A 72,089-nucleotide genomic window follows, 5' to 3' on the forward strand; every position below is an offset into this window, starting at 1 on the left:
GAATCAGTTCAAGGATCTCTGAGAGAAACATCCTGGCCCTCCTTTCCCACTTAGAATCCTTCTCTCCTTTTTTGGGGTCCCCAGGGCACTTTTTCATAACTCTACCCCAAAATAAATCCCACAGGATGGTTGTTTGCTGTAGACAAGCCTGTCTCTTCAACCCCTTTAAGGAGAGATGTCAAGACTTCCTCATTTTCGTGTGTCTGGGCCCTGCACAGAGAAGCAACCAGTTAAGCCATGTTTAATGAATCATAGATTTGAAAGGCCTTTACCAAGTATCATGCAACCTATTTCTATGTATCCAAATGAAATGCCAAGATAAAGATATAAAAATCTCATCTCCAACCACTTTTCCCTCTGAGAATCCTTCGATTTGCTGGAAAAACCAGCTTGCTCTGGACCGTGAGTGAAGCTTGGGCTGGTTTTATAAAACAGAGAGACATAGTAAGGGAACAAATGCTCCTAAAAGTCCCCCATTTCCACTCCCCCACCATCCAACCCTGGGACCAAGAAAAAACTACTGTAACAATTACCAAGAAAGGAAAATTTGATGATTACCAGAGCAGGTTTCACTTTTTTCCAGTTTTCCTCGGTGGACAGCCAAGTCCTCACGCGTATTTGAATGTGTGGGATTTGAAATGATTTACCGCCTGGACTTCTTGCTGTTGGTGAGCATAATAAGCCAACTTGGGTCTGAGAAAAACTGAAGGCTGATATTTGAGGAGCAAATAGGAAAATCTGCCCTCAGGGAGCTCTATTGAGAGAGAGAGAGGCTGCTAGTCCTGGGACAAAGGTTAACTATGTGGAATAAGAGAACTGGCCTCTGATCAGCAATCTCCCCAACTGTAAGCCCTCTCTGAACTTGGTGGCCTTTTCTGAGCCTCAATTTAGCATCAGTTTCCCACTGACAACACCACTCCCAGGAGTCCATAGACTCAAATTTAAAGCCTCTGAAACATGAGTATGAGTCTCAGCTCTCCCTCTGCTTTGCTGTGTGATCTTGGGAAAGTCACTCCACATCTCTGAGCTCCATTTAGGCAGCCACAGAGTGGAGGTGAGGATTTGCCAGCCTAGGTAGGGTTTCTTCAGATGATGTCTGCAGACCAAACACCTTCAAAGCAGAGGAAGACACTGGAGCAGGCGATCTATACTTGGAGATATCTTATAAAATAAATAATACACATCAGGAAGCCCTTGCATGACACATTTGACCACAGCTCTTTTTCAAGCAAAACTTGATTTCTGAGCCTAAATTATAGAATGGTAATCTGCCTGTGTGCTAACTTGCTTCAGTCCTGTCCAAATCTGAGACCCTATGGACTTCTCTGTCCATGGGATTCTCCATGCAAGAATACTGGAGTGGGGTTGGCATTTCCTACTCCAGGGGATATTCCTGACCCAGGGATTGAACCCGCGTCTCTTAATGTCTCCTGCAGGCAGGTTCTTACCACTAGAACTACCTGGGAAGCCCAAATTATAGAGTATAGGCCCTCTACATTGAGTGATGTGAATATTACAAAAAAATCTGAGGGCTATCAGAGGATTAAAGATGTCCGCTCAGAGAAACAAAACCTGTAAATGAGAGTTCTGTAGAGCCATGCAAAAAGGAGTCAGTTAAAACCTTTCAGAACCTCAAGTTTATTCTAATAGTGAGTCAAGAATGACTACCATGATGTTTTTTAAAAAGGTTTTTTCACTTCCCTAAGTGAAAGTAAGTTTGCCACTCATCACTGATTTTTCCCCTGATGTGATCAGCAGTAAAAACAAACAAACAAACAAACAAACAAACAAAAAGCCATAAAACCAAAAAAATGTCTCTGTACTTGGAAGGAAGCTCTAGTCAAAGCTATGGTTTTTCCAGTAGTCATGTATGGATATGAGAGTTGGACTATAAAGAAAGCTGAGCACCGAAGAATTGATGCTTTTGAACTATGGTCTTGGAAGACACTCTTGAGAGTCCCTTGAACATCAAGGAGATCCAACAAGTCCATCCTAAAGGAAATCAGTGCTGAATATTCATTGGAAGGACTGAGGCTGAAGCTGAAACTCCAATAGTTTGGTACATGATGTGAAGAGCTGACTCATTGGAAAAGACCCTGATGCTGGGAAAGATTGAAAGCGGGAGGAGAAGGGAATGACAGAGGATGAGATGGTTGGATGGCATCACCAACTCAATGGGCATGAGTTTGAGTAAGCTCCCAGGGAGTTGGTGATGAATAGGTAGGCCTGGTGTGCTGCAGTCCATGGGGTTGCAAAGAGTCGGACACGACTGAGCGGCTGAACTGAACCTGGAAGGAACCAACTCAGCTGGGAGCTGGTAGATGTGGCCTCTTGCTCCCCAGCCAGCATGGCCTGAGAATTAAGGTATGTGAGTAGGAAGATCAACAGAGATGCAGTGAGGAGAGGGGATGGGAGTCCCGCCTGAGGGCTCTGATTCACCACCAGGAAGTACAGACCAGGCATTGTCCTCATGCATTTCCTAAGTCACAGCCCTGTGAGAAATGTACTGTCATCTCCATTGTTGATTTTGAGGAAATAGACTTAGAAAAGGCTAGAACAAGAACCTGAGATTCTAAAATTAAAAAAAAAAAATAAAGCATACAATGGTGGAGCTGGTACATAACCATGAGTCTTACACTTGCCAGCTGAGGTCTTTTAACCTCCACCTACTGCTACCCAGAAGACTGGGAGGGCAAAGGACTAGACAAAAAGGATTTGGGATGTTATTGAGGCAGTAAAAATGAGGATAAGGCATAATCATAAGGGAGTTAATCTCATGTCACTGGATTTTATTTAGGAAATGACTTAGTGAGATGGGTTTCCTCGTGCTATCTTCAGGGTTTGGACCCAAGAGAGAAGCTAGGACTATAAGGAGCAATTTGGGGCCATTCCACACATTCCTGTAGCCTAGTGAGAAATGAAATTAATCCACAGGCTCGACAGAATGATCTGAATTCCCAGCTACTTAGAGGGACAAGAGTTCGTTTTCCCCTAACAGACTGCCTTTACCTGGGGGTAGGAAACCTATGAGAATTGTAATTGTGGTTGTTCCTGTTGTTTGTGTTTGAATTATGGTTCCTTATTTGGGGCTTTGCAGAAATCTTAGAGAATCTAACAGAAGTTCTAGACTTTTTCCACAGAAAAATGTGTGGATACATACACACTATATACATATATAGTATATGTATATGTATGTGTATATATATATATATATATGTGTATGTGTGTGTGTGTGTGTGTGTGTAATACACACACATATATAATTTCAGGTGGTTCTTGCATTCCCCCCTGAGTTTATCCACTGAAAACTCCATCTTGGCCCCATGAAGAGTAGCCAGCCAAGCTTCACTGTCCATGGGATTTTCCAAACAAGAATACTATAGTGGGTTGCCATTGCCTAGTCCAGTGAATCTTTTTGACCTGGGAATTGAATCCCAGGGTCTTTTGATTCTGGCATTAACAGGCTGATTTGTTACTACTACACCACTAGAAGATATTAAGAAGAGATGGCAAGAATACACAGAAGAACTGTACAAAAAAGATCTTCACGACCCAGATAATCACGATGGTGTGATCACTGACCTAGAGCCAGACATCCTGGAATGTGAAGTCAAGTGGGCCTGAGAAAGCATCACTACGAACAAAGCTCGAGGAGGTGATGGAATTCCAATTGAGCTCTTTCAAATCCTGAATGATGATGCTGTGAAAGTGCTGCACTCAATATGCCAGCAAATTTGGAAAACTCATCAGTGGCCACAGGACTGGAAAAGGTCAGTTTTCATTTCAATCCCAAAGAAAGGCAATGCCAAAGAATGCTCAAACTACGGCACAATTGCAGTCATCTCACACGCTAGTAAAGTAATGCTCAAAATTCTCCAAGCCAGGCTTCAGCAATATGTGAACCATGAACTTCCTGATGTTCAAGCTGGTTTTAGAAAAGGCAGAGGAACCAGAGATCAAATTGCCAACATCTGCAGGATCATTGAAAAAGCAAGAGAGTTCCAGAAAAACATCTATTTCTGCTTTATTGACTATACCAAAGCCTTTGAATGTGTGGATCACAATAAACTGTGGAAAATTTTGAAAGAGATGGGATACCAGACCACCTGATCTGCCTTTTGAGAAATCTATATGCAGGTCAGGAAGCAACAGTTAGAACTGGACATGGAACAACAGACTGGTTCCAAATAGGAAAAGGACTATGTCAAGGCTATATATTGTAACCCTGCTTATTTAACTTCTATGCAGAGTACATCATGAGAAACGCTGGGCTGGAAGAAGCACAAGCTGGAATCAAGATTGCTGAGAGAAATATCAATAACCTCAGATATGCAGATGATACCACCCTTATGGCAGAAAGTGAAGAGGAACTAAAAAGCCTCTTGATGAAAGTGGAAGTGGAGAGTGAAAAAGTTGGCTTAAAGCTCAACATTCAGAAAACAAAGATCATGGCATCTGGTCCCATCACTTCATGGGAAATAGATGGGGAAACAGTGGAAACAGTGTCAGACTTTATTTTTTTGGGCTCCAAAATCACTGCAGATGGTGACTGCAACCACGACATTAAAAGATGCTTACTCCTTGGAAGGAAAGTTATGATCAATCTAGACAGCATATTCAAAAGCAGAGACATTACTTTGCCAACAAAGGTCCGTCTAGTCAAGGCTATGTTTTTTCCTGTGGTCCTGTATGGATGTGAGAGTTGGCCTGTGAAGAAGGCTGAGCACCAAAGAATTGATGCTTTTGAACTGTGGTGTTGGAGAAGACTCTTGAGAGTCCCTTGGACTGCAAGGAGATCCAACCAGTCCATTCTGAAGGAGATCAGCCCTGGGATTTCTTTGGAAGGAATGATGCTAAAACTGAAACTCCAGTACTTTGGCCACCTCATGCGAAGAGTTGACTCATTGGAAAAGACTGTGATGCTGGGAGGGGTTGGGGGCAGGAGGAGAAGGGGACGACAGAGGATGAGATGGCTGGATGGCATCAGTGACTCAACGGACATGAATCTGGGTGAACTCCAGGAGTTGGTGATGGACAGGGAGGCCTGGTGTGCTGCGATTCATGAGGTCGCAGAGAGTCAGACACGACTGAGGGACTGAACTGAACTGACACCACTGGGGAAGCCCAGGATGGACACAGTTTAATAATATTCCTGAAACCTGTGGGTGAGTCCCAGCTCTCTCTGCACTGATATGTGATCTTAAGCAAATCACTCCACATCTCTGAACATGTGAAATGGTGCTTTAAAAACGAGGGCAAAAATTGTTCTGTAGTCACTAACAGAAGCTGGTAGTAAGTGAGCAGTTCTGACTACTAGTAACCATCTCAGTCTGTTTGAACAACAGTAGTGAAACTTGTCTCCACACTTGTCCCTAGTGAATATTGTAGAGGGAAATTTGGAGCATAGTGGAAATTTGCCATTAACCCTCAATACAAACACATGTTACAGTTTGGGAAATTCTGGGTACATGTGCAAAGGAAGTGTTCTAAAACCCATGTGAGTACTTGAATTCAAATAAATCAAGAATATTCCCTGATAGTACAGTGATTAAGACTTGCACTCCCATTGCAGGTGACATGGATTCAATCCCTGTCAGGGAACTAAGATTCTGACTGCTACCCCAAAGCAGCTTAACACCAGTGTCTATAATATTGAGACAACTTTGTAATTGATGGGCAGTACTGTGGTGTTGGAGAAGACTTTTAGAGTCCCTTGGACTGCAAGGTGATCCAACCAGTCCATTCTGAAGGAGATCAGCCCAGGGATTTCTTTGGAAGGAATGATGCTAAAGATGAAACTCCAGTACTTTGGCCACCTCATGTGAAGAGTTGACTCATTGGAAAAGACTCTGATGCTGGGAGGGGTTGGGGGCAGGAGGAGAAGGGGACGACAGAGGATGAGATGGCTGGATGGCATCACTGACTCGATGGACGTGAGCCTCAGTGAACTCTGGGAGTTGGTGAGGGACAGGGAGGCCTGGTGTGCTGTAATTCATGGGGTCGCAAAGAGTCGGACATGACTGAGCCACTGAACTGAACTGAACTGAACTAAGGGGCCAAAAGAAGCAATCATCTGATCTTGGAAAGGAGTGGCTTTCTCTGCCAAATCCAGTTCTTAAGTTCCCATCTTTGGACCACTTCTGCTCTTCATAAGGTTGCTCTGTGCTTCCCCAGCATTTCGTTCACACAAGCACAGCTACTCTGCTTTCAACATGGCCTTGTCTTTTCAGGGAAATTCATGAAAACCAATTGTTTCCATAAACACCCAGGTAATTCATCTTGCATGACTGATTGCTGTGATGACTGTACAAGCTGGTACAAATGATTAAGCACTACTCAGTGGTTTAATGCCTTGGGCTTGCATTCTGATTAAATACAGAGTTGGAGAGGTGGTCTTAGAGGTTAAAAAAAAAGATGTGGGGATTCAGCTCACATTAACCTGTCTTGGTTAACACTGTGGTATTTGCCCAAAATGCAAATATAGTGGCAGGTTCTATTGACAGAAGTATGACACACAAAAGAAGGAAGGTGATGTGTCATTCTACCCATTATTTGCTCAACTCTGGGTGACTCACTTCAAAAGGTCATTGTTAAACTGGAGTTCATTGAAGGAGCATTAACGGTATCGAACATGAAAAAACATGTACAGTATCATTCCTGGGTTTTAATTCCTCTACCAAATTAGGCAATGGGAGCAGATTTTTTGTTTTGTCTTTTTTTAAAAAATAATTTGAACACTCTCTGGAAAGGGATTTTGCATACCTGTTCTGCTACATAGCCTTTTATAAAAGAAATTAAAGGATTTGGTATAAACTGTGATAAAGACCTTGCTTTCTTAATAATTAACCAATATCACAGTATCTATTAGCAAGTAAATATTAATAAGTAAGGAAATTGAGGGTTAGCAAGGTAACTTTTCAAAGTCATACTTGGAGATTCTCCTGGTAAAGAAACACATTAAGATCATGGTTTTATGTTTTGCTAATACAGAAACTTTAAATCCCCTTATTATACTAGATTGGCAAATGCCCTTTATCTCCTGTGGCCTCAGTTTTGCCATCTGTGAAATAAGAAGCTTGGACTGGATGGACTCTGGGCCATTTTAACTCAAACAGCCCTTGGTTAGTCATTTTGTAATTTAGCAGCATCCATTGGTTACTGGTCTTGGTGTTCTCATCAGCAGGCTCTCTTCTCTCTTTACAGGCTAGACAATGTTGGAGAAAGTAAAAAATGTCCTCAGTGGAACAGAAGATGAAGATCGTCTTTTCACACTGTAATGTACCTCTTTTTCTTAGGATTGATGATGAGGGTATGACATGTGAATCATCAAAATATATCTTGGAAGATTTTGTTTAAAAAACAAACACCCACCTATCACATTGGTGTGATGTGAGTCTGAGTGAGCTCCGGGAGTTGGTGATGGACAGGGAGGCCTGGCGTGCTGCGATTCACGGGGTCGCAAAGAGTCGGACACGACTGAGCGACTGAACTGAACTGAATCCAGTCATGCTTTAATTTCCCAAGTGAAAGTTACTTTAGAGACTACACTTTGTCTGTCTCATGGTTTAATATATGTAGCATCACTGCTGAGTTATCTTCCACAGTATACTTGAATGCCTTTAGTGACAGTGGACCCACTACCACACCTAAGGAAGTCTATTCAATCTCGGGGCGCTTTTGAGACTTAGAAATATTTAAAACAAGGTCTGTGTCCAGATAGCATCTGCCTGTTGGCCCTGTTTGAACTCTGTGATTACAAAGAACAGGTCTAAACTCTCTACTGCCTGGTAGCAGTGCTTCCGGTACCTAGAGGAAAACCTCATGTTTCTCCAAACTGCCTTGTTTATGGGACATGATTTATGGTCCCTTCCCTACCCTTGTTAACTTTGCTTTATATTGCTTTTATATCTCTGTTTATGTCCAGCATTAAGAATTCAGTGCCTCACTCTGGGTATGGTGTGAGCATCCCTGGGTTATTGACTGTCCTCAGCAATGAATGAAACAAAAAGGAATCACACCATCATTTTGACTGACCTCTAAAAGGTCCCGATTTTCTATTATTTTTCCATTCATATTTTGTCACAACTTAATTCTTGCTTGAGAAATTTAATTTTGGAAATAGCTAAGAGTTCATCAGAGTACACTAAGGTGAATGATGTGGATGTTCATAGAGAGCCGGCCGTGGTTATGACTGTGAGGCAGTCCAGATCAGTTTCGCTAAGTACAGTCCATGGGAACTGAACACTTTCAGAGCCGGTAGCATGAGGAACCATGGAGAGAGGTTAAAACAAGCAGTCATTGACTGAAGGAAAGAATGTGCACCTCAGTGAGAGGCCTCTGGCTAGGAAGAAATGTGGAAAGTCAGCTGGGGCTGAAAGAAATTTGCCAGAAATACTTCCTGGTATGTTTGGGCAGTAGACACACTCATGAAATAGGCGCACAGTCTTTCCAGGTAGCCATGCTTTATATTTTGACTCTCTTGACATTACTTCAAGAGAGGGGAAAAAATACCAGTTTTATGACCCATCCACAACAGCCTCTAAGTTTTTCCATTGTTAGTTCACACAAATAGAGCAGTTAATAAAAGCACCCCCGCTCACCCAAGCACTTGGAGAACCACCTGCCCAGGGCAGCCAGCCTTCTGCCTCACTCACCTGGTGCCAACAGGAGAGGCAGGGTTGGACTAAGTGAAGGAAATAACTAGCAGCACATGGGTTGCTTCTTTATTAGGCTTGGCTTTCTGCTCTGTGTTAACTCAAAATACTGGAAATGACCAGCAGGCTCAGTTGAGATTTAGAACCTGGGGATGGGTGGTTGGGGGGCTATGGATCTAGAATCAGGTACAGGGCTTCAGTGTCCCCATCTGGAAAATGGGGTGGGACTAGATGACCTTGTACAGACAGTCAGGTTTTAATATTTTGTGGGTTAATGAGACAACCCCATTCCTAACTTAGCTCATGCTCCCGACCCACCTTCCCAAACCGCCACCAATACCACCACCGACTTGGGTCTGACTAGAAGAGATGACAGCAAATATCATACCCCCTAAACTGAACATCTCAGCTCAATGAGTATCTTTGCAAGAGGCCATCTTCAGTCTTTACTAAGTATGTTTCTAAAATGCCTTGGTCAGATTTATAAACATTTAAATGCATAATCATAGTGTTTTACAACTAGTAATAACCTCCTAGTAGCCTCCAGCCTAGTAGCTCTCAACCTTAGCTGAACACTGTAATTACCCAGAGAATTTTTTTTAAATGTCAATTCCTGAGTCCCACCCTTTAGGAGATTCTTTTGTGATTGGTCTGAATGTAGCCGGGACATCTGATTTTATTTTATTTGTTTATTTTTAATGCTCCAGGTGGTTCTAACATGCAACCAGGGCTGAGAACCACTGCTGTCACTCTGTGGTTCTCAAACAGGGCACTTCAGACCAGCAGCCTGAGCATCACATGGAACTTGTTAGGCACACATTCTTGTCCCCACCTCACACCTTGTTTGCTGCCAAGTCACTTCAGTCATGTCCAACTCTTTGTGACCCTATGATTGTAGCCAGCTAGGCTCCTCTGTCCATGGGATTCTCCAGACAAGAATACTGGAGTGGGTTGCCATACCCTCCTTTAGGGGATCTTCCCGACCCAGGGATTGAACCCATGTCTCTTATGTCTTCTGCATTGGCAGGCAGGTTCTTTACCATTGAGTCACCTGAGAAGCCCATCCATACCTACTGACTCAGAAACCCCAGGTTGGAGCCCAGTGATCTGTATTTTAACAAGTGATTAAGATGAGTCTTAGAGTTTGAGAACTCTGGCTGCATATAATCCCTAAGAGGAGGGTAGAAATGTTAAGAAAAGACTCTTCTGTAACCAGGGCCCCAGGATGATTGGCGTGACCACAGAGGTGGAGTGGGGAGTAGGGGCAGAGTTTCCAGCAACTGGTGCCCAAGGTTCCAGTGGAGTCATCAGCTCTCAGTCAAGCTAACATTACTTTCTGCTGGATTCTTAGGGTAGCTTCTAACTACACTCACCAACTAAGCTCCTTTCCCTCTCCAATTTGTCCTCCATGCTGTGGCAGAGGAATCTTCCAAATGCAGATATGAGATTCCTGTCTCCTATTTTCCACACAAGGGGACTTAGAGGAAACACCCTTAGGCTCTGCCCCAGGCTGCAGTGGGGAACTCAGAGGCCAGGCAGCTGATATGGAGGAATGAAGACGTGGGAATGAAGTGGCCTAAACTGACATGGAATGTTGTGTGTCTACTTACAGGCACTCACACCACACTTAGTAAATAACATCCTCGAACTGGATGGCCACAAACTGAAACAAGGCAGCCAGTGTGAGATTCAAAGGTCTAGGGGGGTGGAGGGTGGGAGTCACAGGATAAAGAATGAATACATCCAGAATTCTTACCCTGAGACTCCTTGATCAGAGCAGGCAGTTGGGGTACTGGTTCTTCTTTCCCTCTCTGTGCCATCAGGATGAATTGGTAGCATCTATAAACAACTCCCTGGGAGGAGCCTGGTAGGCTGTAGTCCATGGGGTCGCTAAGAGTCGGACACGACTGAGAGACTTCACTTCCACTTTTCACTTTCATGCATTGGAGAAGAAAATGGCAACCCACTCCAGTATTCTTGCCTGGAGAATCCCGGGACAGAGGAGCCTAGTGGGCTGCTGTCTATGGGGTCACACAGAGTTGGACACGACTGAAGCGACTTAGCAGCAGCAGCATAAACAACTCCCTAGTATCCACTGTGTTGGGGGACCAGAAGAGAGAATCACTTCCCTGTGGTGGTGGTTTAGTTGCTAAAGCCTGTCTGACTCTTGTGGCCCCATGGACTGTAGCCTGCCAGGCACCATTGTCCATGGGTTTTCCCAGGCAAGAATACTCGACTGGGATGACATTATTCTTCTCCAGGAGATCTTCCAGACCCAGGGATAGAGCCCAGGTCCTGCATTGGCAGGCAGATTCTTTACCACTGAGCCACAGGGGAGGCCCTGGTTCTCCAATGCCAATCCCTTTATAATTTAGTCTTCCCCTGCTCCCATATTATTTACTCAGAGTCTATTTGCATTTGTGGAGGAAGCTGCTAGTGGAGAAGCTGGCAGTAACCTTAATGAAGCCAGGTGAGACCCATTGAAATGGGAATGTACTGAACTAAGTTATAAAGAGCTGAAGCCAGCTGTTAGCAAGCTTAATGAAAGGTTAACAGGAATCCTGCAATGGGTAGCTGGGGAGACTCTTTGTCCATTTAAAGAAAAAATGTTGAGAAGTGGGTCCCTGTTGTGGAAGCAAGAACAGAAAGAAGAAGCCACTTGTAACCAAAAAGTTGTATCTGAGATAGAGTTTCATTTAGATTTGTATACATGTTACAGTCTTAAGGGAAAAAAGCACTATGAGTTCTTGGCTCTCTGAACATCAGAGGCCAGAAAAGGGAAGTGTTCCTGAATATGATAAATGTTAATGCTGTTGTGGAGGTGCCTGGGGAGCCCTGGAGATGGTTGCTCCCAAATCAGAAGGTTCATTTTCTAATTGCACTAAAGATGTACTTCTGCAGTGGTAGTATTATCCATGTTGCATAAGGAGCTAGGGGGTATGGGAGCAGGAAAGACCCTTCACATCCTTCGACTCAACACCCATTTCTTAGCTCCTGAAGTTGAGGCCCAGAGACAGGGAATAAGTTACCCCAGAAAACACAGGAAAGGAATGCTAGAGCAGAAACCTAAACCTTGTACCCTAGACTTATCTCTACAGCCATGTGATAATATTGTCCTTGAAATTTTCTAATTCCATCTGGGTCTGCGTGATTCTTTACTCTTTTGAAGTCACATTCTTTAAGTTCTTGTTGGGCCTGCAACTCTCATTTCTTTTCCTTAAGCGGTCTTTCCTAACAACACTTGACCCTATTGCACTCCCTCCTCCTCCCAGAAAGAGGAACCAGACGCTGAAGTGCAAAACTTGGCTGTTGCTCTTTGGAATGCTGCTTCTAACTATGGTGACCAACATGTTCCAGTTTTAAGACTCAAAATCCTGGCATTTGAAAACCTCCCTCAGTCCCCCATAAAGTGGGCTAATTTGTCAACCCAAGTCCATAACTAAATTGGAGATCAACAACACTCTTCTGACTTTTTCAATTCAGTGCCCCTGCTCTTGGCTTTATTGCAGGCAATATATTTTCTTTTTTCCTGTGACTTTGCAGTTGGACCTAAGGGGAATTTAATTTCAGATCCAGCATTAGTATAGACTACTAAATCTAGGTTCAAGACCCTTTCTCTGCAAAATGTGGGCCTCAGACAACTATTGTCATCACCTTGGAGCTCACCAGGAATGCAGAATATCAGTGGAATCCCAGACCCTCAGAATCTGCATTTAAACAAGTGCAGATTTGAGTACTTGTTTCACATGCACATTAAAGATCAAGAAGTACTTGTCTAAAGCACTGATATTCAAATGTGACTGTATACTGGAATCTTGTGGGGAACTTAAAGAAATCCTGAAGCTGGATTTCCCTCTGCTCTCTTGGTTTAATTGACATGGAGGAGACCTGGGCCTCAGGAGTTTTGAAAACACCTCAGGTAATTCTGCTATATAGCCATGTTTGCAAAGCACTAGTCTATAGGGCCCTGGAGAAGGGCATGGCAACCCACTCCAGTATTCTTGCCTGGAGAATCCTCATGGACAGATGAGCCTGGCAGACTATAGTCCATGGGATTGCAAAGAGTTGGACACAACTGAGCGACTAAACGCAGCACAGCACAGTCTACAGGCAGGGCAGCTTTGCACCAGAAAGCAATGTTGCTAATTAATCAGGATAACTCTTGGCTAAGTTACAAGTTTACATGGGTCTAGTACCCCCAGGTGATTTTGCTCCAAGAAATGATCAATAAGATTGCTCAGGAAGATCTGAGGAGACAAGGTAATGACTTCAATGTCCCAACTGCTGTGGATGAGACCCATTAAAGTAATTAAAAACCAAGATATAATATTTGATCTGTGGAAAGTGATAATGAGAAAACTTCAAAGATCAACAGAGAAGGAATGTCTGCGGGGACAAGGTGGTGCCATTAATCTGTTCAGAGATATGAGAGGGACAATGAGGAGATAGCACTAAGATAAGACAAACATGGAGGAAGGGTTCAGTGGAAACCTTTGTGCAGAACAAGGAGCTTGGTCAAAGGGCAACCCTGTGCCCTCTGGTACCTAAACATAATGGGAGTCCCATGTATGTGTGAATTTGGTGAAAGAATTTGTCAACCAAGCACACATCTCTGTAGAAGGTCACTGCTAGTCACAGGGAACAGACACCTTAGTTAATGGTTTTAGTGCTTTTCTAAGTATGTGAAAATGCAAGAATCTTGGTTCAAAAATTTTCTCCTGAACATATCCCTCTGAAGGCCTGTTCTGCCCTTTTCCCCAGACACAGAGCACCTCATTCCTGATCTCCACCCTGAACTTCCTTTGGCTATGCTGAAGGACAGAAGCTGGAGGAGCAGTTACTCAATCCTCATTGAGCCAGATGGGGAGTGACATTCTTTAGTTGACAATGAGGTGTTAGAGTCTCTCTGACTTTCCTTGGTCCCAAGATGGCTGCCACAGCTCTAGTATACGCATCCACAAAAGCATCCCAAGCAGGAAGGAAAAAGAAGATGGGAAATGGGACTTTTCCCCTAATATGACACTTACCTTTTATCCAAAAGAGAAATACTTCCTAGAATCAACCATAAGACTTCCCCATATATTTCACTGCCCATTCATTTCATTGGGTCACAGACCCATTCTTTAGCATGGGGGACTGAGCTGCCTGGAACTATTTTACAAGAATCATTACAGGCTGTGCACATTGCCATTCAGCCAAAACTTAGGATCAGTCTGTATGGAAGAAACTGGGAATGGCTGTTGGGTAAACAATCTTGATTTCAACCACATTCATTCATCTGACAAAAGTATGCTGGATGTCTCCTACGTGCCAAGGGCCCTACTGTGTACTGGGGTCTAAGAATGAACTAGTCCTCATTTCCAGACAGCTTATAGTCTATAAAGCCATTTCTGTCTTTATTAGGCTAAATGCATAATATAGAGACTTGAATCATTTCTAATGTACCTGAGAAGCAAAAAGAATGATGAGAGAAAAAAGAATGAAAGTTTGGAATTCTGCCTGCACACATCCTTGCAGCTCTGCCTTTGATGTCAGTATCCAGGTCAATGCAGGAAGGAGCAAACATTCCACCTTAGAAGGTGAAGGCAAATTATAGCAACTAATAACTCTTTTTACTAGTTTTTCCAGTAGTCATGTATGGACGTGAGAGTTGGACTGTGAAGAAAGCTGAGCACCAAAGAATTGATGCTTTTGAACTGTGGTGTTGGAGAAGACTCTTGAGAGTCCCTTGGACTGCAAGGAGATCCAACCAGTCCATCCTAAAGGAGATCAGCCCTGGGATTTCTTTGGAAGAAATGATGCTAAAGCTGAAACTCCAGTACTTTGGCCACCTCATGCGAAGAGTTGACTCATTGGAAAAGACTCTGATGCTGGGAAGGATTGGGGGCAGGAAGAGAAGGGGACGACAGAGGATGAGATGGCTGGATGGCATCACCGACTCGATGGACTTGAGTTTGAGTGAACTCCAGGAGTTGGTGATGGACAGGAAGGCCTGGCGTGCTTCCTGGGGTCGCAAAGAGCCAGACACAACTGAGCTACTGAACTGAACTGAACTGAATAATTCTTAGCTACAGGAAGTTTGATAAGCTCAGTAGTCAGTGGTCAGCTTGGTAAAAGTGCAGTGACAGAGTAATGGAAATGACCACTTCTGTATTTCTATGCTGTCTCACACTGTCCCGAGCATTTTTAAACACACAGCAGTCTGTCAGAGGAAGGGCATAGCTCCATTTTATAAAGGAGAGAAAGGAAAGCACAGAGGGGTCCAGTGACACCCCTGGTTCCCTCTACGTTGAATGAAATATAACTAGAATCAAGCATCCTCAACCCAGGGGGTCAATATCATCTTCATGGGGTTCCTGCCATGAGCACCCAGCTTTGCGCTTGGACCTACTAACAGGACCAGCAGTCAGACGAACACGATTTGAGCACTTCTGTGTGCCAGGCACTGCCCTAAGCACTGTACGTGCATTATTTTGTTTCACTATATCAATCTCTCTGTGAGGGAGCTTCCAGTCTTATCCCTGTTTGAGAGATGAGGAAATGGGAGCTCAGATACACAGGGTAACTCATCTGCAGTCGAGCTGAGACTCAAGCTGTGGAGCAGCTCCAAAGCCGAAGGTTCTGTGCTGTGCTCTGGCCCCTTCAGGCACACAAAGTGCTGGGGTGACCTCCAAGGGATTATGCTAGTGTGTGAGGTGGGAAGGATAGTCAGCTGGGAGTCGTAGGTCTCCCCCTAATAACCTCAGTAAAATCAGGTGTTCTTTCTGCTTACATCTGTCTGAAACCAACCTGGAAATGGGTTGTTGTTGTAGTTGTTGCTGTTCAGTTGTTCAGTAGTGTCCAACTCTTTGAGGCACCATTGGACTGCAGCACACCAGGCTTCCTTGTCCATCACCATCTCCCAGAGCTTGCTCAAACTCATGTCCATTCAGTCAGGGATGTCATCCAACAATCTGGTACTCACAATTTCAAGTAATGTCTCTGCTTTTTAATATGCTCTCTAGGTTGGTCATAGCTTTTCTTCCAAGGAGCAAGTGTCTTTTAATTTCATGGCTGCAGTCACCATCTGCAGTAATTTTGGAGCCCAAGAAAGTAAAGTCTGCCACTGTTTCCATTGTTTCCCCATCTATTTGCCATGAAGTGATGGGACGGGATGCCATGATTTTCATTTTTTGAATGTTGAGATTTAAACTAGCTTTTTCACTCTCCACTTTCATCTTCATCAAGAGGCTCTTTAGTTCTTCTTCACTTTCTGCCATAAGGGTGGTGTCATCTGCATATCTGAGGTTGTTGATATTTCTCCCAGCAATCTTGATTCTACCTTATGTTTCATCTAGCCTGGCATTTCAAAGGATGTACTCTGCATATAAGTTAAATAAGCAGGGTATCAATATACAGCCTTGACATACTCCTTTCCCAGTTTTGAACCAGTCTGTTGTCCCATGTCTGGTTCTAACTGTTGCTTCTTGACCTGCATACAGGTTTCTCAGGAGGCAGGTAAGGTGGTCTGGTATTCCCATCACTTTAAGAATTTTCCAGTTTGTTGTGATCTACACAGTCAAAAGCTTTGGTGTAACCAATGAAGAAGTAGATGTTTTTCTGGAATTCTCTTGCTTTTCTGAGATCCAATGGATGTTGGCAATTTGATCTCTGCTTTCTCTGCCTTTTCTAAATCCAGCTTGAACATCTGGAAGTCCTCCGTTCATGTACTATTGAAGCCAAGCTTGGAGGATTTTGAATATTACCTTGCTAGCATGTGAAATTAGTGCAAATGTGTGGTAGTTTGAACATCCTTTGGCATTGCCCTTCTTTAGGAGTGGTATGAAAACTGATCTTTTCCAGTTCTGTGACTAATGCTAAGTTTTCCAAATTTGCTGGAAATGGGAGTAGGGGGGCATGTAAAGGACATGATGCCAGAGGGTCTCGGGTCCTGGGTCTCACGGTCTTGAAGAGATGAGAGGTTAGATTTACCAGCAAATGTGACTATGTTTTCAGGCACAGAGACCGAGTATCAGAATTGAACATTTAAGATATAGTACAAATATACTACAAAGATGGCCTCCTTCCTCCCTTTTAAGATATATTCTGAGACACAAACAAGAAAGAGAAAGGCAGAGTCCTGGACAGACTCCAGACTAGAAAATCCAGTCTGGTCTTCCTCCCTGGCCTTGCCTCACCCTGCCTCTTATCTCTGCTCTCCACCCGGTTATCTCTTCCTTCTGCTCGGTTCTCTTTCCCAACCCAGGCCCCTTTTCCTTCTGAGATGCCTTCAGTGTCTTATCTTCCTTCAGCAGCTCCATCAACAAAGTCCTGTCATTTTTTCCCCTCGTGATTCAGGATGCCTTTGCATCATTTTAATCTATTCCTCTGAACTTTGATTTTCAATCTCTTCCCAAACTTAATCTCAGACGCTTCTTCACTGAGATTAAAAAAAAAAGAGAGATTATGTAACTTGATAATACCTCTGGCTGGAGGATCAAGAAAAGACAGCAGAGTCTTGCTTCCCCATTAATGCCTTAGGCTTGCTGTGAAAAACATTTTTTTACATTAACCAAAGACTCACCATCAACTAATACTGCAACCTCCTCTTTGATCTTCCACATTTTTCTTCCCCCAACTTTTTAAAACGATGTCTGAAACATTTTGTAACACCTCGGTGTATGCAAAGAGTCTTGGAGTCAAACCGGCCCAGAACCTGAAGCTGCTCCAGGAGGCCCAGGATACACTGCTTTGCTTCTGTTAGTCTCAGCTTCATCATCTATAAAGTGGGACTGATCATGGGACTCTCCTCATAAGTAAGCATTAAATGTAGCAATGCCAGGAAAGCATGGCATGGGGTGGGTGCTCCATGACTAGTAGGCGCTAGGAGGCACTGCTGTCATAGCTCCCTCTCCAGCCCTACAAGCTCAGAGTCTGTGTTTATCAAAGCTTGCTGGCAGGACCTGCATGCCCCCGATGAAGATTGATCCTGTGAGCTAATGTTGAACCTAGGGACTGGTGGTCTATCTAAGAGGCTGTGGGAATGTCCCCTTATCTACATTTCTCATACTCTAAGGAGCTTCAGAACCATCTGAGAACATATTAAAAATGCATATACCTGGTTCCAACCTCCAGGAGATGCTGAGTGTATGAATATGGAATTGGGTCCTGTTACCTGTGTTTTTTATAACCTCCCCAGGTGGAGTTCTGAAGCAGGGGGCAACAGACACTCTAGGGTGGCTGCGATGCCCATGTTCCACAGTTCTCCTATTACCCATCCCAGCTCCTGACCCCTCTGCATCACCAGCCTCTTCTGAACTCTGACCCTGCTTTACCTTTGTTTATCTTTGGGCCCGGTGCTTGGCCCTGATTTTGCTCTTCTGTGGTTTACCATGGTCAACTCCAGGGCGTTGCCCACTTTGTCTGTGGTTCTTACTCTCAGCTCTCACTCCTGGTTCACAGGCAATTTTCTTGGAACACCTCTGAGATTTGGCTTTTGGCTTCATTCTGTTTTTCATCATAAATTACTCTGAGGTGATGCTGGCACTCTGTGGCTTCTGTGCATCTGCTGATGGTTATCATCTTCTGTCCTTTCCTGCCTTTCATTTATGTCTTTGGTACCAGTCACCTCTTTGGATTTCCAGTATGATGGAGAATCTTGGACCATGGTAAGGGCACCATTTTGAACCTGAATCATGATTTTAGAACATCAGGAATGTGCAATGTAGACAATGCATTGAATGTTTATGTTAATATTAACTGGGCTATTTTCTATTTGAATTTTAAATCCATCTTGTATATCTTAGTTTATAGTGGGGGCTTTCCACCTCCACCAAATGATGAAGCCTCTATGAAAAATGCTCTGGTTTCTACCTGGATTCTAACTTTTAAAAAAATGCCATAATATATATATAACATAAAATTTTCTATTTTATCCATGTTACTGTATAATTCAATGGTATAATTACATTCACAGTATTGTACAACAATATGTACATTATCTATTTCCAAACTCTTTTCATCATCCCAAACAGAAACTTGGTAACTGTTAGGCAATAACTCCCCATTCCCTCTTCCCTCAGCCCCTGGCAACCACCATTCTACCTTCTGTCTCTTTAAATTTGCCTATTCTAGATATTTTATATAAGTGAAATCATATAATATTTGTCCTTTTACATATGACTTATTTCACATACTGTAATGTTTTAAGTTTCATGCATGTTGTAGCATGTATCAGAACTCCATTCCTTTCTTTGGATGAATAACATTCCTTTATATGTACACAGCATGTTTTATTTATCCATTCATCTGTTGAATAACACTTGGTTTTTTTCCCACTGTTTGGGTATTGTGGATAATGCTTCAATGAACACTGGTGTACAGTATCTGTTAAAGTCCCTGCTTAAGAATTTTGGAGTTTTATACCAGAGATGAAATTGTCGGGTCATGGGGTATCCTATGTTTAGCTTTTTGAGGAACTACCATGTAATTTTCCTCCGTGGATGCACCATTTTATATTCCCACCACCAATGTACAAGGGTTCCAGTTGTTCTACATCCCCACCAACACTTGTTACTCTCCTTAAAAAAAAAAAAAATAGCCATTCTAGTCGGTGTGAAGTGATATCTCTTGGTTTTGATTTGTATTTCACTAATGGCTAATGATGTTGATCCTATTCTCATCTGTTTATTGGTCATTTGTGTATCTTCTTTGGAGGAGTATCTATTTAAGTCCCCCATTCATAGATAAGGAAAAATGAGCAGCCAGTAAATTTAACCTACTAGACTGGAAAAAATTTAGAACACTGATATAGCAAGTATTGGCCTGGCAGAGGCCTAGAAAATGACTGGGCCTCCTGGAGTGAAATGGGGTATGAATTAGTACAGCCACACTCTGGGGCAATTTGGCAGTTTTGGTTAATTGACATGCACATGACCTAGCTAAGCCAGAGCAATTTTATGCTTTGTTATCTGTTCTAGAAAAGCACACGTGCACAAGGAAACATATTTGCAAATGTTACCAGCAGTGTCATATGTGTGGGGATGGAATGAATATGTGTATATGGGGAGTGGCTTACCTATGGCACAGTTCTTCCAAGGAACCGCATGGACAAGGATAAGAGAATTAGACAGATTTGTATCCATTTGTGTGAAAACTCCAAGCCTTACTGAAAACAGGAGACTTCAAAACATCACATAGAGAGGGAGACTTCAAAACTTCACCTAAAATACAAAACCATTAAGAGAAAAATAAACTAGTTTTCAGGATTTGCGGGCACAGACATATAAAAGTAAATGTATAGAAAAGTGCCTGACAGGACATACACTCAACTCACTGTGTCAGCATCTCCTTGATCAGAGGAAACAGACTGGGCTTGAGGGTAGTAGTCAAAGAGGATTTTAGCTTTATAACATTTTAATTGTTATACCAAGGGTGTTTCTGTATTACTCATTTGATTAAAAATCAACATTAAAAAAGGAAGCAAGTGTGGCAGGAAAAAAACCATTATGCTTACAATGAAAACCTCATTCTGTCAGTCACTGCTTTTGTGTTCTCTGGAGGAAAGCCACAATAATCCTGACCTCATTATGCAGGAAAGGGGAGAGATCATGTTCACCTCAGAAATAGTTCTCAGGTTCACATGAGGTAGAGCATTAAAGGCCACATGAAACAAATAAGCTATTAGTACAAATCACCAAGCATATCAGAATTTAGAAATAGAAAAGAAACTCTTCTTTTCAGCTGCAAAATTATTCTGGAGTGCAGGAATCAATGGTGCTAAATCAATTTCTCTTTTCAGGAATTACCCAGAATGGTGGGTACAACCTGGGTTCTGGGGCCAGCTGGGTTCCTTCTTTAGCTGGTGAACTTAACCAAGGCCTTTCCCCAATCTGGGTCTCAATTTCGTCATCTACATAGTGAAGAGTTTGATTTTGCAACTTTTAAGAGCACATTTAGCTCTGATCTTTGATAAGCCCGAGCAGTCACTACCTTCAGAAAAGGCACAAAAGCAAAGCAAACAGATTAGCCACCAGGCACAGCCTTCTTCAAGGAGGGTTAGAGAAGCCCACTCAGTGTCCAGCCATCACCAAAACTTTCCCCACACCTCCAGCCCATAGGAGAATATATAGACCAGGGAAAAAGATGAGAAAGTGACAGGAACTGCTTTCATTCCATTAGCTACCACAGGGTATCTGGGGAGAGAAGCAGTTCAATGAATAATTACCTCAGGGTGACAAGTTCTCTGATGGGGGATCTCCAGGGAAGACAGTAGACACATGCAGACCAGTTTGGCAGCTGTAGGTGGACCGGAAAAGCCTGGCTTACATGGAGACCTGAGGATGCATGGAGTCACAGAGGACAGAAAGGAACAGAGAGCAGCAGGACAAGGGCTTGTTTTTTGGAATACAGGTGTTTTCTCATGCAGCACATCTGAAAGATTCATGTGCAGGAATTATGAACTGTTAAAACTGCAAAGGGCATTAGATACTGTCTCATCCTAAAGTCATAGATTATTAAAACTGGCCCTATCCATGTTCCTCTTTTCTTATCTGGAAGGGCCATAGATGTCAGTGTCAAAAGATAATAACCAAGATGTGACTGCAGCTCAGTTCAGAGCATCTCACCCTATAGCATCAGCATGTGACGGTCTATTCTGGCCCACACTGAGTGTGTACATTTGCATCTTCCAAAGCCTGGAAATGATGTGCGGAAAAGGTAAACTTCACCTTGATGCCTGACCCCCAGCAAAATAAAATGAACCAAGAAGCAAGCAAAAACTCCTAAAAAAAGAGAAAAATAAGAATTATAATAAGAGCTCTCAGCAGAACAAATTCCCCTTGTTCTGGCAGTGCTAGCAACACCTGCAAAGGCAATTTCTTTTTCCCATGTTATTCGAGTCCATATCTCTGTGTCTTCGATTATCATTTCTGGTATGAACATAAATACCCCCACCCTAAAACATCCAAACCAGTCTCGGGATAAACAGTGTATCACAAATAAAGGGAGAGACCCTCCAAGAAGAGAAGCTGAGTGGATGCAGGAATGCATGGACTTTGGCTTTACAGATCAGCCATGAAAATTCATCACAGGGTGCCAAGCCTCCTGGGACTCCTGGATGGAAAGACTGAGAACTCTTACTCAGGTAAACCCACCCAAGTTCAATCACCAGCTAGAGAATTAGAAGCCCTTTGAACATTTTAGCTGTTGGCAGATGTCAGGAGTTTGTCTGTCTGTCCAAATTCTATTTCTTACATTCCAGTTAATGCTGACAGGGCAGAACCTCTAGGTTTCATTTCTCTTTCTGCCTCATAATCTTCCCTTTCTTTCTCCTGAATGGCCTCCCTCAATCTGAGATGTATGATCAAATGTGCTGAGCACTTTCCTCCTGGCCATTAGTGTGTATGCAGACACGTGGAGTGATGGTGTGGGCATGCATGGACACTGCTGTCCACGCATGTTGGGGGTTTCCCACACATACATGAGCACCTATGCTGTGTGTATGCTTGCTCATAAACTGTGCATCAGCCATGGTCCTCCTGGCTACTGTGCAATTCACACTCAAATGCAATTAACTCTCCCTGCTGGCAGTAGTTAAACACAGACTCCTCATGGAGCCAAAGGGAAATTAGGCAGGAATTTGGTTCTGCTCCCATACTGGATTCTCCCTTACCCAGCCCCTTGGCCTCCTTGCCCTGATAATGGAGAAATAAAAGCAGGGCTGCTACCAACCATATCATAAACCAAAAATACCATTAGAGTTTATTGGGCAAGGAAAGAAGAGGTTCAATAGAGGAAGCATATGGTGATAGTTACCAGACAGGCTCAGGTAGTAAACAAGCCAAGGTCTGGGCCCAATTCCACCACTTTAGTGAAACCACTTGATGGGGAAGAGCACACATTTCATGGACCAGATTTCAGGGCTTGAACTAGGTGATATTTATGGCTCTTCTGGACTCTATGGATTCAACAACATATCCAGGACCACAGACTCAGAGGAATCAAATCAGTGTTCATCAACCAGATGTATTTTCTTAAACAGATTTATCTCATCATCATTAATCACTGAAGGCTTAACTTTATGTCAGGCACTCTGCTATGTGATATAGATGTATTATTTAATTCTCACAACCCTAAGAAATAAATATAATTATTTTTCCCATTTAACAGATGAGGGAACTGAAGCTTGAGGAAACTGAAGCTTAAGGGAACCAAGTAAAGATATTCACAGCAAAAATGTAGAAACAGAGCTAAACCAAGATTTTCTGATGCCAAAGCCCTTGATCTTAATCACTGCACACTCCTTTGATCTGTGACCTTTAGGGCAATGCACCCCCAGTGGCTAACGCCTATCTATACCAGAGTGGGAATTTAAGGATGCACAATGTTTAAGATTTAAAAAAAAATTTTTCATTTGATAGTAACCAGCCAATTGAGCCTTAAATTTTCAAATTTCTCACACTGAAGTATGCATGAAAATACAAATCTTGGGTGAGGCTCTGGACTCAGAGAAGCCAGAAACAGTGGGGAAGGGAGGGAAACAAAGGGATTCAGAGAAAATCTTTCCACTGAATTGCTCAATAAACTGTGGAATCCTTTTCCCACCCCACTCCCCACTCCAAACCTGGGGAATGTAATCTCTGAGAAAACTGAATGGTCCAAATAAAACACTCAAAGATACTGAGATTTGCGACTCCCCACAACAATATACCCAATCCCCTTTCAATAAAGTCATCAGATTAAGAGTCTCAGTCATCTATGCACCCCTCCTAATTAGTGTTTAGGCCATCACTTTGAGATATGAATGGAGGACTGAGGATCTCTGAGATCAGGAGAGTATACAGTGTGAAAAAGATATAAAGACAACAGAGAGCACAGAAGAAAACAGAATACAAACAAACAAACAAAAAAACTAGTATCTTCTAAGAAAAAAGAGAAGGAAGGAAGAAACCACACTAATAGGAAAAATCAGAGAAAAGGAAAGAGCTTTTAGAGTTTAAAAAGATTATAATTATCCCAAATTATTTTCTTTTAAAAGTTTAGTACTTTAAGGTTTTAATTTTTAGCCTCTGATCTATTTTAAATTAATTTCCTGTGTGGTATGAGGTGGAGACAATTTCTTTAAAAAAAATAATAATAAGGTTTTCCCAGCACCATTTGTAGAAAAAAAAGATTTCTTTTCCCCATTCAAACTGCCTTGACACCCTCATCAAAAGTCAGCTGAGTCTATATGTGTGCTGGCTATATATGCTTGAGTCCTTTTTTGGATTTACTACTTTGTGCTACCATTCAACATGTCAGTTCTTTTGCTAATAGGATACTAAATGAATAGTATACTGTCTTGATTCTGTAGCTTATACTAAATTAGGTAGTATGAGCTCTTCAGCATTCTTTTTCTAGATTGTTTTGGCTTTTCTTACTTGTGTTTTATATAAATTTCAGATGTGTGTCAATTTCCATAAATAAACAACAACAACAAAAAACAGCAAAAAGTCCTCTGTCATTTTGATTGTGATTGCATTAAAACCACAGATCAACTTGTGGAGAAATGTAGAACTAGCATTGCAATAATATTAAATTTTCCAGTGCACAAGTATGGTATATCTCTGTATTTAATTATGTCTTTTAAAATCTCTCTCTTCTAAAGAACAGTCTCACTTCATCCCATGCAGGTCCTATGTTTGGCTATCATACTGACACTCTTACCTTAGCAAGGGTTAAAACGTCATTCATCTAATATCACCCAATTAATTCCCTCTTTGACGAATTTAAATTTGAAGAGCTGAATTTTCCAGATTCAGTATCCAGAAAACAAGGTTTAAGGTTTTAGACTGAGCTCCCCAGAGATAATCCAGCTCCTACATTTCTGCAGACTTTTTGAGCTTTTCTTTTAACTTCGAAGTTACCAAATATGCTTCAAAACATTTCTTCAAGTAAGGTAAACTATTGCTTCCTACTTTAGGTTAGAAAATATAATGTAGCATTTAATATTACTACAGATGAGCATAATTTGAAACAAATTAATCCTTGTTATATAAAACAAATTATGATTATTTTCAGATACTCTATGTTGGTTCATGTTCAAATGTTTTAACACGATCCAAATTTGTAACTTGACAAAGATATGGTTTTGAGAAAATTCAGAGCAAAAGAAATAATAGAAAGATCTGAAAATATCAATCACTTTATCAATTGTATAGTATTCCTTCAAAGTTCATTAAAAACGTAATCTGTGACATAATTCTTCAATTTTAATATTCTCAAATAATATCCCAGAAATAAGCTGAGAAGTTCGTGGTGAACATGCCACTATTTTCATATTTTCTCTTAGAAAGTGCTTGAAAAATAAGTGAATCTGAGTTTAGAGAAAGCTTGTTCACATCCAGAAAGACACCATTTCTCCATATAAGCCAATTTCTTTTCCCTAGCCTCTCTGCTCTCTAGGCTGGCTTGGCAGTATTGTATGTAATTTATAGGTAACTCCTGGAAGAAGCTGATTACTTCAGAAAATGTACCTCTCTTTATGACCAGCATGCTTTCTGAATTTATTAAACCAATATGAACATGGGAGACTCCAAAACTAAGAGCATTAGAGAACTCCACTTGACCTGCCATGTCTTTACTTCTCTGGATGTGTTTTTTTTTTTTTTTTTGCATGCCTACCCTAGTCTTTTTTTTTTTTTTTTCTTCCAATTTTATTTTATTTTTAAACTTTACATAATTGTATTAGTTTTGCCAAATATCAAAATGAATCCGCCACAGGTATACTTGTACAGCACTGATGCTCATAGCATCTCTCCTTACAGCAAGTGATTCGAATACTCATTACTAGCAATAGCTAAGGGGCTTCCCAGGTGGCGCTAGTGGTAAAGAATCCGCTGCAACAGATTGCAACGGATTGCAAGGTAAAGAATCTGCTGCAACGCAGGAGACAAAAGAGAAGCAGGTTCCATCTCTGGGTCTGGAATATTCCCGAGAGGAGGAAATGGCAACACATTCCAGTATTCTTGCTGAAAAATTCCATGAAGAGAGGAGCCTGGCAGGCTACAGTCCATGGGGTCTCAAAGAGTTGGACATGACTGAGCACCCACGCACTTAGGCAGCAATAGCTAATGGAATCAATTCTGTCTTTGCAGCTGCTTTGAACTGTGAGGACAGGAGCCTGAAGCCAATGTTAGTCACCAAGCTACAAATGGGTGAAGCCTGACTGATAAGAGAACCAGTCAGGCAGAAGGCAAGTGGACATAAAGAGAAACCCTGGATCTCTGACGTGGTTTGAGCCCCTGAAACAAGGCACATCAATGTGCCAGTAAATTCCCTTTGGGGCTTTAGGCAATTTCTGTTGACTCTTCCATCATTTGGAATCAAAAGACCCCCATCTAAACCAAAAGGCCGTCTACATAGTGGCAATTTGGCTGGATGACAAGTTTTTCCAGTTTTAAGGGTTTTTACCATTATATGGTCCAACTACCTGCTTCACCAAACATCTGTTTCACTCCAACTAGTGTTTGTCATCTCTTATACTCTAGGCATGTAGGAATTCTACATTCTGGGCTCAGGGAGTGAAGACAAATAAGACATAGATTTAACCATAAAGACCTGATAGTTTCAAATCTTTAAGCAGAAGCAGTATTATGAGGTGCTATTTTAAAGACAAGGCCCTGGAGGCCACAGAGTACACAAGTCTTTTAAGTAATAGAAAGAAAATAGAATCCAAGTTTTCTGATAAAGGGCTCTTTGTGGTAGCCAGTAATTCCTCTCTGGTTAAATGTAATTCCACTCATTCATTTTCATTTGTTCTTTTCCTTATCAATTACAATGGAGGGGCGATCAGCCCATGGACCACATCCAGCCCATCCTCCATTTTTGTAAATAAAGTTTTATTGCAATACGACCATGCCTGTGTGTCTACTTACTGTCTATGGCTGCTTTCACATGGCAATCACAGAGTTGAGTAAATGGAACAAATACTGTATGGTCCACATATCCAAAAATGTTTATAATCTTAGCAGTAAAAACTGTCAATCTCTGAACCATATATTGAATTCTTGCTTTGTGCCAAGCTTCAATGTTAGGAGTCATTATTGTCCTCAATAAACTCATAGGCTAGTGCCTCCTAGAGGGAGATAATCAAGTTAACAAACACTAGAGCACAGTGTGAAAAGATGTGATAGGAAAAGGACAAAACTCTATGGGAGTGTTAGGAAAAGAAACCTACCCAGTGTGAAAGGTAGAAGAGAGTCAAAGACACTCTCTTAAGTCTAGATCTAAAGGACATTGGAGAGGATTGGGGTGGGGTAGAAAGAATTTCAGGCAGAGGGAGCAGCTTATCAGCGGTGATAGTTGCAAGGCACTTCAGACTAACAGAAGAATTTCAGGTTTTCAGACATTTATTACATTACTTAAACCATTTAAAGGTGTATATTGTAATTTTAAAAGTAGAACTTAAATGCTCTCTCAAAAAAATTTTAAAAATTCCCTGGTGGCTCAACAGTAAAGATTCTGCCTGCAGTGCAGGAGCCAGAGGAGATGCAGGTTTGATCCCTGGGTTGGGAAGATCCCCTGGAGAAGGAAATGGTAACCCACTCCAGTGTTTCTGCCTGGGAAATCCCATGGACAGAGGAGCCTGGAGAGGTATAGTCCATAGAGTCACAAAGAGTTGGTCACGACTGAAGTGGCTTAGCACATGTTTAGACTAATGATGAGACCATGTAGTGATCCTAGGATTATGATTGATATATATGTGCCTATATTTCACTGTAACTGAACTTGAAATCAGGAGGGAAGAAGTGGAAGTGCCAAGTGAGAAAGTTGGAATACAGGTTGAGTCAGATTACCAAGAGCTTGAAAAGCCACAATAAAGGAGTATAGGCATTGTCATGAAAGTGAAGAGGTACTCACCTTTTTTTTTAAATTGAAGTGTAGTTTATTTCTGTCATTTGTGTATGATCCTTGAACCTCAAAGTAAAACTTGTTTAAAAAAAAAGAATTTCACAATTGGAAGCATTTTCAAGAACTAACTACAAGATCATTAAATCTCCTCCACCTTGTACAGCATGACTCTTGAGATCAGGAAATGGGAAGAGGGCTATTTTTGGGGGCTCACTTAGTGAGAGGATAAGGGTAGCCTCTCCTGCTTATTGTCAACCATGAGGACCCCTCAGCAAGCTCCCTCTCATCTATGACCCATGCATCAGCTTCTGTAATTTCTCTGATTTCCTGTGGGAAATCCAGCCAGCCTGGATTCCATCTTGACTACATACCAGCTGTGTGGTTATGAGCAATTTACTTAACTTCTCCGTGCGCAATTACCTGTTTATATAATATTATCTATTATATGATATTACCTATATCTCTAATTGCTGTTAGTGCTAAATAAGATGGTCCATGTAAAGCATTTAGCAGAGTACCAGGCAAATAGTAAGCACCCAAGAAATGTTACTTATTATCCAAGTAGCTATGATTCAGGTAGTGTTGGAGGAGCACAGAAGACAGTATGACCTGTTGCAGTATGCATCTTGTCATTGCTTGCTCAACAGCCCTTCCTTTATGGAACTATCCCTTCCTCAATCTGTGTGGATCCAGTCCAGCATCTGAGGGTGGGTAGAGTCAATCATCGGAGAAGGCAATGGCACCCCACTCCAGTACTCTTGCCTGGAAAATCCCATGGACGGAGGAGCCTGGTAGGCTGCAGTCCATGGGGTTGCTGAGGGTCAGACACGACTGAGCGACTTCACTTTCACTTTTCACTTTCATGCATTGGAGAAGGAAATGGCAACCCACTCCAGTGTTCTTGCCTGGAGAATCCCAGGGACGCGGGAGCCTGGTGGGCTGCCGTCTCTGGGGTCGCACAGAGTCGGACACGACTGAAGCGACTTAGCAGCTGCAGTAACAGAGTCAATCATTTAACCTATTCCTTTGTAGGGATCAGTACAAGGCAAACAAAATAGACTGATTTACTTGGAGAAGCTAGTTCAGAGATGTGGAGAATCATGACTCTTGGAAACAAAGTCAAAGGAAAGATCACTAATTTACCAACCTTCCAAGCTTGATACACATGGTCAAGGCTTTGTTTGCATCTTTTTTCCAGTAGTCCTTTCTAGCTCCATAGAATCCTAGTTGTTAGGGAAATGAAAGGAATTCACATTCATGCGGCTGCTACTATGTGCCAAGTACTGTATTTTTCACATATAATTCCAACTACAAACATGTAAAGAAGTATTACCTTTTATACTATATAAGCAAGAAAGAAGGGTTTGAATTGTTAAAACTTTAACTCAAAGTATAGCTTTTGTTTTCTAGTAGATTCGCTAGAGCTTCTATGAGGAGAAGGTCAGAGAGTCACTTATATGGACAACGAGTCACCCAGAAAAGAGGTGATTCCTGACAAGGGCTCTCATGGTCAGGAATCACTACCCCATCATATACTCCCAAGGCATAACTTGTTCTGCATGTCTCTCAAATGTCTCTCTCTTCTTGTCTTTGAACCTCTCCCCACGACCAGGCTCATCATGACTTCAGCTTGCTCCTGGTCCACAGCATACACCCCAGCCCCAAGTCCTCTCTGCCACCCATAACTCAGCTTTCTGAGTTCAATGACTCGTTCTTTCATTTATAAGTTCACAGCCCTGAAGGAGGACTCTAGTTCCTCCAGTCCTCATTTTCCATGGCAGACCTGAGGTTACAGTTCACCGGCAGGTCTGTGGTTGGCACCCTAGGATCAGCCATCACCATGAGAAGAAGACCCAACTGAGTAGAATACAATCATTCCATTTGTAGTTTGAGCAATGAGTGCTATGAATGGGGTACAGTCCCTTGGGGTAAATCAGCTATGACTGAGAACTCTACCACAAATAAGATTTGTTTATGTATGTCACCAAAATGGTCAGTTGAAACCATTCAACTGCAATAGAGAATCCAATTCATAGAAGCCTAAACATACAAAGTATTTGTTTTTCTTCTCATTAGAGACATCTGGATGTAGGCAACCTACAGATTAGAAAATATCAAGGACCCAGGCTCTTTTCTTTCTGTTCCACCTTACTGATTTGTGACAACACGTGGTCACAGTAGGGCTGACATACTTCTGGACATCAAGTTCATCTGTGGGAAGGGGAAAGGAGAGTGAAAGTGCTTTTACATCATTGTTCCATGACTTTCACTACCAGTCAATTCTCTAATCCAATCTATGAGATGTCTATGACTGATTTAGGCCAATCAGAGACATTCCTTGAGCCTGGGATAGGGGTTTATGGTCTCAGAGATCAAGGGATGGAATATGCTGGTTTTCTGAGAAAGTACTATAGTTCAATTAAGAGAAGGAAAGGCTGTTAGTGGAGCAAAAAACAGCACTTTCTTTAACAGAGTACTCCTCCAAAAGAAGAGACTCTGAATACACTCCCCCTACAGCTGGCTGAATGCTTCCAATAGATAATAATTGCTTGTTGAGTAGGATGAGAAACTGAGTGAATGAAAGAATACTTTGACTCTTTAAAGGGAAAAACTAATACAGAGTAGAAAGAAGACCAAGGTGGTTGTCAGTTCAGTTCAGTTCAGTCGCTCAGTCGTGTCCGACTCTGCGACCCCATGAACTGCAGCACGCCAGGCCTCCCTGTCCATCACCAACTCCCAGAGTCCACCCAAACCCAGGAGATACAAATATTTCAGAAATCTCATGAGATCAAGTCTCACATCTGTCAAACTCAATTTCTTTATCTGTAAAATAAGATTGAACAATCCATTCATCATAAACTTGATTTAGGGATCAAATAAGACTACTTATATTCTTTGAGATCATAAAGAATTAGGAAATATTGTTTTAATTTACAAGCAATGGAAACAAAGACAACAAAGACAGGAGGAAACCAGCATGAGTCAAAAGGCCTTAGAAATATCATCCTTATGGGGAAGGGTGGTGCTCCACAGACAGAAAGGCAGAAATGGAGCCTGGGCAGAAACATATTCTGATTGGCTGAAAGAGTCATTGTTATGTTGGTTTTATCTTCTGAAGATGAAAGATAGTTTCCATCTGAATAATATAGGAAGTGCTGAAAGCTTGGAAACACAACTCTTATTCTTCTGGCAAGTCAAGAACTTGGATTAAGAAATTGAAAGACATAAGATAGAAAAAGTAAAGTATCCAGGTCCCCTGGGGATATCCTACTTGGGCCAATATAATGAAATCACTACTTTCAGGTTACATTACATTGTAGAACTACAGATGAGTATAGCTGGCTGCCTGGAGCAACTGTTGTTGTTCAGTCGCTCAGTCATGTCTGACTCTTTGAAACCCCATGGACTGCAGCACACCAGGCTTCCCTGTTCTTCACCATCTCCCAGAGCTTGCTCAAACTCATGTCAATTGAGTTGGTGATGTCATCCAACTGAGCTCAATTTGATTTCATAAAACTTAGTGACAGTCATTTTTACAAATATTTTAGCTAAATTCAGGCACATGGTGAAGGGATATTCCCCACCCCCATGATGTCACATATGGCCACCAGGCTTGATCTGGCCTGTGCATGTGGGCAGAAGCGTCATGAGTCACATGCAGGTAGAAGTGTGAGAACTGGTGTACAATTCACTGTCCTCCCTCCCCTGACAGAGGAACTGGCTCCAAACAGTGGAAGCTCCACAAGCCTTGGTCCCAGGGTGAGAATGACATCAAGTGGGAACCCTTCCCTCCCGACCCTCCATGGAAGCAAACAGAAACACAAACAAAGCGGCATTGTTCTAAACCACTAAACTGCCTCACTGCAACATGATGTCATGTAACCTAACACCACCGTGGTCACATGGAAGCAGTAACAGGAGGGGTTAAAACATTCTTTGAAGTAAGACAGTCCAGCATTAGAGGCTCTGACACTCACAAACTGCAAGTCCTACCATTCTGCACCCTTTGTCCTTTCTTGTGTTCATCTATCAACCTAGATCTGTGGTTCTCAGATCTGGCTGCACCTTCAAATCATAAGAGGAACCTCAAATACATGCCCAGCTTCTATCCAGACTGTAATTTTATTGGTCTTGCATGGGGCCTGGGCATTAGCACTTTTAAAGCTTTATGTGCAGCTAGGTTTGAGAGCTACTTGTCTAGAATTCTTTAATGTTATTTAACTGGTTCACCCTTCAACACTCAGACTGAAATCTTCTCCAAAATGTTCTCCTGAATCCAAAGTTCCCCCTTGAGCTCCAGTAGCAACCTGGTCACAGCTGATCTCTGTAATCAGAACATCACATAGAGTTCCAAATCTACTTTCTAACTGAGTGTGAACACAGGGACTGTAACAAAATCTCCCTGTAGCACCAGCAATAAATCCTGGCATCATGCTAAATATTAACATGTATAAACAATACATGCTTATTTATTTAAACAAAGAGAGTGCCACTTGATTAAACTTAAGGAACCATTGGTGACCTCTGAGAAAACAGCGGTTTTAATGGAAACTTGGAAGAAATGACAACTGTTCTAAATTGGGAAGCAAAAGTAAGTTGTTTGAAGACACAGTCTTGACATGAGAAATAGAAAGGCAGATAATGATGATCAAGAGAATGGGTCATTTTCAGGATGGGGAAAAAGCCAGTTTTGTAGCATCAGAAATGGTCATTCTAAAGGAAAAAATGTGTTTCAGCATAAAAGTATAATTTTTGTTAGTCAAGGATTCAGAAATAGAAAAATGAGGTGGAGAAAAGAACACAGGTATACAAAATGTCACACATGGTCATTTCTGAAGTAAGGTTTAGGTGATACTGTTTTCCAGTAGGTGCTCAATAAGTATTTATTGAATGGATAAATGTTCTTGCTGTGGGTGAATGTGTATATTTTTTCATAGGTGCAGAGTTGAGTTCATAGTATAGCTTAAGGCACAATATAATCTCAGGTATGTTAAGCCTTCTCATATTTCCCCTTATAACTAACAGTTTTTCTTCAATGTGTTGTGTAAATGTCATTGGATATGTAAGCATCCTTGAAAGATGCATAGCATTGCTTCGTATGCTGTTGTTGTTTAGTCACTAAGTCCTGTCTGACTCATCTGCAACCTCAGGACTGTAGCCCACCGTCTCCTCTGTCCATGGGATTTCCCAGGCAAGAATACTGGAGTGGATTGCCATTTCTTTCTCCAGGGGATCTTCCTGACCTTGGGATTGAACCTGAGTCTCCTGCATTGGCACGTGGATTCTTTATCAGGTAGCCACCAAGGAAGCTCATTGTTTTGTATACTATGTTTCAAACTGACAAAATATTTTGCCATACATCTCATTCTGCTTCATGTTTACTCAACCCAATATTCTTGAGCTCTGTGTTAACATATTTATCTTAAGAGTTACCAACTGCTGCGTAATTTATCATTGTAGGCATATTCCCTATTATGGTCAACCATTCTCTTGATGAGCATGTAGTTTTACCCCTCTGCATGTTCTCAGTTGCCCTGTCATGTTTCTTTGCAACCCCATGGACTGTAAACCTGCCAGGCTCTTCTGTCCATGGGATTCTCCAGGCAAGAATACTGGAGTGCCATATACTTCTCCAGGGCATCTTCCTGACCCAGGGATCGAACCTGTGTCTCTTGCATCTCCTGCATTGGCAGGCAGATTCTTTACCACTAATGGATAATTTACCACTTTATTTCCTAGTCACCTGGGAAGCCTTCCCCACTAGTACAAATATCATTTAAATTGACAACCTCACACATGTCCTGACATGGACTTGAGAAACAGTTTCTTAGGGATAAGTATCCAGAAAAGGGATCGTTAAATTATAGGCTAGTCACTTACTTAATTTCAACGGGTACTGACAAAGGTCTCTCTAGAACTGCACAGTTTTACTGGTACTAGTTGTGCTTGAGAGCTGCTTCACCAGAGCAGCTCTAGAATCCCTCTGTATGATCTCTCTAGAATTTTTGCCATGCTGACGAATGTTATATGCTACTGTGTTCCCTTTGAATTTCTCTGACTATTGGTGAAGTCAATCATCTCTTCACTTACTGATCACATTATGGTCCCCCATTAATGAATTGGCTTCTCTTATCTTTGCCCATTTTTCTATTTATTTTATTTTTCTCTCAATCTGCGTGTGTGTGTATAATGTCATCTTTGAACATTACAAGTGATTCTGTTCCATAATGTCTCTGCCAACTTTGTCCATTGAAAATGTCATCGAACTGAAATCCTTAATAATGATATATTAAAATCCATCAAGCTTTGTTCTCATGGATTCTGACTTGAAGATTTTATTTAAGAGTCCCATTTCTATTCCAAAATTACTATAATATTTCCCTTTATTTTTTATATTAATTTTACAGTTTTACTTTTGAAGTTGCTCTTTAATTCCTCTGGAGTTCACCATGTACATGGTATGAGATAGGGATTGAACTTTATTTTTTCTGTATAGTAAGCTAATTTTCTCACTACTTTCTGCTACAATTTCATTCTTTCTTCACTGATTGGTGATGCCATCTCTATCATATACTATGTTGAATATTAGACAAGTAGATAAATTGTGTGAATATGAGTGTATTCTATTCTGTTTCTGATGTGCTGGGGTTTGTTGTTGTTGTTGTTCTTCTTCTTCTACAGTATTTAGTATAACAACATTGCATCAAGCTTTAATATTAAGAAAAATGACTCCAAATTCTCCCACTTTCTTTGGTCTTCTTAAAAAATTTTTAAACTATTTTATACTTAATATTTCCATGAAAATTCTAGATATAATTGTTGAGTACTTAAACAGATTCTGTTAGGATGGGAGGTGGAAAAAATAGGTAAAGGTGGTCAGAAGGTCCAAACTTCCAGTTATAAAATAAATCAGGTCTGAGGATATAATGTACATCATGGTGAAAAAAGTTCACAATACTATATTGTATATCTGAAAGTTGCTAAGAGAGTAAATCTTAAAAGGTCTCATCACAAGATATAAATTGTAACTGTGTAAGCCTGGCGTGCTGCAATTCATGGGGTTGCAAAGAGTCGGACACGACTGAGAGACTGAACTGAACTGAAGGTGATGATTGTTAACTTATTGTGGTAATCATTTCATAACACATACAAATAACTATCATCAAGTTGTACATTTAAAACTAGTACAATACTATGTGTTAATTATATCTCAATAAAATTGGAGGTAAAAAAGATCCTGTTAGATTTTTATTGAATTAGCTTGAATGATGATTTATTAAGGAAGAAATGACATCTTCATAAATGTTAAGTCATTCAGTCCATGAACTTAGTACATCAGTTTTCCTTATGTTCCATGACATTTTTCTTTATAAAGTTTTTCTGCATCCTTGACTAGGTTAATTACTACATTATACTTCCTAAAGCTAATGTAATTTATACCTTATGCTTTCTAGACAATTATTGCTGAGATAGAAATTGCAGTTGACACCTTAGCTATTTTTTTTTTTTTCCTGGCAGTGCTGTATGGCTTGTGGGGTCCTATACACCTGACCAGGAATTCAACCCAGACCACAGGGATGGAAGTACCAAATCTTAACCACTGGACCACTAGGGTATCCCCACTACTATTTTGTATTCAATTAACATGGATTACTTTGCTAAAAGACTATGAAACAAAATGGGGGAAAAGAATACACATGAAAAGTTTGCTTTTGTCGGCATAAGGCTATTTATTCCTCTACAACAGAAAGAGTGACACAAAGAAGGTCAAAGATATAGGAAAATGTAGAGGATTACGTGAGGGAAGTTAACAGTTCATTTCTCAGAATAGAAATAAGCCTGATGAGTTTCAACCTCATCCCTTGAAGAAAGAAAATGCTACCTCAAGTCTCTGAAAACATTCCTTTTAGAAAATGAAAGAGTGGAAGTGGGGAAAAAAAAAAAAAAAAAACTTTTAATTGTAAATTAATCTCCTCTGAAAGAGATGAGAATACCAGACCACCTAACCTGCCTCCTAAGAAATCTGTATGCAGGTCAGGAAGCAACAGTTAGAACTGGACATGGAACAATGGACTGGTTCCAAATAGGAAAAGGAGTACATCAAGGCTGTATATTGTCACCCTGCTTATTTAACTTATATGCAGAGTACACCATGAGAAATGCTGGGCTGGAAGAAGCACAAGCTGGAATCAAGATTGCCAGGAGAAATATCAATAACCTCAGATATGCAGATGACACCACCCTTATGGCAGAAAGTGAAGAACTAAAAAGCCTCTTGATGAAAGTGAAAGAGGAGAGTGAAAAAGTTGGCTTAAAGCTCAACATTCAGAAAACGAAGATCATGGCATCTGGTCCTATCACTTCATGGGAAATAGGTGGGGAAACAGTGGAAACAGTGTCAGACTTTATTTTTTTGGGCTCCAAAATCACTGCAGATGGTGATTGCAGCCATGAAATTAAAAGACACTTACTCCTTGGAAGCAAAGTTATGACCAACCTAGACAGCATATTAAAAAGCAGAGACATTACTTTGCCAACAAAGGTCCATCTAGTCAAGGCTATGGTTTTTCCAGTAGTCATTATGGATGTGAGAGTTGGACTATAAGGAAAGCTAAGCACTGAAGAATTGATGCTTTTGAACTGTGGTGTTGGAGAAGACTCTTGAGAGTCCCTTGGGCCAAGGAGATCCAACCAGTCCATCCTAAAGTAAATCAGCCCTGATTATTCATTGAAAGGACTGATGCTGAAGCTGAAACTCCAATGCTTTGGCCACCTGATGCAAAGAGCTGACTCATTAGAAAAGACCCTGATGCTGGGAAAGATTGAAGGCAGGAGGAGAAGGGGATGACAGAGGATGAGATGGCTGAATGGCATCACCGACTCAATGGACATGAGTTTGGGTAAACTCTGAGAGTTGGTGATGCACAGGGAGGCCTGGCATGCTGCAGTCCATCGGGTTGCAAAGAGTCCTCCATTGACTTCCCATTTTTATTGGTTTTTCTAGCAAAGAGACTTTAAGAAGAGTTATTCTTTCTGTGAATTCAAGAGGAGTAAGTTTAGTGCATATGACTGCACAGAGAGAATTTGAGAAGGACTCTTTGGAGAGGAATTGGATAATTTTTATTGCTGTCATTGTGGCTGGTTACCAAACTGGCTTCTTTTCTGTCATTAGCTGTACCCCTACTCTATTACTGAAGATCTTTTCAACAGGGTCCATGTATTTTAAGAGTTTTCTAGCTTGGGAAGAGAAGAGGAAGAGGAAGTGAAACTTCTGGAGTTGCATTGCTAAAGAAAGTGCTCATTCTTTCAGACACTTTGCTATCAAATTCTTACTCAAAGTTCCTCTTTGGTGAGGTAAGACTCCTCGCCGCCTCCCATATTCAAATAAAAAAGTAGTGTGACAAAGTAAAAAGCCCATCACTGAAGTGTCTTGAAGAACAGATGTTTTTTTCACCTGGATGAGCTCCATTTCTCCTTTCCTCCTTTCTATATCAGGTCCAGTTCCCTTTCCAAATCTCCAAGATAACTTGGAAAGAAACCAAAGTTACACTTCTGAAGAACAGGAAAAGTTAAATCATGTGACCATCTCAAAATGTAAAAATATGGTTTAGAAATAAGTGGAGACACAAATAAATTATTAAAAGTAAATATAAGACTATTACAAATAATAACATAAAACTTAAAATAACCTGAGTGGCATGTGCCATAAATATGAAGGATCAGACTGAATCATCTGTATAAAGATTCATCAACCATTTCAAAGGATTTTTACAAGTGTATCCTTACTGTTCTCCACAATAGAAGTGAGGAAGATGACACGTGGTTGAGTGTGACAATCCAGATACAAATGATCATGCACAATCTTAACCCATTTTGTAAGAAGAAACCTACATAAACTCAAGCTTGAAGTAATATGAGAGATGTTAACAATAACCTCTTCTGAGCAGAGGCAACAGGCGACTTTGGGTTCCTTTTTTCTTCAAAAATCCACATTTAAAATTTTTGTATAAAAATTATATTCTTGTATAAAGCAAAATATTTAAAAAGAAGAACACAGAAAACTAACCAAAGACAAATGAATATTAGAAATACATGGCCCAGGCTTAGCATGTCACAAGTTAAAGAGTAGAAAAGTCTGAGTAAATCACCAAAATTTTTTTGTGCCTCAGTTCCCTTTTCTATAAAGTTGGAAGTGCTGTCTTTCTTGGGCACAGAGGTTTTTTGATATCAAAACATCTTCCCATGAAAACTTTGAAATGCATTCAGCTAATGATAATTTCCCTTGCATAAATGAGGGAGTGGGTTTAAGTAAAGACAAAAATAAGTTGCTCTCTGTTTCTTTGATTTCTTTTAGCTGTGTTGTTAAACTTTACATAATAGTTCAGGGAAAACATATACCCTCTAAATTACTCTAATACTGTTCTCTGCTAAATACTTGGAAAGTAGGAGAAAGGAGAGAAGAAAAAATTTCCTCAGTTTCAGCCCCAAATCCTACCATTGGAAACCCAGCAAAACAGTTGTATTAAATATTTGGAAAACCTTCAAGTCCACATTTTCTGTTTCTAATAGGACTTTGGAGAAACAATCTGAGAATTGTTAATTTCTTGCCCGAAGACACATAAAATAAGTTGCAGAGTCAGACTCTACTTTTAGGTTAGATCTTGGACACTTGGTCACAACCCCACCCCACCTCAAACAAAAACTCCAAATAAATATACAGTAAGAACCAGCGAGAAGATGGTAAGGTGTCTAGAGGGGGAAGTCCTTTGGAAATAAGAAGTAGAAAGAGTAGGGTGGCCACACAAGGAGAAGGAGCCCAAAGGGCAAAAGGCGAGGTGCCAGAATTCAGGTCCTCCTTTCACAGCTGTGTCCTGGCCCAGCCTCGGGTGCCCCTTGCCATGGGCATGGGGGAGGGTGCCCACATGACACAGTGTGAACTGTGCCTAGGGTGACTGCCCAGTGTGTCTCAGTCAGTGGGTGGACATTATTGTGCTGATGGCTTCCTGAATCTCTGGATTGAAAAGGAGTGTCTAACAACCCTACTTGTTCAACTATAATGATTACATGTTGTTTCTAATTTATCTTTTGCCTCCTTTCCCAGGTTTCTAGTGTAAGAACACCATGAAGCCAGCCAAGCATTCTATCTTTGAAGAAAGTGGTTTGAAGGAGCTGAAGAACCTGCAGAAAGTCAAAGTTTATACCCTGGAAAATCCCATGGACAGAGAAGCCTGGCGGGCTACAGTCCAGGGGGTCCCAAGAGTCGGAAATGACTTATCGACTAAGCCACCATCACACCCTGTTTGCTGCTGCTGCTGCTAAGTCACTTCAGTCGTGTCCGACTCTGTGCGACCCCATAGATGGTAGCCCACCAGGCTCCCCCATCCCTGGGATTCTCCAGGCAAGAACACTGGAGTGGGTTGCCATTTCCTTCTCCAATGCATGAAAGTGAAAAGTGAAACTGAAGTCGCTCAGTCGAGTCCGACTCTTAGCAACCCCAGGTACTGCAGCCTACCAGGCTCCTCCTTCCATGGGATTTTCCAGGCAAGAGTACTGGAGTGGGTTGCCATTGCCTTCTCCAGACCCTGTTTACAACATTCAATATTTCAGGATGCTTTCCAAAGATAGGGTACGGTATTTTGCTATGGCAACCCTAGCAAACGAACATGGATATCAAGCAAACAGTAATCTAAACTAATCAAAGTAAGTATGAGTGGCTATATTACCATAATGTAAAGTAGAATTCAGACAAAAGAAAATTACCAGACACAAAAAAGGACATTATATAAAGATAAGAGGGCTAGCCGAGCAAGACATAGCAATCCTAAATCTATCCACATCAAACAACAGTGCTGTAAAATAATGTAAAATAATGTAAAATAATGGCACAGACTGTGCCATTATTAAACAATCACTATTATTGTTTAATAATATAAACACATTATTAAACAGACTGCTATTAAACAATCCTTAACATTTTTAAACAGTCCATGACTTTGTATGCTCACCACATACAACCTCTTTTTAAAAGGTTTATTTTATTAATTTTTGTAGTGAAGTATAGTTGATTTACAATGTTTTAGATATACAGCAAAGCGGTTGAGTTATATGTATGTGTGTTTGTGTTTGTTTTCTTCTCCATTACAGGTTATTGTTCGGTATTGAGTGTAGTTCCCTGTTCATATCGCCTCTTAATATAAGCATGTACTTTCATACTCCCCGTCTCCAACCTGTTGTCTTTCTTTGTTGTCTCCTTGCAGTGGCTGAGTTGAGTATTGTTTCATGGTTACTTGTTCTCCCCCTTGTTCCTAAAATCCACCCCCATTCCACCCTAGCCTTTCTAATGCATTTAATAATATGTTCCTATATATGCGTGACTCCTTCAACATACAGTGGAGTGTATTCCAAATTACGTAAGTGGCGCCACATTGTGGATCTCAGTCTTTCCACTCAGTGCTTGTTTAAGATGTATGCGCAGCTGCGTGGATATATCTTATTCCTGGCATATAACTGCAGCCTGGTGTTCTAGAGTATTTTCTTATCTGATCCCCAAGTGATTCTCACTGTATCAGTTAAGGTAATATGAGTTAATGGACCAAACACGATGAATTTATTATTAGCAATAAAAATTTCTCCTGCAAGCAGGCACCTCTCTCCTAAGGCAGGGCTCTGAGGATCCAGGCAACGATCTTTGTAGCTCTGTTATCTTCAGACCAAGGTTACCAAGGCTGCCAAGGTTTCTGGTAATGAGGAAGGGGAGAGAGGACTAAGGATTTCACTGGAGGATTATCTGGGTCATGCCTAGAGCAGTGCAGTCACCTCTGTTAAGTCTCATTGGCCAAGCTTGGTCAAAGACCACACCTAATGCCAAGGAGGTTGGAAAGCTGTTGTAAATGGTACCGTTGTTTACATTTTAGTTCTTCATTTGATATGTAGGTATACAATTAATCTGTTTCAATGTTGACTTTATATTCTGTGACCTAACTAAATTTACTTGTTCTAGTAATTGATTATAGACCATTAAAAATTTTCTACATAGTCTTCTTTAAAAAGAAAATATTTGATCTTTTTCTTATGATCATAATGGCTTTTCCTTGTGTTTTGAGTACCATGTTGAATGGAAGTGGTAAGAGTGGATATCCTTGCTCTGTCACTGACTATAGGGAGGAAACATTTAGCATTTCATTCCTGAGTGTGATGTTGGCTGTAGGTGTTATATTGATGCATTTTCAGACAGAGGAAATTCCCTTCTACTACTAGCATGCTGAGTGTTCGCTTCTTCATAAATTGATGTAGGATTTTATTAAATTTTTTTGTGTATATTTAAATAATCGTGTGATTTTTCCCTCTGTTATGTAAATATGGCATATTTTATTGAATGGTTTTCAATCTTAAACCAACTTTGCATTCTGGGCATAAACTCCATTTATTCATGATATATTGATTTATTAATATTTTGCTAAGGATATTTGCATGTATGTTCATTAGAGGTACTGGTCTATAGTACCCTTTCCCTGTATTATCTTTGTTTAGTGTTGGTATTGGAGAAATGTTGGAACCATAAAATAAGTTGAAATATTTCTACTCCTTTTTCTGAAGGAGATTGTGTAAGACTGCTGTTATTTTTTTCCTTAAATGTTTGATAGAATATGCTAATAAAACCATCTGGACCTGGAGACTTGTTTTTGAGAAACTTTAATAGTTAATTTCTTTTATAGATATTGGCATTCACATTTCATATTTCTTCTTGTATCAGCTTTAATAAGTTATATTATTTATAGATTTGGTTCATTATATCTAAATTGTTTAATTTATCATAAAGTTCATAGTATTTGCTTATCCTTTTAATGTTTTTCATTCCTGATATTGGTAATTTGTGTTTTTATTTTCTTGATTAGTATACCTAGAGTTTATCAATTTTTAAATCTTTTATTAGAACCAAGTTTTCATCTTCATTTTCTGTTTTTGTATTTTCTCTATTAGCCTTCATTAATTTACTCAATTTAATAAAATTATTCTCTTATAGTCTAAAAAAAAAAAAAATATGTGAAGGAAAAACTGACTGAACAAAAAGAAGTAGAAAATTTGATGATTATAGTTGGAGACTTCAGCACTCCCTCTCAATGACTAAAAGAATAAGTAGCCATAAGATCATCAAGAATATAGAATTCTATGACACTATCAGACAACAGGATATAATCAACATTTATAAAATCCATAAATAGCAGAATACATTCTCATCGAGTTACCGCAAAACATATATCAAGACAGAGAACATCACAAGCCATAAAACAAACTTTAACACATTTAAAAGAATTAAAATCATACACAGTAATATTCTCTGTTTACAATGGAATCAAACCAGAAATCAATAATAAGAAGATTACAGGAAGTTCTTCAAGCACTTAAAAACTAAATAACACACTTCCAAATAATCCAAGGATGAAAGAAAAAGTCTCAAAGGAATTTAAAAAATACATTGAGCTGAATAAAAATTAGGTCAGAATTTGTGGGACAAAGCTAAAGCAATGTGGAGAGGGAAATTTATAACAATTTTATGCATACATTAGAAAAGAGGAAATAAACTCAAATTAGTAATCTAAAATAATCTCAAAAACCTAGAAAAAGATGAGCAGAAGAAACAAAACAAACCCAAGCTAAAAGACAGAAGACAATAATAAAGATAGGAGCTGAAATTAATGAAATTTAAAGTGAAAAACCAATGCAGGAAGTCAAGGAAACAAAGAGCTGGCTTTTTAAAAAGGTCAATAAATTGACAAACTTGTAGCAAGACTAACTTTAAAAAATAACGGAAAAGGCACAAATTGCTAACAACACAAATGAAACCAAGAATATCACTACAGGCCCTGTGACCCCCCAAATGATAATAAGAAAATACTAAGAATAACTACACAGATAAACTAGTCATTAGATGAAATGGACCAATTCCTCAAAAACACTATCACAACTCACCCTAATTGGAATAGATAATATGAATAAGCCTACAACTATTATGGAAATTGAAATCATAATTTAAAAATGCCTCCAGAAGATCTATAGGCATATATGATTTCACTGGTAAATTCTTTTCTCTCTCTCTCTCTTTTTTTTAACTTTACTTTCTGTCTCTTCAATAGAGAATTCTATCAAACACTTGGAAAAGCTAACATTAATCCTACATGATCTTTTCCAAAAAATGAAAGTAGAATATCTCCATTTTATGCAGTCGGTATTACCCTGATACCAAAGCCAGATAAAGAGTACAAAAAAGAATACACTCAAGATTATAGATACACAAATTCTTCATAAAATATTAGAAAATAGAATTCAGCAACATATAAAAGGAATTATGCACTATGACCAAATGGAGTTTATTTCAAAGGTGCAAGGCTGATTGAACATTAAAAATTCAATTGGTGTAATCCATCATATTAAAAGTATAAAGAAGAAAAATCATAAAATCACATCAATTGATTCAGAAAAAAAATTTGATAAAAGTCAACACCCATGTATAAATAAAGTTCTCAGACAGGTAGGAATAGAGGAGAACTTACTCAACCTAGTAAAAAACATGCACAAAAGAAAAAAGTCCCTACAAATAACATCATAATAATGGGGGAAGAGTAAATGTTCCCCACAAAGAGTGGGAAGGAGGGAAAGATGCCTGCTCTTTCCATTCCTATACTACAGAGAGCTAAAGTTCTATCCAGGCAATAAAGCAAGACAAGGAAACAAACAATATACAGATCTGAAAGGAAAATTAAAACTGTCCCTATTTGTAAATTACACGATTGATTGTCTATATAGAAAATCCCAAGGAATCTTAAAAAAACAACAACAAAAAAAGAAACAACTCTTTGAACTTGGAAGTGAGTTCGGCAAAAATGCAAAACATAAGACAAAAAATACAAAAGTTGGTTTATTTCTATGTATTATTTTATTTCTATATACTATCAAGGAACACAGAGATGTCAAAATTTAAAAGAAAACTACATTCAAAAATATAGATATACCAATCCTTAATAAAATATTAGAAACTAGAATTCAGAAACATATAAAAAGAATTATACATTATGACCAAACTATACACTATGACATTATGACCAAATGGAGTTTATTTGAAGTGTGCAAGGCTTATTCAACGCTAAAAATCAGTGTAATTCACCATATTAACAGACTAATGAAGAAAAATCATAAAATCACCTCAATTGATCCATAAAACGCATCTGATAAAATTCAAACACCCATGGGTGAATAAAGCTCTCAGATAGGAAGAGAGGAGAACCTTCTCAACATAATAAAAAGCATATACAAAAAAAATTCCCCCAAATAGCATTATACAAGGGGAAAGTGTGAATCTTCCCCATGAAGACTGGGAAGAGGGAAGGATGCCTGTTCTTCCTATACTTAGACTGTGTGTTAATCACCTAGTCCTGTCTGGCTTTTTGTGACCCCAAGGACTGTGGCCTTCCAGACTCTTCTGTCCATGGAATTCTCCAGGCAAAAATACTGACGTTGGTAGCCATTTCCTTTTCCAGGTGTTCTTCCCAACCCAGGGGTCAAACTCGGATCTCCCACATTGCAGGCAGATTCCTTAGTCTGAGTCACCAGGGAAGTCAATTCTAAAGCTACATAGAGCTAACAATCTGTCCAGGTCAATAAGACAAGACAAGGAAACAAATGATATACAGATTAGAAAGGAAGAAGTAAAACCATCCCAATTTTAGATAACATGATTTGCTGTCTATATAGAAAATCCCAAAGAATCTTAAAAAAAAAAAAAAAAAAACTAGAACTCATTAGTGAGATCAGCAATGATACAAAATGCAAGATAAATATATAAAAATGGTTTTATTCCTATACACCATTTTATTTCTGTATACCACCAAGGAACACAGAGACACATATACATATATATGAGGCTTGTATGCTAAAAACTACAAAAATGCTGAGGAAACTCATCAAAGAAGATGTAAATATATTGAGAAACATATTGTGTTAATGAGTTTGACCACAGAGTAAAGATGTCATTTCTCTTTCCCCAGACTGATATATAGGTTTAATGCAATTCTTATCAAAATCTCAGCAATATTTTTGTAAAAATGAAGATTATCCTAAAATCTATATGAAAAGACAAAGGAACTAGAATAGATGAAATAATTTTAGAAAAGTAGAACAAAGTAGGAGGAATAAGTCTACTCAATATCAAGCTTAAATACATAGGTACAGTAATCAAGATTATGCAATGTTACACTCAAAATGGATAACCAATAAAGACCAAATATATAGCACAAGGAACTCTGCTCAACATTATGTGACAGCTTGGATGGGAGGGGAGATTGTGAGAAAATGGATGCATGTGTATATGTATGGCTGAGTCCCTTTGCTGTTCACCTGAAACTATCACAACATTGTTTGTTAACCAGCTATCAGTTCAGTTCAGTTCAGTCACTCAGTCGTGTCCGACTCTTTGCAACCCCATGAATCGCAGCACGCCAGGCCTCCCTGTCCATCACCAACTCCTGGAGTTCACCCAAACTCACATACATGGAGTTGGTGATGCCATCCAGCCATCTCATCCTCTGGCGTCCCCTTCTCCTCCTGCCCCCAATCCCTCCCAGCATCAGAGTCTTTTCCAATGAGTCAACTCTTCACATGAGGTGGCCAAAGTACTGGAGTTTCATCTTTAGCATCATTCCTTCCAAAGAACACCCAGGGCTGATCTCCTTCAGAATGGACTGGTTGGATCTCCTTGCAGTCCAAGGGACTCTCAAGAGTCTTCTCCAACACCACAATTCAAAAGCATCAATTCTTCGGTGTTCAGCCTTCTTCACAGTCCAACTCTCACATCCATACATGACCACAGGAAAAACCATAGCCTTGACTAGATGAACCTTTGTTCACAAAGTAATGTCTCTGCTTTTGAATATGCTATCTAGGTTGGTCATAACTTTCCTTCCAAGGAGTAAGCGTCTTTTAATTTCATGGCTGCAGTCACTATCTGCAGTGATTTTGGAGCCCCCAAAAATAAAGTCTGACACTGTTTCCACTGTTTCCCCATGTATTTCCCATGAAATTATGGGACCAGATGCCATGATCTTTGTTTTCTGAATGTTGAGCTTTAAGCCAACGTTTTCACTCTCCCTAGGGAGTATCAAATAGTGAGAACTCACACAAAGGAAACCACTTGAATACAAAACCCGGCATAACCCAACCACCAGTATCATCCTGTGCAGGATGCCTCATCTAAACGACAAACAAAACAAAAATACAAACTGAATCATCAGCAGACAGGAGTACCACCTCATTCAGCCTTGCCTATCAGAAGAAAAACAAACAAGCAAACAAAAACTCAGCACAAATCTCACCCTATATGAAGCTCACACAAACCATTGGACAAACCTTAGGAGGTCAGAAACCAAAAGGAATAAAGAATTCAATCTTCTTCAAGGAAAAAATTTAACTGTCCTTAAAGCCTGGGAAAAGGAGCCCCCAAACACAATAGCTTAAAAAAAAAAAAAAAAAGATAGAGAAATACTGCACAAATGAAGGAATAAACTAGAGACACAAAAGTCCAAATAAATGAAGAGGAAATAAGAAAATTACCTGAAAAAGAATTCAGAATAATGATAGTAAAAATGATCAAAAAACCTTGAAAACAAAATGGAAAAAAATGTAAGAATCAATTAACAAAGACCTAGAAGAATTAAAGAATAAGCATGCAGAGACAAACAACACAATTACTGAAATTAAAACTACTCTAGAAGGAATCAATAGCAGAATATCTGAAGCAGAAGAACGAATCAGTGAGCTGGAAGATAAAATAGTGGAAATAACTTCTAAGGAGCAGAATAAACTAAAAAGAATGAAAAGAGCTGAGGACAGCCTCAGAGACCTCTGGGACCATATCAAACACACCAACATTCAAATTATAGGGATCCCAGAAGGAGAAGAGAAAAAGAAAGGGTATGAGAAAAATTTTGAAGAGATTATTGTTGAAATTTTTCCCAACATGGAGAACGAAAGAGTCAATCAAGTCCAAGAGGCACCAAGAGTCCCATACAGGATAAACCCAAGGAGAAACACACCAAGACACCTACTAATCAAACTAACAAAGACTAAACACAAAGAAAGAATATTAAAAGCAGCAAAGTAGAAGCAACAAGTAACATAAGGGAAACCCCATATGCTTAACAGCTGATCTTTCACCAGAAACTCTGCATTCCAGAAGGCAGTGGCAGGATATATTAAAGTACTGAAAGAGAAAAATCTACAATCAAGATTACTGTACCCAGCAAGGATCTCATTCAAAACTGATGGATAAATAAAAAGCTTTTCAGAAAAGCAAAAGTTAAGAGAATCCAGTGCCACCAAACCAGCTTTACAACAAATGTTAGACAGACTTATATAGTCAAGAAATACAACAAAAGAAAAAAGATCTACAAAATGAATCCCAAACAATTAGAAAATGGCAATAGGAACATATGTATCAATAATTAATTTAAATGTAAATGGATTAAATGCTTCAACCAAAAGACACAGTTTGGCTGAATGGATAAGAAAACAAGACCCATATATATTCTGTCTACAAGAAGCCCACTTCAGACCTCAAGACACATATAGACTGAAAGTGAGGGGATGGAAAATTATATTCCATGCAAATGGGAAGCAAAAGAAAGCTGGAGTAGCAGTCCTCATATCAGACAAAGTAGACCTTAAAATAAAGAAGATTACAAGAGATAAGGAAGGACACTAATAATGATCAAAGGATCATTCCAAGAGGAAGACACAGCAATTGTAAATATCTCTCCACTCAATATAGGAGCACCTCAGTACATAATACAAACACTAACAGACATAAAAGGAGAAATTGACAGTAACACAATAATAGTAGGAGACTTTAACACCCACTCACACCAATGGACAGATCATCAAAACAGAAAATTAATAAAGAAACACAAGTTTTAAATGATACATTAGATGAGCTGGATCTCATTGATATCTTCAGCACATTCCACCCAAATGCAGAAGAATAGAACTTTTTAAATGCACATGGAACATTCTCCAGGATAGACTACATCTTGGGTCACAAATCAAACCTCAGTAAGTTTAAGAAAACTGAAATTTTATCAGGCATCTTCTCTGACTGCAATGCTATGAGACTAGATATCAATTATAAGGAAAAAAACTGTAAGAAACACAAACACATGGAGATTAAACAACACATTTCTAAATAACCAACAGGTTACTGAAGAAATCAAAAAGAAAATCAAAAAAATTTCTAGGAACAAATGACAATGAAAACATGACAACTCAAAATCTATGGGATGCAGCAAAGCAGTTCTAAGAGGGAAATTTATAGCTATACAATCCTACCTCAAGAAATAAGAAAACATCAAATAGACAAACCTAACTACACCTAAAGCAACTTGAAAAAAAAAGGAAGAAAAAAATTAGTAAAAGGAAAGAAATCATAAAGATTCGAGCGGAAATAAATGAAAAAGAAATTAAAGAAACAATAGTAAAGGTTAATAAAACTAAAAGCTAGTTCGAGCCAGACTCATAAAGAAAAAAAGAAGAATCAAATCAACAAAATTAGAAATGAAAAAGGAGAGGTTACAGCAGGCAATGCATAAATACAAAGGATTATAAGAGACTATTATGGAAAACTATATGGTAATAAAATAGATAACCTGGAAGAAATGGACAGATTCTTAGAAAGGTTCAATCTTCCAAGACTGAACCAGGAAGAAATAGAAGTTATAAGAAATCCAATTACAAGCACTGAAATTGAAACGGTGATCAAAAAAATCTCCCAAAAAACAAAAGCCCAGGACCAGATGGCATCAAACATTTAGAGAAGAGTTAATGCCTATCCTTCTAAAACTCTTTCAAAAAATTGCAAAGGAAGGAACACTTTCAAACTCATTCTATGAGGCCACCATCATCCTGATATCAAAACCAAACAATGACAACACAAGAAAAGAAAACTATAGGCCAATATCACTGATGAACATAGATGCAAAAATCCTCAACAAATTTTAGCAAACAGAAATCAGCAACACATCAAAAAGCTCATACACCATGGTCAAGTTGGGTTTATTCCAGGGATTCATCAATATACAGAAAGCAATCAATGTGATACACCATATTAACAAATTGAAAGATAAAAACCATATAATCTTCTCAATAGATGCAGAAAAAGCCTTTGACAAAATTCATCACCTATTTATGATTAAAATGCTTCAAAAAATGGGCATAGAAGGAACCTACCTCAACATAGTAAAGGCCATATATAATAAGCCTATGGCAAACATTATTTTCAATGGTGAAAAACTGAAGCATTCCCCCTGAGATCAGGAATAAGACAAGGCTCTCCACTTTCACCACTATTATTCAACATAGTTCTGGAAGTCCTAGCTACAGCAATCAGAGAAGAAAAAGAAACAAAAGGAATCCAGATCAGAAAAGAAGTAAAGCTCTCACTGTTTGCAGATGACATGATACTGTACCTAGAAAACCCTAAATATAGTATCAGAAAATTACTAGAGCTAATCAGTGAATTTAGCAAAGTTGCAGGATACAAAATCAATATGCAGAAATCACTTGCATTTCTATATACTAACAATTAAAAATCAGAAAGAGAAATTAAGGAATCAATTCCATTCACCATTGCAACAAAAAGAATTAAATATCTAGGAATTAACTTTCCTAAGAAGATAAAAGAACTGTACACAGAAAATTATAAGACACTAATGAAAGAAATGAAAGATGGCATAAACAGATGGAAAGATATCCCATGTTCCTTGGTAGGAAGACTCAATATTGTGAAAATGACTATACTACCAAATGCAATCTACAGATTTAATGTGATCCCTGTCAAATTACTAATGGCATTTTTCACAGAACTAGAACAAAAATTTCACAATTTATAGGGAAACATAAAAGACCCCAAATAGCCAAAGCAGTCTTGAGAAAGAAGAATGGAACTGGAGGAATCAAGCTTCCTGACTTCAGGTTATACTACAAAGCAACAGGCATCAAGACAGTATGGTACTGGGACAAAACAGAAATATAGACCAAGGGAACAAGATAGAAACCCCAGAAATAAACCCATGCACCTATGGGTACCTTATTTTTTACAAAGGAGGAAAGAATATACAATGGGACAAAGACAGCCTCTTCAATAAATGGTGCTTGGAAAACTGGACAGCTACATGCAAAAGAATGAAATTAGAAAACTTCCTAACACCATACACAAAGATAAACTCAAAATGGATTAAGTACCTAAATGGAAGACCAGAAACTATAAAACTCTTAGAGGAAAACAGAGGCAGAACACTCGATGACAAATCAAAGGAAGATCCTCTATGACCCACCTCCTCCTGCTGCTGCTGCTGCTGCTGCTAAGTCGCTTCAGTTGTGTCCGACCCCATAGACGGCAGCCCACCAGGCTCCCCTGTCCCTGGGATTCTCCAGGCAAGAACACTGGAGTGGGTTGCCATTTCCTTCTCCAATGCGTGAAAGTGAAGTTGCTCAGTTGTGTCTGACTCTTAGTGACCCCATGGACTGCAGCCCACCAGGCGCCTCCATCCATGGGATTTTCCAGGCAAGAGTACTGGAGTGGGGTGCCATTACCTCCTAGGGTAATGGAAATAAAAACAAAAATAAACAAGTAGGACCTGATTAAACTTAAAAGCTTTTGCACAGCAAAGGACACTATAAGCAAGGTGAAAAGACAACCCTCAGAATGGGAAAAAATAATAGCAAATGAAACAACTGACAAAGGATTAGTTTCCAAAATATACAAGCAGCTCATACAAGTCAATACCAGAAAAACAAACAACCCAATCAAAATGTGGGAAAAAGACCTAACCAGACATTTCTCCAAGGCTAACAAACCATGTTAGCCATCTCCAGATGGCCAACAAACACATGAAAAGATGCTCAACATCACTCATTTTTAGAGAAATGCAAGTCAAAACTACAATGAGATATCACCTCACACCAGTCAGAATGGCCCTCATCAAAAAGTCTACAAAGAATAAAGGCTGGAAAGGGTGTGGAGAAAAGGGAATACTCTTGCATTGTTGGTGGGAATGTAAATGGATACAGTTACTATGAAAGACAATATGGAGATTCCTTTAAAAACTAGGAATAAAGCCACCATATGACCCAGAAATCCCACTCCGAGGCCTATACCCTGAGGAAACCAAAATTGAAAGAGACACATGTATCCCATTGTTCATTGCAGCACTATTTACAATAGCTAGAATATAAAAGCGACCTAGATATCCATTGACAGATGAATGAATAAAGATTTTGTGGTATATATACACAGGGGAATATTAGCCATAAAAAGGAACACAGTTGAGTCAGTTTCTAATGAGGTGGATGAACCTAGAACCTATTATACAGAGTGAAGTGAGTCAGAAAGAGAAAGATAAATACCGTATTCTAACACATATATACAGAATCTAGAAAAATGGTACTGAAGAATTTATTTACAGGGCAACAATGGAGAAACAAACATAGAGAATAGACTTGTAGACATGGGGAGAGTGGAGCAGAGGGTGAGATGTATAGAAAGAGTAACATGGAAACTTATATTACAATATGTAAAATAAATAGCCAACAGGAATTTACTGTATGGCTCAGGAAACTCAAACAGGGGTTCTATATCATCCTAGAGGGGTGGGATGGAGAGGGAGATGGGAGGGAGTTTCAAAAGGGAGGGGATATATGTATACCTATGGCTGATTCATGTTGAAGTTTGACAGAAAACAGCAAAATTCTGTAAAGCAATTACCCTTCAATAAAAAAAAAAAAAAAATTTAAGAAAAGGACAGTTAGAATGGTTGTACAAAAAAGATCTTCACTACCCAGATAATCACGATGGTGTGATCACTGACCTAGAGCCAGACATCCTGGAATGTGAAGTCAAGTGGGCCTTAGAAACCATCACTACGAACAAAGCTAGTGGAGGTGATGGAATTCCAGTTGAGCTATTTCAAATCCTGAAAGATGATGCTGTGAAAGTGCTGCACTCAATATGCCAGCAAATTTGGAAAACTCAGCAGTGGCCACAGGACTGGAAAAGGTCAGTTTTCATTCCAATCCCAAAGAAAGGCAATGCCAAAGAATGCTCAAACTACCGCACAATTGCACTCATCTCACATGCTAGTAAAGTAATGCTTAAAATTCTCCAAGCCAGGCTTCAGCAATATGTGAACTGTGAACTCCCTGATGTTCAAGCTGGTTTTAGAAAAGGCAGAGGAACCAGAGATCAAATTGCTAACATCCGCTGGATCATAGAAAAAGCAAGAGAGTTCCAGAAAAACATCTATTTCTGCTTTATTGACTATGCCAAAGCCTTTGACTGTGTGGATCACAATAAACTGTGGAAAATTCTGAAAGAGATGGGAATACCAGACCACCTGACCTCCCTCTTGAGAAATCTGTATGCAGGTCAGGAAGCAACAGTTAGAACTGGACATGGAACAACAGACTGGTTCTAAATAGGAAAAGGACTATGTCAAGGCTATATATTGTAACCCTGCTTATTTAACTTCTATGCAGAGTACATTATGAGAAACGCTGGACTGGAAGAAACACAAGCTGGAATCAAGATTGCCAGGAGAAATATCAAGAACTTCAGATATGCAGATGACACCACCCTTATGGCAGAAAGTGAAGAGGAACTCAAAAGCCTCTTGATGAAAGTGAAAGAGGAGAGTGAAAAAGTTGGCTTAAAGCTCAACATTCAGAAAATGAAGATCATGGCGTCCAGTCCCATCACTTCATGGGAAATAGATGGGGAAACAGTGGAAACAGTGTCAGACTTTATTTCTCTGGGCTCCAAAATCACTGCAGATGGTGACTGCAGCCATGAAATTAAAAGACGTTTACTCCTTGGAAGGAAAGTTATGTCCAACCTAGATAGCATATTCAAAAGCATAGACATCACTTTGCGAACAAAGGTCCATCTAGTCAAGGCTATGGTTTTTCCTGTGGTCATGTATGGATGTGAGAGTTGGACTGTGAAGAAGGCTGAGGGCCGAAGAATTGATGCTTTTGAACTGTGGTGTTGGAGAAGACTCTTGAGAGTCCCTTGGACTGCAAGGAGATCCAACCAGTCCATTCTGAAGGAGATCAGCCCTGGGATTTCTTTGGAAGGAATGATGCTAAAGTACTTTGGCCACCTGATGTGAAGAGTTGACTCTTTGGAAAAGACTCTGATGCTGGGAGGGATTGGGGGCAGGAGGAGAAGGGGATGACAGAGGATGAGACGGCTGGATGGCATCACTGACTTGATGGACGTGAGTCTGGGTGAACTCTGGGAGTTGGTGATGGACAGGGAGGCCTGGCGTGCTGCGATTCATGCTGGGGTCACAAAGAGTCAGACACGACTGAGCGACTGAACTGAACTGAACTGAATCCAATACCAATTGCTGACAAGGATATGGAACAAAAGGAACTCTCATTTATTGCTGATGAGAATTTAAAAATGTTATTTTGCTATTTAGCTATTTTTGAAGACAGTTTAGTAATTTCTTACAAAACTTAACAAACTCTTTCCATACAATCCATTGATCATGCTGCTTTACCTGCACATGAATTTTTTAAAGTTTTATTCATAGTTGCCAAAATGTGAAAGCCACTATTATGCCATTCTATAGGTCAATGAACTTAAACTAAAAATTATTATTCCACAATAACAAGAAATGATCTATGAAGCCACAAAAAGAAACAGGAACATTAACTTCATACTGCCAAGTGAAAGAAGACAATCTGAAAAGATTCATACTCTGTAATTCCAACTACATGAAATCTTACAAAAGGTATGATCTTTTTACGGAGACAATTAAAAGGTCAGTGGTTGTTGCAGATTTGAGGGGAGGAAGGAAAGGATAGGTGGACCAGAGGGGATTTTTAGAGCAGTAAATAGAGCAATAAAACTGTTTAGCATGATTTGGTAATGGTGGATACATATAATGATACACTTGTCAAAACTTTTAGAATGCATCTCACAAAGTTTGAACTCCAATAAACTATGGACTTCAGTTAATAATGATGTATCAATATTGGTTCATCAATATGCCAACATTGATGCACAAGGCTTGGGATACATGTGGATGGTGGAGAGGCTGCGTATTTTGGGGAGAGGGAGACAGGCATATGGGAACTCCATGTACTTCCCCCTCAGTTTTGCTGTGACCTTGAAATTGCTCTAAAAAATAAAGCCTATTGAGAAATATGTGAATCATTTATTACCCAAGTATCTTTTGGCTCCAGCAGGTGCAGAAACTGCCAGACAGAGCACCCCATCTCAGCAGGCGACAGCACAAAACACAGGTCACGTTAGAGCACTTCCTCACAGGCCAAAGGGGACTTTCTTCTTTGCTTGTTTTTACAACTGGTGGAAGAAAACATTCAGTTCTTTGGAGGCCCAGGGATGGTTAAAGGAGACAGCTGTGGGCCAGCTTCCTGAGAAGCCTTACAAAAGCATGGCAGCATCCAGACTTTTCGTTCCCAGGGCTGCACCAGCATCATGTGGTTGCCAAGGAAGCCAGATGGAGGACAGATCTGCTGTCGCCAGGCATTCTGCCCTTTCTCCACTTGGTGGCTCACCTGCCCCGGACTGGACCAGTGTTGATGTGTTCCTGTTTTAGTGTGTATCTTTCACGCTTTTCTAGAGCATTTGTCACACACAGCAAGAAAATATGCTGTCATCTTCCTTTTCCAAGTCTCTAGGTCAGTGGTTTTCAAGCTCGACTACACATTGAAATCACCTGAAGAGACTGAAAAGTTTAACATTACCTGTGGAATCCCATATGAAGGTTACAGGTGTGAGGTCTTGTACTAAGGCCACAGACGCAGAGCCTAGAACTAAGGCCACCTCTGGACGTGACTGAGCCCCACTGCGTGTATGTGGGTGCTCATTAACTTACTGCTGTCTGACTCTTTGCGACCCCTTGGACTGTAGCCCATCAGGCTCCTCTGTCCATGGAATTTTATAGGCAAGAATACTGGAATGGGTTGCCATTTCCTACTCCAGGGTATCTTCCCAACCCAGGGATAAATCCCACAAGTCCTATTGTAACCATTGACAAAACCTCCCTGCTTCTTACTGGCCAGCTCCCTTACCCCTATTAGGCAAAAATACCCACTCTAGTACTCACCCTATAGCACCCTGACCAATCACCAATGATGATGCCATCCTTCCAGCAGGAATTTCCTTTGTTTAGAGGCTATAAAAATTGGCCACTAGCCCACATAAAGCATTGGTTCTCCCTTGAGCTCACTGGCTGTTCTAACAGTCGACTCTCTCTGACCTGTCAGGAGGTTGGCCCACTGTGCTCCCAGTCCCTACATTATTTTTGCTCTTTTTTCTTAGTAAATTCACTTTCTGTAATACTCTGCCCCTGGAAATTTTTCTTTCAACCGACTCTCCAACTGGACTACCACAACACTACCTCAGCCCCAGCTGCTGAGATCCTAATTTGATTGGTCAGGGTCTGAGTTCCCAGCTGATTCTAATATGCAATCAAGTTTGAAAATTACTAGTCTCATTCCCCCCGGAAAAGTCAATGGCACCCCACTCCAGTACTCTTGCCTGGAAAATCCCACAGACAGAGGAGCCTGGAAGGCTGCAGTCCATGGGGTTGCTGAGGGTCGGACACAACTGAGCGACTTCACTTTTCACTTTTCACTTTCCTGCATTGGAGAAGGAAATGGCAACCCACTCCAGTGTTCTTGCCTGGAAAATCCCAGGGATGGGGGAGCCTGGTGGGTTGCCGTCTATGGGGTCACACAGAGCCGGACATGACTGAAGTGACTTAGCAGCAGCAGCAGTCTCAGTCCCCAGAGAAGGCAATGGCAACCCACTCCAGTACTCTTGCGTGGAGAATCCCATGGATGGAGGAGCCTGGTAGGCTATAGTCCGTGGGGTCTCTAAGAGTCAGACATGACTGAGCAACTTCACTTTCACTTTTCACTTTCATGCATTGGAGAAGGAAATGGCAACCCACTCCAGTATTCTTGCCTGGAGAATCCCAGGGACAGAGGAGCCTTGTTGGGCTGCTATCTATGGGGCTGCACAGAGTTGGACATGAGTGATGCGACTTAGCAGCAGCAGCAGCAGCAGCAGCAGTCTCAGTCCCTGGGATTCACACAGGCTTTCATACTCCAGCCAGTCATAGGAAGGGGGTAGTTTCTAGTTTTAGAGACACTCTTCCCCCATCCCACCCCCAGAACACACAAGAAGGCTCTCAGTTCAGTTCAGTTGCTCGATCATGTCCAAGTCTTTGTGACCCTATGGACTGCAGCTTGCCAAGATTCCCTGTACATCACCAACTCCCAGAGCTTGCTCAAACTCATGTCCATTGAGTTGGTGATGCCATCCAACCATCTTATTCCCTGACTAGAAGGCTCTGCTGCTGCTACTGCTAAGTCGCTTCAGTCATGTCCGACTCTGTGCGACCCCATAGACAGCAGCCTACAAGGCTCCCCCGTCTCTGGGATTCTCCAGGCAAGAACACTGGAATGGGTTGCCATCTCCTTCTCCAATGCATAAATGTGAAAGTGAAGTCACTCAGTCGTGTCCAACTCTTAGCGACCCCATGGACTGCAGTGCACCAGGCTCCTCCATCCATGGTATTTTCCAGGCAAGAGTACTGGAGTGGGGTGCCATTGCCTTCTCCAGAAGGCTCTAGGGAACATTTTTTTAGTCAATGTGTTCACTAATTCTCATGGATAAGTATTGTGTAAACTGGATGCTGGGAAACTACATACACTTCCCTCAAAGAGCTCAGTATAATAAACATCAGTGATCTGAACACCTCTCATATTACAAGACCAGGTTATAGGTTCACAATTTATGGTTACAATTTGTAGAGACTCTATTTGACACGTTACTGCCCTGGCTCCAGGGCTCTGTCAGCCAGAAGGAGGAGGGGATCTCTTTGTAATTCACCCCTAGGTGCAACCCAGGTTAGGTGTGTGCTGGTCTCCTGCAGAGGGACCTGAGCTAGGCACTGGCACCATGCCTGGCACATGGGAGGTGCTCCATATTATTCACAGAGAGACTACAATGGGCTGCACAGAAGGGTTCAGGGGAGGGGACGCATCCTGTCTATAGGGATTAGGTGAGAAAGTGTGAAGAGGCTAAGGCTGAGATGAACCTTGAGGGATGGCATGCCTGGTGGAGAGACAGGAGACAAGCATCTCCCCAAGACATGCTGACCTACAGAGTGGAGAGTGGGTATGTGAGGCATGTCTATCAGCCAGAGCACCACATGGAGGGGCTGCATGAAGTGGACAAGGGAGAACCTGTGAGGGGCTTATGATGGAGTAGGGACTTGTACCCACCGGGGAGCAGTGGGAGGATTTTCAACTTCCATAGCACAATCAGATCCTGGTTCCTTTGATTACACTGGTGGCTGTGTGGAAAAAAATTTAGGGACTATTGGGATCACCAAAAATGCCAACTCATAAGTGGAAAGGCCCTTAAGGTCCTTTAGATGTAAAGAACAGACTTTTGGACTCCATGGGAGAAGGTAAGGGTGGGATGATTTGAGAGAATAGCATTGAAACATGTATATTACCATTTGTGAAACAGATCACCAGTCCAGATTTGATGCATGACACTGGGTGCTCAGGGCCAGAGCACTGGGATGACCCAGAGGGATGGGATGGGGAGGAAGGTGGGAGTGGGGTTCAGGATGGGGAACACATGTACACGCATGGCTGATTCATGTCAGTGTATGGCAAAAACCACAATATTGTAAAGTAATTAGCCTCCAATTAAAATAAACAAATTAATTTAATAAAATAAATAAACAGAAAGATAAACCATGTTCTTTGATGAGAAGATTTAATATCACAAAGAATCATCTCTCCAAATTAAATTAGGATACACAGGATTTACTATGTTGGAATTTTATAAAATAATCAAAAACTTGTTTGTAAAGATAAATTAACAAGAATATGCAGGGACGTTATGAAAAAGAATAGTGACAGGACTTGCCTTATTGGTGTCATTATATTATAATGTTAACGTCATTATATGTGTGTGAGTGTGTGTGTGTGTAATAACAAAATAAAGGTGTGAGTTGAAATCATGTTAAAAAAAAAAAAAAAAAAAAAAAACCTGTACACGCCCATGATTTGAAACCCTTGAGAGGTCCTAAGGAATATAACATTTGAAGTCACTTAATTAAAAAAAAATGAAAAAAGGGATCATGAGATGCTTTCATGTTAAATCCTTTAATCTCAAGTTGGGTTTCCTGATTTTTAAGTTGTAGTCAGCTGTTCTGGACAGCCTTGATATCTGAAATAGTGTTTTTTGTCTACACAATGAGAATTCTTGATGGATAACAGGATTCGTAAGGACTTAAGAGAATATACAATTCCAAAGAGTACATGTTTAGGAGAGAGCTCTCCAATCACCAGAAAGATTGAGACACTTTTAGTATAAAAAATTAGGACTGTGTGACAGAACTTGACTCTACACAGATCAGCTGCACCCAATGTCCCTAACTCCTTGGAATGCCACTGGGAACTGACCAAAAAATTGTCCTGCTGCTTGAAAGCACTCTGATATGGTAATATCTGGTCACTGTCTTCTACAGTCAAGGGCATAACACCTTAGAAGGCCACTGGATCTTAATCCTTAACTTAAAGTTGGTCATCAATAATGTCGACATTGTCTTCTGCTCGGACATGATTCACATCTGCATTTTTCAAAATTTTAACATGAGAGTCCCTCAATAGAATCACACTGCAAAAAGAATGACATGAATAAGAGAAAAGCAGATCACTTCTCAAGTATGAGCAACACAGTTTATGTTCAGGCACACTGGGTATTTGCATTTCCCAGAGCTCCATTCACAAGCCTATAAAATGCACAGAAGCTTCCAGAGTTGTAAACATGAAGTTGCAGGAAGTCTGTGTAATAGGGAGGTAGAAATCCTCAGCAGTCATTTCAAAAAACTGACAGTCTCCTTCAAGAGACTCATGTAACAGAATACAAAAAATGGAAAAATCTAAGAAGACTAATATAAGACATCAAATGGAAGTACTAAACCAGGACACACATTCTCAAAGATGGCCAGGAAATGGTTTGGCTGGGTTTCTTCCCAACTGTGGACTGTAACTCTTTAGCGAGGGTTAAATTAAATCTATTTAGTCATCTATTTCCTGTATTCAATATAAATATATATCAGTATACAAAACATAAGAGCACACTGGATATAGAAAAATAGATTTATTTCACATAAGTCTATATTGGATCATGGAATCAGAAATCTTTCTGTGTCTTAATGGTGAGACTTAGAAAGCCATGGTTTACATGAGCTGTATACCATGTATGCTCACACATCAAGTGTATGAAAAGGTCATTTGTGGAGCTTTGATACAGCTACTTTTTTTAGAATTTGTAATTGGAAGTGGTCAAACAAGAGATGGCAAGAGTGAATGTCGACATTCTAGGAATCAGCGAACTGAAATGGACTGGAATGGGTGAATTTAACTCAGATGACCATTATATCTACTACTGCAGGCAGGAATCCCTCAGAAGAAATGGAGTAGCCATCATGGTCAACAAAAGAGTCCGAAATGCAATACTTGGATGCAATCTCAAAAACGACAGAATGATCTCTGTTCATTTCCAAGGCAAACCATTCAATATCACAGTAATCCAAGTCTATGCCCCAACCAGTAATGCTGAAGAAGCTGAAGTTGAATGGTTCTATGAAGACCTCCAAGACCTTTTAGAACTAACAGCCAAAAAAGATGTCCTTTTCATTGTAGGGGACTGGAATGCAAAAGTAGGAAGTCAAGAAACACCTTGGAGTAACAGGCAAATTTGGCCTTGGAATACAGAATGAAGCAGGGCAAAGACTAATAGAGTTTTGCCAAGAAAATGCACTGGTCATAACAAATACCCTCTTCCAACAACATAAGAGAAGACTCTATACATGGACATCACCAGATGGTCAACACTGAAATCAGATTGATTATATTCTTTGCAGCCAAAGATGGAGAAGCTCTATATAGTCAGCAAAAACAAGACCAGGAGCTGACTGTGGCTCAGACCATGAACTCCTTATTACCAAATTCAGACTTAAATTGAAGAAAGTAGGGAAAACCACTGCACCATTCAGGTATTACCTAAATCAAATCCCTTATGATTATACAGTGGAAGTGAAAAATAGATTTAAGGGCCTAGATCTGATAGATAGAGTGCCTGATGAACTATGGAATGAGGTTCGTGACATTGTACAGGAGACAGGGATCAAGACCATCCCCATGGAAAAGAAATGCAAAAAAGCAAAATGGCTGTCTGGGGAGGTCTTACAAATAGCTGTGAAAAGAAGAGAAGCGAAAAGCAAAGGAGAAAAGGAAAGATATAAACATCTGAATGCAGAGTTCCAAAGAATAGCAAGAAGAGATAAGAACGCCTTCTTCAGCGATCAATGCAAATAAATAGAGGAAAACAACAGAATGGGAAAGACTAGACATCTCTTCAAGAAAATCAGAGATACCAAAGGAACATTTAATGCAAAGATGGGCTCAATAAGGGATAGAAATGGTATGGACCTAACAGAAGCAGAAGATATTAAGAAGAGATGTCAAGAATACACAGAAGAACTGTACAAAAAAGATCTTGACAACGCAGATAATCACAATGGTGTGATCACTGACCTAGAGCCAGACATCCTGGAATGTGAAGTCAAGTGGGCCTTAGGAAGCATCACTATGAACAAAGCTAGTGGAGGTGATAGAATTCCAGTTGAGCTATTCCAAATCCTGAAAGATGATGCTGTGAAAGTGCTGCACTCAATATGCCAGCAAATTTGGAAAACTCAGCAGTGGCTACAGGACTGGAAAAGGTCAGTTTTCATTCCGATCCCAAAGAAAGGCAATGCCAAAGAATGCTCAAACTACTGCACAATTGCACTCATCTCACACGCTAGTAAAGTAATGCTTAAAATTCTCCAAGCCAGGCTTCAGCAATATGTGAAATGTGAACTTCCTGATGTTCAAGCTGGTTTTAGAAAAGGAAGAGGAACCAGAGATCAAATTGCCAACATCCGCCGGATCATGGAAAAAGCAAGAGAGTTCCAGAAAAACATCTATTTCTGCTTTATTGGCTATGCCAAAGCCTTTGACTGTGTGGATCACAATAAACTGTGGAAAATTCTGAAAGAGATGGGAATACCAGACCACCTGATATGCCTCTTGAGAAATTTGTATGCAGGTCAGGAAGCAACAGTTAGAATGGGAAATGGAACAACAGACTGGTTCCAAATAGGAAAAGGAGTTAGTCAAGGCTGTATATTGTCACCCTATTTATTTAACTTCTATGCAGAGTACATCATGAGAAATGCTGGACTGGAAGAAACACAAGCTGGAATCAAGATTGCCGGGAGAAATATCAAGAACCTCAGATATGCAGATGACACCACCCTTATGGCAGAAGGTGAAAAGGAACTAAAAAGCCTCTTGATGAAAGTGAAAGTGGAGAGTGAAAAAGTTGGCTTAAAGCTCAACATTCAGAAAACAAAGATCATGGCATCCAGTCCCATCACTTCATGGGAATAGATGGGGAAACAGTGTCAGACTTTATTTTTCTGGACTCCAAAATCACTGCAGATGGTGACTGCAGCCAAGAAAATAAAAGACATTTACTCCTTGGAAGGAAAGTTATGACCAGCCTAGATAGCATATTCAAAAGCAGAGACATTACTTTGCTAACAAAGGTTCGTCTAGACAAAGCTATGGTTTTTCCTGTGGTCATGTATGGATGTGAGAGTTGGACTGTGAAGAAAGCTGAGCACTGAAGAATTGATGCTTTTGAACTGTGGTGTTGGAGAAGACTCTTGAGAGTCCCTTGGACTGCAAGGAGATCCAACCAGTCCATTCTGAAGGAGATCAGCCCTGGGTGTTCTTTGGAAGGAATGATGCTAAAGCTGAAACTCCAGTACTTTGGCCACCTCTTGTGAAGAGTTGACTCATTGGAAAAGACTCTGATGCTGGGAGGGATTGGGGGCAGGAGGAGAAGGGGACGACAGAGGATGAGATGGATGGATGGCATCACTGACTCGATGGACTCGAGTCTGAGTGAACTCCTGGAGTTGGTGATGGACAGAGAGGCCTGGCGTGCTGCGATTCATGGGGTCGCAAAGAGTCAGACACGACTGAGCGACTCATCTGATCTGATCTGATCTGATGTGGTCACTATTTTTATTACCTAAGTCTGCCCAGAAATTATATATAATGCACTGAACCTTCACTCAGCTACGATCTTTAAACAGATTAGTCATACATGTGTGGAAACAGTTTAAATGTTAGTAGCTCAAAATGAGTCTATGTGATATAGCTTCCAAAAAAAAAATAACATCATTAGGAAATGCTCCTTTTTGTTTTGCTTTCTTTTCTATAATATACAATATTTTCTAAAATAAGTATTTTCTAACTAGGTGATAAAAGGTGAAACTTTAATAAAAGTTAACAGTGAAAGGACAAAAATGAACTCTAAGGATGCTATCTTCCATGCTTTTCTTTTCATAGAGAGTATATTTTTCATACATTTTTAGAATCGGATAGTCAAAAACTTCAAGAAGTCTGTGTTTTTGACTCTAAGAGGCCTAAGATGGAGTCTTTTACCTGCTGTGTGATGTGACCTTGGGTGTCACTTAACATCTCTAATCCTGTCTTCTAATCTGTAAACTGAGAGTAATACTCATTCCTGTCTCACAGGTTTATTGCTAAGAAGGGCATGACTGCAATAACAAAAGCCAGCATCGATGGAACACTTGCAATATGCTGGGGATTATTCAAGGCGTGTTCTGTGGATGGGCTCATGTAATTAACTCAGACATAGGAAAAGTTGTGTACAAACATCCAATGAAAGTGAACTAGGAATAATGGATGATGGACTAAGAGGGGTGGATTTTATCAAAGAAAAACCTTTCTTAAAGCCCAAGCTGGACCAGATGCTGCAGGCTGTTTAGATTCGGAAGTAAGTCGTGGTTTCCCACCTTTACAGGTGTTTGCAAAAATGACTACAGGGATGCATAGAGAGGAGTTAACTTTTCATTGGGAAGTGGGGTAGATATGTACAACTGTAAATTCAAATGCCTATGAGACCACACAACTAATTGAGCAGAGTAGGCTGGGGTGGAACCATAGGGAATGATGGGAACCTGGAGAGCTGGAGGCATGTCCCTACCCCCTGCCTTTGTGTATCTTCAACCTGGAGTTGTCCTCCTCCAGATCTTAGCAGAGCTGCCTTCTGCTCCTTTGGGGCTCACTCACATAAACTGTTGCCCTGCTACTGTAGTCCCCATAGTATTTATCTGAAAGTTCTAAAAGTACACTGTATTCATTTATATGTTTTCTGTTTCTTTTGCTCATCTCTTTGGAATAGGCGTCTAATATACACTCAATAAACAAAGCACTGAGTGAAATCAAATAATGTACCAAACAACCCATTCTAATGGCCCATCAAGAAAAAAAATAACAAAAACCCTGCAAATTAGTTCTTGCTCTTTGAGGTCTGGTTTCAGGGTGTTTCTGTAGCAGTTCTAGCACATTTGCAGAGAATACAGGGACGCTAAAATCATCACTGGAAGGTTGGAAAGCAGTGGAGGTTCTCTATATCCTAGATTTTTCAGGATCCATAGTATAAAATAGGGAGTTCAGAAGGAATAGAGGAGAGAGACAGAGACATTTTTACTAGAGTAAGAATTGTTAAAAGAGTCATTGACACAAACCATTTCAAACTTACCATCGTAGCTCCAACTTATTACCCAAGAATAAATTACCTAAATTGGGGAAGAAATAAAGAGAAAATTAAACATGTAAGCCAAGGAGTTCATGAGATGTTTTTTCCAAACAAATATTTTATTTCTGTTTTTACTTTAATAATAATAAAATCTGTACAGATCTCAAAGCCTGACAAATTAATTAAGAAGAAAGAATATTTTTAAATTTATTTTTAGAAAGAATATTTTTAAAACGAAAGAGAAAGAAAATAATTGTGGATCCTTTCCTTGACAACTCCAGGTAACTTTTTTTTGAATCTAGGAGCCAAATAAGCCCCTTAATGTAAAGCATCACATATTTATAAAAGATTTAGTATATTTAGCCACATGCCATAGGTTACTTTAATGCCATTATATTTCACTGTAAAAAAGGTGGGAGATTGTGTTTCTTTTCATAGATGACAGGTTTTAAACATACACACTCAACTGGTGGAAGGAAACCAGGAGACGTTGGATGAGTGCCTTGCAAAAACCTTCATTCTCCTCCTGGCCCTGATACCATGTACCCTCCCAATAACTCATTGCTTCTTCTGTTAAGTGGGTGTTGTAAAACCCTCAACAATTTCAGTCCCTATAGGGACAAAAATTGGTCTTGAAGGGAGGGGAAAATGAAGAGTGAGCAAATATTATATATTATACTGGCTTGTTGACTTCCAAATTCCAGCTCTAACCAACCAATTCTTAATTCTCCATATTTAATTTCTTCTATGGTCAGGAAGCAACAGTTAGAACTGAACATAGAACAACAGACTGGTTCCAAATAGGAAAAGGAGTATGTCAAGGCTGTATATTGTCACCCTGCTTATTTAACTTATATGCAGAGTACATCATGAGAAATGCTGGACTGGAAGAAACACAAGCTGGAATCAAGATTGCTGGGAGAAATATCAAGAACCTCAGATATGCAGATGACACCACTCTTATGGCAGAAAGTGAAGAGGAACTCAAAAGCCTCTTGATGAAAGTGAAAGTGGAGAGTGAAAAAGTTGGCTTAAAGCTCAACATTCAGAAAACGAAGATCATGGCAGCTGGTCCCATCACTTCATGGGAAATAGATGGGGAAACAGTGGAAACAGTGTCAGACTTTATTTTTGGGGGTTCCAAAATCACTGCAGATGGTGATTGCAGCCATGAAATTAAAAGACGCTTACTCTTTGGGAGGAAAGTTATGTCCAACCTAGATAACATATTCAAACATAGATATCACTTTGCCAACAAAGGACCATTTAGTCAAGGCTATGGTTTTTCCAGTGGTCATGTATGGATGTGAGAGTTGGACTGTGAAGAAGGCTTAGCGCCAAAGAATTGATGCTTTTGAACTGTGGTGTTGGAGAAGACTCTTGAGAGTCCCTTGGACTGCAAGGAGATCCAACCAGTCCATTCTGAAGGAGATCAGCCCTGGGTGTTCTTTGGAAGGAATGATGCTAAAGCTGAAACTCCAGTACTTTGGCCACCTCATGTGAAGAGTTGACTCATTGGAAAAGACTCTGATGCTGGGAGGCATTGGGGGCAGGAGGAGAAGGGGACGACAGAGGATGAGATGGCTGGATGGCATCACTGACTCGATGGACATGAGTCTGGGTGAACTCCAGGAGTTGGTGATGGACAGGGAGGCCTGGCGTGCTGCAATTCATGGGGTTGCAAAGAGTCAGACATGACTGAGCGACTGAACTGAACTGATGGAGAATTTAAATAACATGTTTTTCTTTATAGGACAATAATTTAAGAGAAATAAAAAAGAAAAAGAACCACTTGTAAAAGAATGAAACTAGAACACTTTCTAACACCATACACAAAAATAAACTCAAAATGGATTAAAGATCTAAACATAAGACCAGAAACTATAAAACTCTTAGAGGAGAACATAGGCAAAACACTCTCTGACATACATCACAACAACTAATCTCAAAAATATACAAGCAACTCCTGCAGCTCAATTCCAGAAAAATAAACAACCCAATCAAAAAATGGGCCAAAGAACTAAATAGACATTTCTCCAAGGAAGACATACAGATGGCTAACAAACACATGAAAAAATGCTCAACATCACTCATTGTCAGAGAAATGCAAATCAAAACCACAATGAGGTACCATTTCACGCCAGTCAGAATGGCTGCTATCTAAAAGTCTAGCAATAAATGCTGGAGAGGATGTGGAGAAAAGGGAACCCTCTTACACTGTTTGTGGGAATGCAAACTAGTACAGCCACTATGGAGAACAGTGTGAAGATTCCTTAAAAACTGGAAATAGAACTGCCATACGACCCAGCAATCCCACTGCTGGGCATACACACCAAGGAAACCAAAATTGAAAGAGACATGTGTACCCCAATGTTCATTGCAGCACTGTTTATAATAGCCAGGACATGGAAGCAACCTAGATGTCCATCAGGAGACGAATGCATAAGAAAGCTGTGGTACATATACACAATGGACTATTATTCAGCCATTAAAAAGAATACATTTGAATCAGTTCTAATGAGGTGGATGAAACTGGAGCCTATTATACGGAGTGAAGTAAGCCAGAAAGAAAAACACCAATACAGAATACTAACGCATATATATGGAATTTAGAAAGATGGTAACGATAACCCTGTAAGCGAGACAGCAAAAGAGACACAGATGTATAGAACAGTCTTTTGGACTCTGTGGGAGAGGGAGGGGGGATGATTTGGGAGAATGGCATTAAAACATGTATGCTACTGCTAAGTCACTTCAGTCATGTCCGACTCTGTGTGACCCCATAGACAGCAGCCCACCAGGCTCCCCCATCCCTGGGATTCACCAGGCAAGAACACTGGAGTGGGTTGCCATTTCCTTCTCCAATGCATGAAAGTGAAAAGTGAAAGTGAAGTCGCTCAGTCGTGTCTGACCCTCAGCGACCCCATGGACTGCAGCCTACCAGGCTCCTCTGTCCATAGGATTTTCCAGGCAAGAGTACTGGAGTTGGGTGCCATTGCCTTCTCCATAAAACATGTATAATATCATATAAGAAATGAATCACCAGTCCAGATTCGATGCAGGATACAGGAAGCTTGGGGCTGGTGCACTGGGATGACCCAGAGGGATGGTATGGAGAAGGAGGTGCCGGGGGTGGGGGTTCAGGATGGGGAACACGTGTACACCCATGGCAGATGCATGTTGATGTATGGCAAAACCAATACAATATTGTAAAGTAAAAAAAAAATTAAAAAATAAAATAAAAATAAAACATAAATAAATAAAAATGCACCTGTATATATATATATAAAAAAAGAACCAACCAAGAAAGTTATGTGAAATTGAAATCATGTGGAATGTAGGGTTATAGGCAGGTTAGATCAAGAATACTCTTGTGGGCATAGTCCTGAGGTGACTTACTTTTATTAATCATGAATACCAAAAACATGAGGAATAATACTGAGATTATAACAGATATTCCAATATAGACTCCCTTATTGATGCATATCCAAGTATCTTGTGTCAGTATCACAGCCTAAGGAAACATCAGCAGATTAAAAGAAAAAAAAGATCATGTTAGAATTATGAGTAGAAAACATTTTTGGAAACAATGCACCCTGACATATTTATCTTATTGGCCCTTGGCTAGTTTTGAATTATGAGGGGTGAGACCAAATGATCTGAAGTTATAGCCATATGGTGAAATTCTAAGACAGTTTAAAATTCAAAATGTATTTGGGATGGTGGAAATGTTGTATATTTTGCAACATACACAATACGTATGTTATATATACATATGTAAATGTACTTAAGTGTATGCATTTGTCAAAACTGAACTCTAAGCTTCAATTGAATATGCATTATTATATGTATTTTTAAATGCATGTTTTAAAAAATTGATAAGGTATTTCCATACTTCCCTGGTGTCTCAGACAGTAAAGAATCTGCTTACAATGCAGGAGACCCAGGTTGGAATGCAGGAGATCCCTGGGTTGGGAAGATCCCCTGGAGTAGTACATGACAACAAACTCCAGTATTCTTGCCTAGAGAATTCCATGAACAGAGAAGCCTGGAGGGCTACAGTCCATAAGGTCACAAAGAGTCAGACACAACTAAGCAACCAACAGTAGCCACTTTCATAAATAATCCTCTTATTAGAAAACAACAATTTCTGTTCCTATATAAACTGATGTGGTGTTATTCAATGTTAACTGAATGTGCTCAATTTTGAATTTGGCTCTTGATTCAACACTTTTTCTTTTCAGGAGAACTCAAGGTAATATCTATAGGTTCATAAATGGACTTTAAAGTGGCTGCTCAGATGTATGGCTCTGCTTAACAGTTAAAATGATGAGCAATTGGAGAAAATACAGTTTATTTGAATCTCCTAGTGTGGTCCATAAGTGATCATCACCTCCTGAAATAAACCCAAAATACACCAGGCATCATGCTCTGCCCCTTTATATAGCTTAACTCTAAATCTAAAGAGTTCCCATTAGATAGGATTTTAATAGAAACAAAGTGGATGGTCAGAGAAAAGTTTAAGTCTTGTGTCTCTTCCTGCATAAGAGGTTAAACTCTAGAGTCAGAATCCCAGCTCTTTTACTCAGTTGCTCTGTGACCCTGGACAAGTTATTTAGCCTCTCTGAACTTCTGTTTCTCTGTCTGTCAAATGCAAACTAAAGAAGGTACTTGGGTAAGATACATTAGATATTTCCTGATAAACACTAATAGGAATAGAGAAGAGGGTAACTTAGCATTTGAGCTGTCCTAGCCTAAAGGGGCGGAGAAGGCAATGGCACCCCATTCCAGTACTCTTGCCTGGAAAATCCCATGGAAGGAGGAGCCTGGTAGGCTGCAGTCCATGGGGTCGCTAAGAGTCGGACACGACTGAGTGACTTCACTTTCACTTTTCACTTTCATGCATTGGAGAAGGAAATGGCAACCCACTCCAGTATTCTTGCCTGGAGAATCCCAGGGACAGAGGAGCCTTGTTGGGCTGCTATCTATGGGGCTGCACAGAGTTGGACATGAGTGATGCGACTTAGCAGCAGCAGCAGCAGCAGCAGCAGTCTCAGTCCCTGGGATTCACACAGGCTTTCATACTCCAGCCAGTCATAGGAAGGGGGTAGTTTCTAGTTTTAGAGACACTCTTCCCCCATCCCACCCCCAGAACACACAAGAAGGCTCTCAGTTCAGTTCAGTTGCTCGATCATGTCCAAGTCTTTGTGACCCTATGGACTGCAGCTTGCCACATCTACATGCATATCCCCTTCCCTCTTGAGCCTCATCCATCCCCATCCCACCCCTCTAGGTCATCACACAATGCAAGACTGGGCTCCCTGTGTTATACAGCAACTTCTCACCAGGTCTCGATTCTCCACATGATAGTGTACATATGTTAACACTACTTTATCCATTCGTCCCACTCTCTTCCTCCCCAACTTGTGCCACAAGTCCATTCTCTACTTCTGCATCTCCTTTCCTTCCCTGCAAATAGGTTCATCAGTACTATATTTCTAGATCCCATATATATGTGTAAATATTCAATATTTGTTTTTCTCTTTCTGACTTACTTCACTCTGTATAATAGGCTCTAGGTTCATCCACCTCACTAGAACTGACTCAAATTCATTTTTTTTATGACTGAGTAATATTCCATCGTATATATGTATAACATCTTTATCTATTCATCTGTTGATGGACATCTAGGTTGCTTCCATGTCCTGGCTACCATAAATAGTGCTGCAATGAACAATGGGGTACACATTTCTTTTGCAACTGTGGTTTTCCTCAGAGTATATTCTCAGTAGTGGGGTTGCTGGGTTATATGGTAGATTTATTCCTAGTTTTTAAAGGAATCTCCAAGGTAGTGGCTTTTTAACTTTGTTTTTGCTTCCCCCTAATTCTCAAATTTATAACAGGATATAACTCTCTTTAGGAACTAAGAACAGGACAATAAAAGAAAATCAGATGATCAGAGTCTTCATTCCTCTTAAATCTGTGCAAAAGAATTCTTGAGCTTAACTTCTTTCCCTAGTTTGGGTCTTTGTGGGCATTTTTTTCCCTTCCCTGTTCCTATGACTTTACTTCCAACTATTACAGAAATATTTTAGGTAATTAGTATTGACAGATATACAGAGAGGAAATGCATGTAAACATAAATGACTCTGCACTGGATCTGATAAAATTCAAATCTAATTTCAAACTCTTCAGGAAACCATCGGTTCGGTTCAGTTCAGTCACTCAGTCATGTCAAACTCTTTGTGACCCCGTGAACCACAGCATGCCAGGCCTCCCTGTCCATCACCAACTCCCAGAGTTTACCCAAACTCATGTCCATTGAGTCAGTGATGCCATCCAACCATCTCCATCAGGATACATATAATATTCAATGAATTATATCCCCTAGGAGGTCACATGGACAAATACACTAACACTTTACTTCTGAAACTCTGCTTTAAACAAAGGCCATAGCTTACACATGTTCCCCAAACCAGGAGCACTAATCCATCCACTTCTGTCAGCACAAACTATTAAGAAGCTAAATCAATACTGAGAAAGTCAGCAGATGCTGTAGTGTGTTTGCTGCCTGGAACTAAGCTTTTGCCTTTTTTTTTTTTTTTACAAACTTTTATGACTCTAAAATCCCAGTTTTAACCTAAAGATCTTTCTTCCAAACTCTGTCCAAAATCTAATCCTTCAGATTTCTCAAGTTGAATACACACATGGTTGAACGGGAGTGAGAGGAAATCAATATATTCCATCAGACGTTTTTAGCTAAGAGGTTGTGACATTTCTGTTATTCCTCAGGATCTAGAGCCATGTCAAAGAGAGAGAATGTTCACTAAAACATTATCTTTTTAATACTAAAAATAGAATGATTGAATGTAAACATGTCCTCAGAATGAGACACTATTTTCCAACCCATAAGGGAAATTAATCTCCATTTATATTAAATTAAAACTTTTATCTAACTAAAATTTGAAGTATGAATCATGTAGCCTGAATTGAAAAAACAAACACATGGATTCTAAATTTCTAAAGTCCTTAAAACCGATGTTTACATTCTCATCAGTATAAATAATATTTCTATGCTACATAAATAAATTAAAGGATGCTAGCAGCCAAACTATATAAGTCAATGACACCCTGGAAAGACAGGGCTTTTCAGTGATGAAGTATGTAAAACTATGTAAGTTACTGACAACCTGAAAAGACAGGGCTTTTCAATATGAAGGCTTTTCCAGTGATGATGTCAGATCAGAAGTTCACTCAAATACAAGCTCTATGTTCATAATAGAAGGCAGAAAAGGCCCAACATTCAAACTAATGGGGACATCTAGACTCAACCATTTTTTAGTCACATGACTGTCAACAACGTGCTTACATTTCATTCCTCGGGACTCAGGGATACATAATAGGATTGAATCACACCTACAATTCATAAAGTTGTCCTAAGAATTAAGTGGCTTAATACTTGTAAAGCAGTTAGCATGGTTCCTGATACAGGAAACAAAGTAAAATTAACTTCATTGAAATTTTATCCTCAAGTGTTGGCTTCGGTTTCAAAATAAATTACCTGATCTCTATTCAGAACTCCTTGTAAGGACAGAGTCTCATTTACCTGAGCCTGTTCTGGGATTCCATATATTTTCCTCTGAAATCTATATTCAACTGGGCCAAATTCACTATCATACATAGATATCCAAATCAGTGGTCTGGCTTTCTTTAACTATTGACGAATTCCTTTGAGAATCAGATAATAGCCATGAGTCCCCTTCATTCTGAAAGAGCTTAGACATAAAAAACTGTGAATGTAAGAAGGGGCAGGGAGTTTTGGATTTTTGTGAAACCAGGTTTGGAAATGTGTTGAGCATCCTACCCTAGATTGTATTTCTGCCTTAACACAGTGCCCTTGCATGGTTTATATCTTCGCCTGTAAAGCCTTCTGGGCTGAGAAGCATAGCTGTTACCTGGTTGGAAGTCCTTTGTGGGTGATGGCATTAAAAAAGCAGAAGTAGAGGGCCTCATTTTCTCTGAAGCAGTGGTGACCACTGTGGTTGTTACAGCAGTGGTGTTCTTTGTTGGAGTTGTGGTGGTTGTCGTTTTTGGAGTAATTGTGGTAGTTGTTGAAGTACTCCAGGTTGCAGTTGGAGTAATAGTGGTGGTCGTTGTTGGAATGATTGTGGTTGTTATTGGAGTAGTAGTGGTCATCGTTGCTGAAATAGCGGTGGTTCTTCTTGGAGTAGAGGTAGACATTGTTATCGGAATACTGCTGGTCATTGTTGGAGTAGTCATGGTTGCTTGAGTAGTAGGGGTCATTTGCTGTTGAGATCTTCATGGTAGCTACTGCTGTTGGAGTAGTAGTAGTGGTACTTGTTGCTGGAGTAGTGGTGCTGGTCATTGTTGGAGTAGTGGTGGTGGTTGTTGTTGGAGTAGTGGTTGTTGTATTCAGTGGTGGTATCTTTTGTTGGAGTAGTGATAGTGCTTATTTTTGGAGTAGTGGTGGTGGTTGTTGGAGTGGTGGTAATGGTGGTGGTTGAAGTAGGGATGGTTGTTGTCAGAGTAGTGGTTGTTCAACTAGTGGTGGTTGTTTTGGGGGTAGTGGTGTTTGCTACTGGAGTAGTGGTGGTGGTAGCTGGAGTAGTGGTGATGGTGGTTGGAGTGGTGGTGGCAGTTATTGGAATAGTGGTGGTTGTTGTGGGAGTAGTGGTGGTGGTTGTTGGAGTAGTAGCAGTCATTGTTGGAATAGTGGTGGTGGTTGTTGGAGTAGTGTTGGTGGTTATTGGAATAGT

General features: G+C 40.2%; 1 long non-coding RNA gene across 1 annotated transcript; it reads left to right on the plus strand.

The window, feature by feature from the left end:
* Positions 1-6,570: 6,570 nt before the first annotated feature.
* LOC139183917 (uncharacterized) lies at positions 6,571-25,866 on the plus strand. Its single transcript, XR_011567416.1, has 3 exons — positions 6,571-6,643; positions 7,204-7,273; positions 25,769-25,866. It is a non-coding gene; the product is annotated as an uncharacterized lncRNA (long non-coding RNA).
* Positions 25,867-72,089: the final 46,223 nt, after the last annotated feature.

The sequence above is a fragment of the Bos indicus genome, chromosome 7, assembly GCF_029378745.1.
Source record: "Bos indicus isolate NIAB-ARS_2022 breed Sahiwal x Tharparkar chromosome 7, NIAB-ARS_B.indTharparkar_mat_pri_1.0, whole genome shotgun sequence".
Taxonomy (NCBI): Eukaryota; Metazoa; Chordata; class Mammalia; order Artiodactyla; family Bovidae; genus Bos; species Bos indicus.